The 72,089-nt window shown below is 33.2% G+C and overlaps 4 protein-coding genes across 10 annotated transcripts; 1 reads left to right on the top strand and 3 right to left on the bottom strand.

Annotated features, from left to right (window-relative positions):
• Window positions 1-2,019: 2,019 nt before the first annotated feature.
• Window positions 2,020-14,755, bottom strand: tipE (temperature-induced paralytic E). Of its 7 annotated transcripts, none has more exons than XM_053759649.2 (4): window positions 14,606-14,755; window positions 8,150-9,232; window positions 5,749-5,811; window positions 2,020-4,862 (listed from the first exon to the last, which is right to left on the bottom strand). In XM_053759649.2, the coding sequence occupies exons 2-3, from the start codon at window positions 9,076-9,078 to the stop codon at window positions 5,784-5,786; spliced, it is 957 nt and encodes a 318-aa protein (XP_053615624.1). In that variant the 5' UTR covers window positions 9,079-9,232; window positions 14,606-14,755; the 3' UTR covers window positions 2,020-4,862; window positions 5,749-5,783. The 7 variants fall into 7 exon arrangements, with proteins under 7 accessions (XP_053615624.1, XP_053615628.1, XP_053615625.1 ...); XM_053759653.1 differs by having other exon boundaries at window positions 8,150-9,206; XM_053759650.2 differs by having other exon boundaries at window positions 14,516-14,752.
• Window positions 14,756-19,915: 5,160 nt separating this feature from the next.
• On the bottom strand, window positions 19,916-24,923 carry Teh2 (tipE homolog 2). Its single transcript, XM_053759501.1, has 2 exons — window positions 24,157-24,923; window positions 19,916-23,038 (listed from the first exon to the last, which is right to left on the bottom strand). Exons 1-2 carry the CDS (start codon window positions 24,921-24,923, stop codon window positions 22,987-22,989), a joined length of 819 nt encoding a protein of 272 aa, XP_053615476.1. The 3' UTR covers window positions 19,916-22,986.
• Window positions 24,924-25,543: 620 nt separating this feature from the next.
• On the bottom strand, window positions 25,544-35,667 carry Teh3 (tipE homolog 3). Its single transcript, XM_053759500.1, has 2 exons — window positions 35,563-35,667; window positions 25,544-26,966 (listed from the first exon to the last, which is right to left on the bottom strand). Exon 2 carries the CDS (start codon window positions 26,852-26,854, stop codon window positions 25,544-25,546), a length of 1,311 nt encoding a protein of 436 aa, XP_053615475.1. The 5' UTR covers window positions 26,855-26,966; window positions 35,563-35,667.
• LOC128678156 (general odorant-binding protein 56a) lies at window positions 32,670-37,496 on the top strand. The gene is made up of 4 exons (XM_053759503.1): window positions 32,670-32,801; window positions 33,751-33,861; window positions 34,735-34,849; window positions 37,044-37,496. The coding sequence occupies exons 1-4, from the start codon at window positions 32,757-32,759 to the stop codon at window positions 37,172-37,174; spliced, it is 402 nt and encodes a 133-aa protein (XP_053615478.1). The 5' UTR covers window positions 32,670-32,756; the 3' UTR covers window positions 37,175-37,496.
• Window positions 37,497-72,089: the final 34,593 nt, after the last annotated feature.

Here is a 72,089-nt window from a genome sequence, read left to right as displayed (position 1 = left end):
TGGTAAGGAGATATCATCAGATGATATTTATCCGAAATCAAACCTTCTTCGATTACCACAATCTTTCACAAATCTAGTATTAATAATATGTAATTGTAACAATGGAAACACCACTTCATTTTCTATTTAAGAATGTAAAAAAGAAACTAGTTTCTTTCTAGTTAAAAGTTGTGTCTATCTAGGTTAAAGTTTCGACTGAATTATTGACTGAAATCGAAATTATAAACGAAACGAAATTTCTATGCCGAAACCAAAGCCGAATTTTCAGTAATTACATGTTTAAAAGTAGAATACTCTGTCATTAGATACATAATTGCTATCATTGATTATTTTAATTTAATGTTAATTATAGATTATCTTACTATTGTATTTTACGACCTCTGTAGCCTCGGTTATCATGTCGGACAGCTACACTGGAAGTTCCAGGTTCGATCCCCGGTCAGATCAAGATGGAAAATGAGTCTTGGATGTTTATCTATTCGTATATAATAATATAAAATATAGTATCGTTGAGTTGGTATCCAATAGCACTAGTCTCGAACTTACTTTGAGGCTTTTTAGTGTGATTTGTCTATGTATATTTATTTATTTTACATAAAATATCTATTTTATCAATTGCACATATGAAACCAGCACGAAGGCGAGTTCCTACTAATCTTAAATCTATACATTTTACAATATCTAAGCAGGTAAAATCAATTAGTAGAGGTTTTTACAGAGAACTGGACACCCTCAATGTTAAACATACGATGCCTGAATATCTAAAAGTAATTTTAAGCGGAATTATAATTAATTAAAATTATAATCAAATAATACTTTTTGACTGTCATTCTCATGTTTGTCTAGTAGCTAGTAGTTTGTAGCTTTGGTAAACATCATTTAATTTAGAATATGACGTGAAAAAGTGCCTGTGAAGGCCTAATTTCTGAATAAATGATTTGATTTTGATTTTGATTTTGATCTAAAGACACTAAAGCCTCATTGATGCGTCGCGCCGACGCAGCACCGTCTGCTCCGTTTTCTATAACTTGTGACATTGACGTGCGTTGATGGACGTTGACAATCCATACAATTTCTACATTGTTCTGCGTTGATCCGCCAACGTGACGGAGGACAACGGAGCGCAACGGACCAATGGGGTATAGCTAGATAGTGATAGCAGAAAAACAAAGCCATGCCATTGCCAATTTGAATTAAATAACTCCTACTATATAAAGGATCTATAAATAAAATATTAATTATTAAATTTTAAATAAATAATTAAATTCTCAAGTAACATTATATTCTAAAATAAATTTCGCTTGTACTAAAGCTTGTGACAAAAATGACCTTTTTGTAAAAAAATCTTGTTAGTACACACCAATAAGATTTTTTAAAACGGTGGAGGAGGGAGGAGTTAAAAAAAAGGAAGAGTTAAAAAATCACTTCTTTTTTACCTTTGGTAAAAAAAAGTAGTGATTTTTTTTATATCACTATTTGGAATTCTGCTGTAAGCAGTCATAATATTGAGGACATCATAGCTTAAAATTATTTTGAAATATTCGGACATTTCAAAAAAATTCATTAAATGACATTTTATTCTAAATTTAATCACTTTAAAGCCAAAAGCTTGGAGCAGAAATATTTAAAACATAAAAAAAAAACATTGATTGTGACGACATTGAGAACCTCCACAAATTAAAGTAAAATTTCAATATTTTAATTTCCAATTTTTACGTTTACTTTTCAAATATTTTTTGACATTTTTTTTTGTTTATTGCTTTGTCTGTTTGTAGTGCAGTATATTTATGTCTTTGATTACATAATATACATAAAGCAACATTATGTATGGGAATGTTTTAACACATTTTTGGTTATAGAATATTAATTATATTACATTATAGGCTAAAGGTCAGTTTTACCAAATAACTAGATTCTCATGTAATATGCCTATAAATCACACATTCAGTATTGTATTACAATTTTTAACACATTTTAAATGTTGTTTTGTTATGTTTATATATCTGTGAATTTGCGGGGTTATTGTGTAAATTGATTTTAGGATGATTCGAGCGACAATAACTTATCTGTATCAGTGATATTCCTAAAAAAAACGTACACAGGAATTGAGAAAATAGCTTACAACAACAGTGATTATCACATGAAGCATTGTAAAATATATTGAAATCACAAAATTGGGCGTTAAATTACATATATATGTATAACACAACCAAAATTTAGACGATCACAAGGATACATTGAATAAACGAGCTATCATAAAACTGAGAAAAAAATATATACTTAAGGTATAAAAATCTGTTCTGATCCCACTAATATTATAAAAACGAAATTTTGTTAGTATGTTTGTTACTTCTTCACGCTCAAAAGGCTGGGCCAACTTTCATGAAATTTCATATCGGTGTAACTGATACTTTGGATTAACACATAGGGTACTTTTATCCTGAAAATACGCGATTCCCGTAAGATTTTGTTGAATAGTTTAGTTGTAAATGTTACTAATGTTCGTAAAAAGGTAAGTATTAAAAAAAAAAGTTATCTTTTAAATAAATAAGCGGGTAACGCCGCGGTGTGCAGCTAGTCACTAATGACATAAACAAAATAAATACAGAACAAAAATCTGATAATCTATAAATTTCAAACTAGTGTCATTTAACATGTGTCTAAAAATCGTGTTGGCTTTGAAATTTGATACCAGAAGGTTGAAAACAAAATATAAATGATAAAATCAAATTTTCAATTGAAACGTTCACTTCAATAAAATCCCAAACTATATTATATTTTCTATTAATAAATATTCGTCTTGTGATAACTTGTTCATTACTTAAAAACAAATTGACATGAATTACAATGATATTCAATAATTGCTTTTCACGTTTCAATTAAGCTGTTATTACTATATACTAATATAAATAATATGTATGTTTGTATATATAATACAGTGGCGACATACATAATATCAATACAGAAAATAAAACAATAATTGAAAATGCAGTAGGTACAGTCTCTCTTTAATCAGTAGGAAACGGTTTTTTAACAAACTAATTTTTTCTGCCATTGCAACACCAATTGTTTGACAAATATTGAGTGTTTCTATTCAATAGGACATAGTGCCGACATCTACACTTTATAGAAAGACTGCATATTTTGTGTGGGAATGTGATAATTTTCCACCAACAATTGTAGAATGTAAGTATATTAAATTCTCCACTAACAAAACCAAATGTATCTAATAGTGAAATTGAATATAACTATACAAATCACATTTAAAATGTTAGTATGTATGGGTTTGAATATTTTTTTTATTTTTGGAATAATCACGTCAACAAATTTTAAAACAAAACGCGCACTAAAGTTTTACAAATAAGATTTTGATCTTACAAATTAGTTTAATCTAAACATGTGCGTTTTTAGCGTTATCTAGCTAACTCTTAATTTCCAGTCTAAGTCATTAATGAAACGCTGTCAATTTTACTTTTTTAATTCTATTATTGACAATAAATCATTTTTGTTACTTTAATTTTTATATATTATAGACAGTTGTACTGAAAAATGGAAATTTGGAGCTAACATAAATAAATCAAGGATGTTAGCGATGGACGTTTAGCTTTATTGATTGGATAGGTAACGTTTTCTATTTTGGTTAAATTCTCGGTTCGGAATGGTATGGACAATATGTATCGATGAATTTTTAAATAGACATGGGACGGAAGAATCAATACCGCCCCCACGGCGGCAAGGTATACGTGTTTCCAATATAATTCATACAATTGCCATCCGATTTTGTTTAGACTTACAGCGAATTGCAAATCTTTTGGGCGGTTTTGAACACTAAACGCTTACTAAAATTCTCAAAATTATCCTCATTCAATTGTATAATAATTTTTAATATATTTCTAATATTAATCAACTCATTTTCGAATTACAAACTTATCTATTTTTATTTGACTTATTGCAACATTATTAAAAATAATATTAAGCGCGTGCTAACTATTAAATCTTCATGCCATAAAATTACAATAGATTTTCCGAACAAAATAGACTATACGTACAAACAATGTTATTATGGAATTGTACTAACAAATTATTTCTATATGTCATAATTTTTTTATTAGTCGATGTATTAAATATTATTCTTTTTTAAATTTTATTTTACTTAAATATCGAATGCTATTTCAAATCTTCAAACTATTGCTTTCAAAATCAACAATGAATAATTATAATATTTTATTGTAAACATTTTTTCCTTCATATATTTATATTATACAATATATATATTTATATATTTCAATATAATCAGCACGCGTGCATTTTGACACAATTAGCATACGAGCATAAAATCTTAAATACTTTATTTTCTATTAGAAGATAAAATTCTTTTATGCCTAATTATAAATTGTAATTCATGATAATAATTTCTTTGTCAGTGACACGAATTTGAGCAATATATTTATTAATAAATAGTTATATTGCATGATTCATAATTAATATTTATTCATATATTTTTTTAATATTATTGTGCTTCACAATCTGATATATGGCAAACAATTTGAAGAAATACATAAATATAATAAGATAAAATAAATTAATAGAAATTATTATCATGACACAGTTTCCAATAGTCAATAATTTCACAACTCTATATAAAAATCTCTTCGTCTGTTTTTGACATATTGCCAAATGTTTTTCATTTACACTGGTCTATAGCTTTCCTTTACTTACTCCTTTAGGAGTGAGCGAGAAGTTGACTTGTCAATATAAAATCACATATCGAGCACTTTTCTTTCTAAATAGTTTTTTTTTTTATTCACCTCATCTCGTGGTAAACTTTGTAACCAAGTTTGACTCTTCAGGAATCCTGTCATCTGGAACAGAAAAATGATAACTTAACGTATGATCACACATACCTACTACAAATCTGATATTTATAACAAAAAAATATTATAATAATATTGATTGATTTTTTTGATAAAATTATGTATGATTGCATAACAAATAATTGTACTATATTTCCATATACACAGATACAATACATAGTTTTCTTTAAATTTTAATTACAATTTTAATTAAAGAGAAATTATTTAAAGTAATTACTCTTTAAAACTTGTTAAGTACTGATTAAACTATTATTAAACTAGTAATAAAGAAGTCGCTATCTCTTGGACTATACAACTTTACAAATACAAATGCAAATAAATAAATATATTAGGACAAATCACACAGATTGAGCTAGCCCCAAAGTAAGTTCGAGACTTGTATTATGGGATACTAACTCAACGATACTATATTTTATATATCATATACATATAAACATCCAAGACCCAGGCCAATCAGAAAAAGAACATTTTCCATCATGACCCGACCGGGGATCGAACCCGGTTCAGAGGCAAGCACTTTACCACTGCGCCACCGAGGTCGTCAAAATGAAATTGGCAGCATGAAATACATTAATTACAAAGCAATGAATAGGTTGTTTAATGCAATATTAATAACTACTTCAACAGACACTAATATACGTTTTCTTATACCAGATAAATTACTTTCTTACGTTCTTAGTATAAACTACGAATTAAGGTATAAAAGCAATGCAAACCCGTAAATAAAAATAAAAAGCAGCATAAACAAAAGTATTTTTTATTTTGTTGATTTTTTTTATTATTTTATTTTCAATAACTTGCAGTGTGCGCACGATTTGGCGTGTGATACAATATTGGGCTTTATTTTATTAGATATAAAGCTGAAATCACGTACCTCTATGTATAGATAGATGTTATATTCAATTCACGTTAGGCGTTCACGAAGGATGACTTGGTCCTGGAGAGATAATATTTACATAAGATAATATTTACACGATTAGTCTTTTATGAATATACTTGTGAAGTAAATAGAAGTGAGAAATATGTCATTGTTTAATGAAGTTATCAATTCATATCACTAAAGTCATTTTATGCAGTGTATTGGCTATGGAACATTCAATGTTTTCTATATGTGCAATTAACTGATCATCATTGGAAATATACAGAATATGATCAGGGTATATACCCTTCTCAACTAATCAATAAATAATAAAAAAAATATATTTTGATTAAATAAGATTAGATTAAGAATTAAAAAGGATCAATGATCAAAACGCGAAGAAAATTTGTAACAAAAAAAAATTGTTTTCGATTTTCAAAAATTTGTAAACAAAAATTATAATATATTTTGAGTTATGGGATAATAGATCCTCTGTTATACATTACATCTTTCTTGAATTAATTTAAATGTATTTACCTATTTTTCGCACACTAGATTTATTACAAACAAACAGATCTTAATCTTCTATAGACAAATTTTGTATATTCTTACTAATATTGTCGAGTATTCAATGTAATGTAATGGTGGAAGCTGTATGTAAATGCACAAGTTCTTGAACTTTTAAGAGGGAATTCAAAGTTGCTTTTATCCCTTTAGTGTAGAGGTACATATTGGAGTATTTACGTAGGTAGAAGTTATTTAACATCTCGTCTTGATAGCAAAGTTTCACGTAATTAATTCTTAAAGATAGTATTTTATCTTTAAGAATTTAAGAATCGGCCAATTAGCGCTGATTTTTTATTAGCTGCTAAGTATTAGTATTTAATTATATTTATTTTTTTTTTTTTAATTTGATTTAGTTAGGAAAAATTCAGATTATATAATATTATATTATTTGACGAATTAGCTCTGTTTCATTATATTACATGCAATCAGAAACATGTCTTATGATTATATTGGATCTTCTGATATTTTTGGACGTCCTTTTATTTTAGTTAACAATTTAGAAACGATAACTGAACAGTACGACCTCAATAAAATCTCATAATATATGTATACATATATACAAGAGATGTGAATAGAAACTATCAATATACTGAAAGTAATTTCCAAAGCTGTCGATCATTCAAAGGTCAAGTTTGAGAGACGCGATGGAGTTACGCCTTTCAAGTAAGATACTCATGACTACAAGAGAATTATGTATATAGGTTTGAGTATGTATATAGGTTTGAGTATGTATGTTACCGGCCAAACCCGATTCCAGGATAAACTAGTTTTGTCTAGGCCAAACTATTTCTTCCTACATGCGATAGGATAAACTGGTTTAGCCTAGGCTATACTAGTTCGTCCTATCGCATATAGGGAAAATTAGTTTATCCTAGGCCAAACTAGTTTATCCTGATAGAAATAAACACACTCAGGTTAAACAGGAATGACCTAGCCTAGTCCAATAAACCAAGTCTCCGAAATAGTATTAAAATACTATATTGTTTTAATATTATTAAAAACACTTTATTAATTGTTAGAATGTGATTGTTTGTTTTACCGTTATCGTTTTAATGAAATTATTAATTTTAATTAAATAGTACTTTATTCAATTTACCTATTTATTTTGTCTTTCTAGATATTCTATAATGTTTAGACTAGGCTATGCCAGTTTATTCTGAGAGTGTGTATTTCTATTAGGATAACTTAGTTTGGCATTGGCGGGCTTAGGACGAACTAGTTTAGCCTCGGCTATACCAGTTTATCCTATCGCATGTAGGAAGTATTAGTGTAGCTTAGGTAAAACTAGTTTATCCTGGAATCGGGTGTGGCCGGTAACAGGTTTGAGTATCGGGTTATAATTTATTATGTCCAATTAATGGGACAATTTTGCCCTGAAACAGGCTACAGATGATATTGAAGACTTACATTATTACATTATTATTATTATTATTGATACAGATGATATCTTATGATAGGAATCAAAGTGGTCACACTTTATTCCATAAGATATCATATATCATATATTGGACAACGATGGTACAAGTAGTAGCACTGTGAAGGCCTAATTTCTGAATAAATGATTTGATTTTGATTTTCATTCAAGTGTTTCAATGAACATTGGAGTTTTTTCTTCGTTTTCGTTGTCAGTTAATTTGTTTATATATTTAAATATTTTATGACCGTGCTTTTCATTACTCAAAGAAGATTTATTAATTGTTCTATCTAAAACATTGTTTCTAAGTAATTAATCTAAACAGAGTACAGTTTCTAGAACACACATGCGACGGTCTCTAGTAGAATCGTCTTATTAATCCAAACAATCAGTCAATCAGGCAGTTCATGCCACTAAGATATTCAATAAACTTACCCAGATAAAGATGCTGAATTGGAAATTGGCGGACTATTGGATTCGAATCCTTCCTTAGACTTTTCATTAGCTAGTTGCATCTTCAATTGATGCCCAAAACATGCCAAGTCCTCTCTGAACGTATCAGATCCTGGCGTGGTTGGCTTCTCATCGTCACCCGTGGCCATACCCTCAGCATCATTCTTCAACGGCTCTTGTTCTGACTCCTCCTCAGTATTATAAATCTTGAAGTACGCGAACGTTAGGTAAATCACCGATATTATGAACGAAGGGATCGGTATAGCCATTGCATACACCAAGTTTAATGTGTTCTGCCACATGTCTAATTCCGTGATCACCAAGCCAGGGTCTATCCGGCTGTAGTAGCACGAGTAGTTGGTACCCAGTGGCCTGTATTTGCCATAGAATATGGTGCAGTTTAAAATGGGTGGATAACCACATCCTTTCACGTTTGGGAATAGACGTGCTCCCATGAAGTACCATTCGGAATCACCGCCTTGGAGACCGGTTGGTAAGACGTCTGGGAGTTCGTCAGTGGATTCGAAGCTATCGTATTCGTAGTCCTTCCTCAGAGCTCTTTCTTCTCTGATTAGTTCTTCGAAGTCCGCCAGTGTAGCATTAGTGTCGTTGCTGAGTTTGTAGTTGACCCTTATTTGAGTGCATTCGAAAAGATCCTTAGTGCATCCCTCTCGGCAAGATGCCCAGGTGCAGTTGCTGGCTCCAACAAGGTGCTTCACTTCGGACGTTACGCACAAAGCGGCGTTTGGATCAAATTGCATGAAGATGGTAGTGAAGGCTGGTTCTATTACAAACGGGACTAAGAAGAGGAAGGCAAAGAGGCTGAAGATAGCAAGGAGAACGAAGCTAGCTGTCGTGTAGAAGAGCAACTTTTCAAGGAAGGTTGGGGGTATTTTTTCTTCGTCGGCCATGTTGGCGTAAATCGACTAGTAGCGACCATAGCGCTAGTTTCAGCTAATCTGCGTCATTTCATTTAAACTGGCATCTCAGTCTTCTAGCGTGAATTTTGTTTTCTTGAATTATATTTTTTTATCACAATCTGTTCAGTTACATTGTTGTTAGCTTCTGTGGAAGAAATGTTTTGGTAAACAGTTTACACAACATCTTGTATTATCATATGTTAACAAGAAGTTTATTTGTTTTATAGATAAAGATTCGATAATCGCCTGCTTTTTTTTTTCATTTCTCGAGACCAAATGAAAACCTTTCACTTGAATATCATGATTTATCACTACAATTATTTTATGTCTTTGCTCAATTCAATTAGGTTCTAAAAAAACTAAGAGTTTTCCTTTAAAATTGAAATCGAACAGTTGATAATGGAGTATAAATTGGAATGTTATAATTATAACATTACTACCGTTAATTGATTATTGCATATGAAAAATATATCAGATATTTTTAATGATTAAAACAATAATGAAAAAAAATATATTGAATGCAATTTAGATAACTGGATTTATTGCGATGAAACACGTAGTTTACTGAGGAATTTGTGAATCATTGTCATTATATAACCAAAAATAAGGGAAAAGAATTATACAATGATGAACACCTATAAAGACATCCTGCCCAAATTCATTGCGAATTCGCCTCTAACACCACCACCTAAAAACCGTGCATACTTGATATTCTGTACCTAACCTAATTGTATCAATTTGGAGCGGCGGCAGCGCAGGTACTTATCCAATTTTACTCGACGACATTTTAATGAGATCGTGTGCGGTAGTCTGTATTATCCTACTGCTGGGCAAAAACCTGGCATCGTCTATTATATGATACCTCTCCAACCAGATCAACCTCCAATCAGAACATCATCTATATATAATATTAATCAAACTAGCTTTACTCCCGTAGGAATTTCTTATGTACCAAATTTCATAACAATCGGTCCAGTAGATAATGCGTGAAGAGGTAACAAACAAACTTGCTTTCACATTTATAATATTAGTTGTGATAAGATGAAAAATAGGAAGAAGTAAATTAGACCATGTAGAACTAATAAAAAGAAAACTAATCTAGCGAAAATTTATCCATACGTATGTTTAAGACAATAAAATGACCATCCAACCAATCCTACTTATATTATAAATGCGATAGTTTGTAACGAGAAACACACATGTTTCTTACTTTTTCACGCAAAATCTACTGGACGGATTTTTATGAAATTTGGTACATGGTTTAAAATATAACCTGGAATAACACATAGGGTACTTTTTATCCCAAAATTTGCATGGAAGAGAAGCCCCTGAGCGCAGCTAGTATTTTACATTTGATACCTAGAACTTATACTGACTCTTCTATGTATGTATAATGAAACAAACAATGACATTCTTGCACAGACACTAGCTAATAAATCATTGACTATATAGGAGTGCTGATTTCCTCACGATTTTCATTCATCTGAAAATTAATAATGTGGTCGATATGATCGTCATGCATAAGTTAGCTTGGTATACAAACTCATGGAATTTTATAAATACATTAAATTAAAATTAACACAAAAATTACAAATAAAAAACCTCCTCAAACGCGCCGCACCGAGGCAACGAGCCCAGAATGCTGACAGCATTTCCTCGCTGTACTGCCAGACTTATACGCTGAGCAAAGAAAATACCTGATCTCGGATCACCAGTTGTCTCGATGAGACGCGTTAAAATCTCTTTCAAATTTTTTTCAGCTTCAGGGCCCCAAAGACCCACGCAGTGGAGACAATTCTCCACTGCGAAAGGACATGAGTGAGATTTGAATCAGTTTACACCATCACTATATATCGATAGATACCCAAGATTCAGTAGAAAAGTTAAGGGTATCTTTTACCTAGCCTAATATATTAATAAGGATAGCCCTTCAAAATCGCTCGGGATAGTCATAAATATCCGGAAAATTCCTCCAGGAGCGATAACTCATGGTATAACGGCTCGGAGATGAAGCAAAAATTGGACGCCACGAAGTAATTAGGTACCAAAAAAACTGTCTTCCAAGAATTGGATGAACATTTATAAAACTTAGGACAAAGGAGACAAGGAAAACCAATACACATCCATACATTTGTCTGTCAAGGCATTTGACCTAGAACTAGGAGGAGTCTGAAACGATTCTCGGACAATTGCTTCGTCTACGAACGTTTCGTCGACAGAATGTTTCGACATCGATTCGCCGACAGAATAGAGGAGACATTCTGTCGGCGAATCGTTCGTAGATCTGTCGTTCAAACGCCTGATGTCGAAATATTCTGTCGACGAAACGTTCGTAGAAGAAGCAATTGTCGGAGAACCGTTTCAGACTCTACCTAGAATAGAACCACCAGTTCTAATTTTAAGACTTTAAACATGTATTAAATGCGCACGTACTTTTTATACCTTTGGCTTTAAGTTGCTCGATGACAAGAATCGTCGCAACACAGAAACATCCTAGGTATAAAAGGTATATGTGCGCGTTTATTACGTGTATTAAGTAATTTACTCTAAATCCTTCAACGGATGTTGTACAAGGAGATATTATATATCTATATATATAAAACTCTTGTGTTACTAAGTGACTGACAGACAAACGTTCAGACGAAACAACTGGGCGTTAGAAGCTGAAATTTGGCAAGTAGGTTCCCTGGGGAGTGTAGGTGAGCACTAAAGAAGGATTTTTTGAAATTTTACCGTGAAAGGGGTGAAAATCTTTTTTATGAAAGTTCTACACCACTGAAGTTAGTGCCGCAGTAATGGCCAGCAAAGGTCGGTCGTAGCGACCAGTAGAATTCGATTAAAATCTATCCAATTGTTCACTAAATTCTATTCCAATAGATTTGGAATTCTGGAATCGATGGCAAGCTTGAAATATTCCGTATGCGCATTGCTAAGCGAAGTGGCATTTTATTTGTTTCAATTAATTTGTTTGAATTAACCTTGAACGGTTGGAAAACAATTATTTTGAGTATGATTAGGCACAAGTTTAAGTTAAGCTACACAAATTTTAAAAAAAACCTGACTTTCAATATGGAAACATGGCTAAGAACACTCGGGATAAAATTATCTATGACACGAAAAAACATAAACGAAAATTGGTTCATCCGTTTGGGAGCTACAATGCCAAAGACAGATACATAGATACACAAACAGACACGTTAAACGTATAACACCCCTCTTTTTGCGTCGGGGGTTAAAAATAGGGCACAAGTATTTACTTGTGCCCTGAACTACTAGATTTTCTTCCTGAATATCGAATATATTTTTTATCTATATTGCAATCTTCTTTTTCATGCAGATGCCGTTCCATTGATTTATTAAAATTATTCTTAAGTGTTTTGTCATTTTTATAGCCTTATCGACGGCTCCCGTTGGGTCATCTTGGGCCATAAAAAAATCTACTTTAATCTGACCTCTGTCTGTAATGATAAATATTTCCTATTTTTGTTCTCAATACTACCAGGCGATCATAATCGTAAGAAAGTAACTTTAAAATCATTCCTCTATTTTCGTACTTTACATTTTTGTAAACAGCCAGTATTCGTCATAATGTTTGTCTCGCAGCCAGCATGTCTGGAAGCTATCGATTCTGGCATCTCGATGTTATGCCAATCGAGATGGTCAAGTTATTCGGATTTAACGATACTATACATAGTTCCGGCGATCATTTGCATAATTGGCATTATGATAATGATACCCCATATTTGCGGGGATGTTAATAGAATTCCACTAAGTATTAGTAGTATAGTGTATTCTGGCAAATAACATGTTTACGGTATTTTGTAAACATTAGTTGTATACTAATTCGCATTCGGTGGTTGACTCGACCCTCTCTAAAAAAATATTTCAATATTATCTTCAACCAGTCATAAACTTTCAAATTTAGAACAGCTACAAAATGAAAAAAAAAAAAACGAAACAATTTTTTAAGTGGGAGCTCGCGGTAGGAACAAATACATTGAGTTCCGAGTTACGGAGACGTCTTTTGTTTGCCCGTGTCGTGTGCCGGGCTTGTTCCGCTGAAAAGTTGAAAGGCTTCAATGTGACATAAATAGTGGGGAAAATTGAAACAGACTGCCGCTTTTCATTGGCTGTTTGCGGAACTATTTTCTTTAAAATGGAATATTATATTTGCGGCTTATCATCAAAGAGGTGGAAATTCAAATTTTTAAAATGAATATAATCATATTATAACAAATTATTTAAATTACATAATATATAAAATAGTATAATAATCTATTTATCCATCGCTATTATGTTATAATTTATATATATATATATATATATATATATATATATATATATATATATATATATATGTATAAGTAGAGGTACAAATCTTGAACTTACTTTGGGACTAACTCAATCTGTGTTAATATTTACCTATGTATTTATATTATTATCTTTGATTAATAAGCTTTTAATGGTTTGGAAGCGGTTTACGTATTCATTCGATAGAGGTGGTTAAGCAACTTTCGCAATGGTTAATCACTAGATGGGTGACCAATATATCATCTAGAGTATTCTATACTTCAAAAGGCTGGTTACAAATGAGATGTACAGCCAAAGCTGTATACGACTGTAAAGTCATTACAGCTATCCACATGGTCCTCATCCGTCTATAAGGAAGGCCAATGCCACAGCAAAATATTATGTCGATGATTAATTTATTTGATCAAGAACCAAACAACTAATCAAACAATGATTACTGAACAAGAGATATAAAACAATAAAATAACATTTGTAATCTTGTAAAAGAACATAAATTATAGGTACTTAAGTAATTCTATTTTATATCGTAGGAATAAGCGTGTATCGATTTCACTAATATACAAACACGATTGATGAAAAGTGATGAGCAAAACGTGAATATAAATAAATTGTTAATGATAATGTGATTAAAAAAAAACAGATTTTGCATATATTTTCAACGTTTTATGTCCTTTCTCTCCAGCCTAAAGTATAATCTGAGGCCCTCTTGTATAACCCTACAATAAAGAACTATTACATAACATAACCTCAACAGAAAGAATCAGTTTTGACGTCACAGATTGAAGTGATGCCAATTTTAACGACCTCTAGCCCAAACACTGGCATGAAAACTTTTATTAAATTTCAAATTAAAATTTTGAAAATAGAAGCTTTTTTGTTTTTAAATGAGTTTTCAGTATTTTTTTCTTGTTCACAGTTATCATCGAATCCTAAAAGATACTGTTCAAAATAAATCCAATACAGAACAACAAACTTACGCAATTTTAGCATAACGCAGTAATGACTTGACACATTCACATTCGTTGTAGGTTACGTACCTACGTCAATAAAGCAGATTATAAAATCCAATACCATTTAGTGGTATGTAAAGCAAATATAACTAATGTGTGGTGCTGACCAAAAATAGAATCATAGATGTTGAGTGAACCATAATTTTCAAAGCTTTCTTTCACAGAGCATGTTTTATATACATATAACAACACGTTACCAAAAGAAATGGTCAACACTGAATATTCGTTCACTAGAGCATGGTTTTGTTAATTGATAACGTCTTTGGATATATCCCTGTGGAATGACGTCGGTTTTCGTACGACGTCGACGCGATTCCGCGACCCGCTCACTACTGGGCGCAGGCTGTGTCGTATCGGCCTTATTGGCACTTCAAAAACGTCTATGTGCCAAAGGAAAACTATTTGAAAAGCTATTTTAATCTAATGGAATAAATCATGAACAAATTCAATTTAAATCAATAAAAATTTAAATTCATAATTGTATTTCTTTTTTCAAAATAAGAACAAAACGTTTGGAACGAGTTCGAATTATTTAAAATTAGTTCTTTTTTTTTAAATTGAAATTTTAGAACAAATATTGAAATAACTTGTGGAGGTTAATTGAATTTAATTCTATTTTTGAAAGTGTTTCGTTTGAAATAGGTTTTGGCGGTTCGACATTCGTTGATTTGAGTGCGCGCGTCGACCTAGCCGGGTCGATACAGCCGTTTCACGTTCTCCGCTCCGTTCGGCGACAGACAGTCTTTCTTGTTTTACAATTCTGGGGTTTTACTGCGACGTTTTATTGAGATTATTTTCCTGTGCGCTTTAGAGGGCTGCGACGATACAAAATTCATAGGATCATCCCGTGAGGGCGCGCGGGAAAATCATTTTAGTAGTATCCGATTTTTAAAAGCCGCTACACTATTGTTAATGCTAGTCGAGTATTTCAGTTTAAGGTCATGGGTAGATTCGGATGATATAAAAAAAATTATGTGACCTATTTCAAATAGTTAATCGAACTGGAAGTATGCCAAGAGAACAGAAGTTCGCTTCGTATAACAATGTAGAATAGATGTTGAAATCAATTGCTTTTGTTTCTTGGATTAAAATTGAACTTCCTTTTTGATTAAATTTCATCAAAAAGGAAATTAAAATATTACTTTCATATTTACACCACAATGAATTTACACCACCACCACAATTATTGGAAATAAATTCATTATTTCCAATAATTACAATAATATATTCTTCTTCCAAATCCTTTAAATTTTTTATTTATTTATTTAAAAAAAACTTAATTGCACAATATTATAAAAAATATTAGGTACAAAAGGTGTTTGTATTTATATGTTAAAGGTGTATGTTGTAATACCTAAAAGGATTTCAATATGAAGAGTTCTCTGAAATTACTTAGTGCTTTATTGAGCTTTAAAAAGCTCTAGAGAAATCAATAAAGCTTTTTAAAGCTCATAAAGTGCCGCTTTTATTGAAATCAAACAGTTTACGTTTAAATATAAACTATTAACAAAGTATAACCATTGTATTTTTTCCTACTTTATGATGTAAATAATTTAGTACCAGGTCGCTACTGTTGCGCAGCAGAAAGTAACGAATATACATTTTTTTAACGTCAATTCATAAGCACTTTAGTTATGTCTTTTAGTTATGTCTTTATAGTGCGAGAGGAGTTCCCAGAGGAACCCTATATTTTCCCTTCGATTAAATGTCTTTCTGGAATCCATACATATTATAAAACAAACATCTCTGCCGCGTCTGTTAGCGATAAACTCAAAAACTACAGCACGGATTTTCATGCGGTTTTCACCAATAGATAGTGTGATTTCTGAAAAGATTTAGGTGTAAAATTTATTGTTTAAAACAAATTACTACCAATACTAACACGTCCCGATTTTCATTTATGTAGCAATAAGATATTTTTAATTTTGTTATTAATTTAATTATTTGGTGTTAATTTTGTTACGTGATGTTATAAATGCGAAAGTACGTTTGTTATCTCATCACGCCCTAACTTGAGATTTTGCACACATGTAGTTTGAAGTATGGAGAAGGACATAGGGTAACTTTCATCCCGGAAAAATAATTGTTCCCTTGGGATATTCACGTAGTTTTTAATGAACTTTAATCAACATAGTTTTTAACTCGTAAGATATCATGAATAATGTAAAAATGTCGCATTTTGCAGTAGATCCGACACGACGTATATGGGTCAACAATAATTAGCGGTTTAACCTGTAGTTAAACTGTGGTTCAACGGTCGTCGAACTAGTACATCGCAGTTCATGTGAAAAAGAAAATTGTTCAAGTACTCGTACATTGCAATACGTAAAAAATAGGCCAGTCAATCGAATGTTTATAAAAGAGAAATTCCATCTGTCTGTCAAGCTTTCACGGCTAAACCGTAAGGCAGATTTTGATGCAAATTGGAACAGATATAGTTAACGACCCGAGGGCTTAATATACATCACAGTTGGAGCTGACTACAGCTAGGACAAAATATTTACGATTATTTAGTTTTGACAATATATTTATAATTATGAATGTCATGTGTCTGTCCATCTTTCTCTCTCTCGTTTCTGGTTGCATTGACAGACAGACGCGTCAATGTAATTACTTCTGTATTTATAGTAGCTAGCTGCGCCCCGGGCCTTCACTCCCGTGGGAAGTTCGGGATAAAAAGTATCCTATGTGTTATTCCAGATTTTATTCTACCCATGTACTAAATTCCATAACAATCGGTCCAGTAGATTTTGCGTGAAAGAGTAACAAGCACACATCCTCATAAACTTTCGCATTTATAATATTTGTAGGTTAATAATAAGGATATTACACAATCATGTTATATACATTGTACTATCGAAATTTTGGGCTTAAGCTTAATTTGCGTTACTTCGTACATTTCTAAGTTTTTTTTTTTGTTGTTATGTCAGTAGCTGCCATGTTAGACACGGCGTTTTATACGGCAATGCAGTGAAACGCAAGGTTCCGTGCCATTTGGGGTCGTTCAACCCTTTAAACGTTAGCGATTCAGGTTTTCTATAGTCATGAGAACAGCGATTTACAGGTTTCACTGATGCAAAGCGGTGGTAGTGTACGAACGTCCGCCTGTGTATTGAAAGGTCCCAGGTTCGAATCCTACTCGTGCCACATAAGTTTGTATACCAATCTGACTCATGCATAGTAGTTTTCATCGGCCACCACTTGCTTTCTGTAAGGAAATCTGCACACTGGTCGATTATTAACTTGTCTGTGAAATGGCAATGGCAAACCACTCCATTAATAATGCTAAGAAAGTTGTTGTGTGTGTTTCATTCTACGTAATTATCACGACCCTCAGCCATGAGGAAATACGACTATGAAGAGGTTAAAAATGCTCAAATGTTGGCCAGCAAATTACGTCTATACTATTATTATAAAGAGGTAAGCGTTTGTGAGTTTGTATGTTTAAGACTATCTCTAAAACTACCGAATCGATTTCTAAAATTCTTTAACCATTTATAAAGGTACATTATCCAAGATTGCTGTAGGCTATATTTTATCTCAAAATTCCCACGGGATCGAAGCCCCGGACAACATCTAGTAGTGAATAAACATCTAAGGGCACTGCTTCCACCTGATCCTGACGGAAGAGAAAAATTCAAAAAGATATAGAATACTAGCTGTTGCCCGCGGCTTCGTCCGTGCAAATTTCCCACGTAAACATTTATTTTTCCGAGATGAAAGATACCCTATGTCTTTCTCCGTACTTCAAACTACATGTATGCAAAATTTCAAGAAGATTAGCTCAGCAAATAAAGCGTGAAGTTGTAACAAAGTTACTTTCACATACACGAGTTAGTATACTTATCTAAACTTAGGCATAATTAAAATATAATAGAGACAAGAACGGGAATGATGTTTGGCCACTTATACGTCACGAAAACTTTATGGAATATCTGTATGAAGGAAAAATCGAAGCAAGAAGAGGAAAAGGAAAGCCAAGAAGGACATTCCTAGATAAAATAAAAGAGAAGGCGGAGCTCGTGTCGTATAGGGAGGTGAAATCGATGGTTGGAGGACAGAATCAGATGGAAAATGCTCCACCGACAAGAACAAAGTTCTTAAATTAATTGATGATGATGAGTGGGATATGGCATGTTGTTCCTTCATAGAATAGGAACAATCCTGTCCAGCCTCTATGACTGGCAGCTGATAGGCCACATTATAATTCTCAAAGGGCGTTGACGTCAAGAAGGTCGTAAAATCAGCGTCGAATCAAACACGAACCTTTATGATTTAAATAAGGCATTCATGTTTAATTCTTTTGTAAAACATTTTGATTCGATAAATTAAAAAAATATATCACACGAGAATGAGAGAGAGAGAGTGAGATGTGTTATTATATTCTTCAATTGTTAGCTAAGAACCGCTTAGCTAATAATGGTGTCGCTACCTAACGTGTTAGCATACCACAAAATTATTACATTTTATTGATCGATCTACAACATTTTTATGACAGTTTCTTTTCTTCTCCATCTTCTCAACTTCTTCATCTCGTTGTATCGGGGGCTGTGACGTCGTGAAACTTAGCGTCAGCGTAAAAATAACCAAGTTTTGAAATTTTTGCTGTGTATTTGACGACCTCGGTGGCGCAGTGGTAAGGTTCTTGCCACTGAACCGAGAGGTCCCGGGTTCGATCCCCGTTCTGGTCATGATGGAAAATGATCTTTATCTGATTGGACCGGGTCTTGGTTGTTTAGGTATCTATATATGTATATGTTATAAAATATAGTCTCGATGAGTTAGTATCCCATAACACAAGTCTAGAACTCACTTCGGGGCTAGCTCAATCTGAGTGATTCGTCGTAATATATTTATATTTACTTATTTATAAAAAAAATCTCAGGTTAATTATAACCAACAGGAAAATCGTGAATCGAAAATTATTTTTTAAATTATAATTCACAGAAATGTTTATGACTTGCACTGTAGCGGGCTGAACACTGCCACGTGTAATATAATCGATGACAATATTAATTGTGACAAAAACTATAGGTACCTAATCAATATATTCATAAATCTTCCATTACTAAGTGACTGACAGACAACATACAGCCCAACTACTGGGCGTAGGAAGTTGAAATTCGGCATTTGGATTCCCTGGGGAGTGTAGGTGAGGACTAAGAGAGGATTTTTGGAAATTCTACCCTGAAGGGGGTGAAAGGGGTGAAAAACTTTTATAATGAAAGATTTCTATGAAACTCCAACGGGTGCCGTTTGAGTTAGTTACATGAAAAATTTTTGTTGAATTTTTGTTGTTTACAACAAATTAATGAATGCGTGTTTCAGATTTTTCTGAAAATTAACCCTTAATAATAAAGATTGTATGGGACTTAATAAAATTTCCAAAATAAAAAGCTGATAATCGGTAAACATACTCTTCATCATATAGAATTTACTATGAAAATCGCGCGGGCGTAGCCGCGGACAAAAGCTAGTGAAGAATATAATTTAAATGAAACACAAAATTAAAAAACAAGCTTTATTTGTCATAGATTTGTGTCTTTTGCGCCTCATGGTGCAAGTTGTGACTCACAATTATATCTTGCTAAATCTAAAAAGTCACACAATTTATTTTATTAACAGGAAATTGATTATGTACAATAATATGTTCGAATTATTTACAAAAGCTTTCCTTAGATAATTTTTAACCAAAATTTTATATATTGAAAATTGTAAATTTAAATTAAAATTATAAATATTAAATATAATTTATGATTGTAGCAGGTAATACTGCTGAATTAAAAATGCACCAAATCTTTTTATCACATTAGCATGAAAAGAAGAAAATATAGTCGAGAAAAAATAAAAATTACTTCCACAACTAAGATTTATATTCTAACCAATAGAAGAATACGTTCTAACAGAAAAATAAGTAATTTCAGATAAATCTTTTCTTATTCCAATATTAGTTATTCTTGAGTGATATATTATTTTTCAATAATATAATAATTAGACTCTGATAAAATTCTTAAAATTGTTCTGTTAAACTAAACATTTCTACTAAAGGACCTAATTAAACACACTGTTGAAATATATATTAAATAAATGAAATATATACATTTAAATATTAAATATTTAATAATAAAAATAATATTATTATTGAATTTGAAGAATATTATATCTTACATTTTAGAAATATTTTTGTACACAATAAGCGCTAATATCACAAAAATATGGCAGATTTTTAAATACAAGTATAGGTATTTATAGGCTGTATGTATGTGGGAGAAAAATAGTTTTAATCGTTAATATTGTTTTTTTTTTTTTAATTGAAACGGTTTCTTTATGTCGATTGTTATGACGCTCACCCCCCCCCCCCCCCACGTCGTTTGACATGCGTCACTATAAAAACCCTGTACACTGCCCGACGAGACACGCTTTGGTTTCGTCTGCACACCGTGTCAGGTAAATAATAATTCTTTTATTTATATTTATAAATAAATCTATGACTAAATTGTGTAAAATATGTGTATCACAACTTTATTTTAATCTTTTTTGAATGTAATTTATTTTAACATCGAGTTTTTGTGTGTGAAATAGGCAAGTACCTACACATTTTTTGTTATATTTAATGAAATAAACATCGATTATTACCATATTTCGCTAATTTTATTTCTCGCTCCCACATATTGTATACACAATACATTTTATTTAAATAACGTCAAAGAATGTATACATGCATTGGACAAAAATTACTTTTTGTAAGTCAAAAGCGAGTAGCTATAGCAATCGGAAATTCAGATCACCAAAAATATTTTTTAAGTTTGCGTAAAAATATTAATGTATCCAATTCTTCTTTTTCGGGTACTTTATTGCAGATTTATCATTAGATGATAATACTTATTCGACACAGTATCTTTAAACTTTAAATAAATGATGACCGATTAATCGAGTGTCCTAGATTTCGCAGTAGATCTTTTGAACTGTTTCTACGCATGTTTTTATGTATGATTAGCAGAGAGTAGATAAAAAATCTATGCTAAAAACACCTTAATACTATTCTTAGTTGATAGAAATACTATAAATAAACAATTTAATAAATAAATGCATACATTTGTCCGTGAATTGAAAAATATAAATTAAAAAAAAGGAAACAACGAATTGTTACATTTAAGACACAAAAAAAACCTAATTCATATATTAATACAAAAAACTTGTGTATTTTTTAAGTTTGATTAATTTTTCAACCTACCAAATTTGCAAAAGACAACCTACAAAAAGTAAATTGAATTATTTATATAATTTCATAATTCGCGTGTGCGTAAGGAAACAAACATTCGATTTTTGAATTCAATTTTCAAATTTTTACTTTTAAATTCAGCGTACTTTACGCTGAATTTACAACACAAATAAAGGTTTTAAGCCGTTTTGCCAGTAGGTAGATATACTTAGTATAATTTGTGAGAGACTATCTAAATTACATACTATTTTTTACAAACCGGTATAAAGATCCGGAAGCAAATCAATCTTATACAACTATCCGGCATAGCTCAAATTTAGAAAGAGACGCTTTTTCGAAAATAGAATTTTCATAATGGAATTTTCTTAAGGTGATCGAGCACAGTGGTGCCCCCTTTGAAAAATGTCAAAATCAAATTTTTATTATTTATATGTTGTTATTATCGTACGTAAATATTGATTGAACAGTTTATTACTAAAGGGGGCGCCAGTGTGCGCGGCCTGGTGTATTAAGCTGCCCGCCTTCAAAAATTTAATACTGTGTTACAACAACGCTCGTAATATAGAGTTTACTTGAAACGCACAAGAATTATGTACGTATAATGGTTTTTTATGTGTGTATGATAATTTTTACTAAATATTTTTTGAATTTTATAAAAAATATCACAATTTCCAGAATCGGAGTAGCCACTACGAAGCAGCGATTTTTTTTTTTTTCGAGAATTTTTATCTTTAATAATTTAGTAAAACTTTTAAATGCAGCACAGTTTCTTAGCTCTTAAGCAAACGTACGAAGACACAAACTCTCATATGTATATAACCCTGTCACTCTATATTGTCATGCTGTCACTCATAAGGCCCATCGCTGTATGATGTGAATCCATCCATCCACTCCTGTCACAACTGCAAGTCCAACGCGCTAAAAAGCATCTTAGCCGAATTGACCCAGAAAATGTATGTACATTGAAATGTGAGCTAAGAACATCAGTTATAGACATATTTTACATTGGCAATAAATAAGCCTTATGCTCATTTTTCAATTACTTTCTTTTCTTTGGATGGGAGCAGTTCTACAAGTGTCATAAGTCTGCTATATGAGCCACTCAGCTAACAGCCTGTTCAGTCACGCTATCACTCTATACGCTCACGCTGTCACGTCATATTTTTACGCTGTCGTTCTATGTGTTCACGCGTATAGCCACACATACGCCACTCAGCTAACGGCCTGTTCAGTCACGCGATCACTCTATACACTCACGCTGTCACGCTGTCATTCTGTGTCATTTCGCTGTCAGGTTTAGAGCTGGGTGTAGCCGGAGCGGGTGGAGGCACGACGGCGGGCGGCACTCGTTCGGCGTCAGAACACGTCGTCACTTGGATCGTCGTCAAGCTCGCAGAGTAGTTTACTACTGAAATTATAAATATTAATAATATTTATTATGTGATAAATTCATGATCAAATAGATACAAAAATAAGTTTTTATCGATGCGCGTAAAATGAAAGTTTTGTATATATATATTTTTTGTATTAGTCGTGTATAAATATTCTGTTTATTTATTATATCTTGACGTAAAGCAGGTAAATAAATATAATGAAGACCAGTATTGAAAGGTAGATAATACTTGAAGGAAGGAATGATAGCCATAACCAACTTCTATGAAAATCTACAAAATCTTAAAGTATATAGTGCTAGACTCTCTATTGATAATAACACTAGTATTAGGAAGACGACAGTGCGATATTACTATTTAGGTGAAATTTCCGTGTTTAAATTTAATGTTTAAATTTAAATAAAGAAATTGATAAAGAAAACCCAAACCGAAAAGAAAAATAAGTCATTAAACTTATTTTAATAGAGGGCGTTACTACTGGTAAACATTGTGAATCACCTTGAATCATGTGTCTAACTAGACCGCCTTGTATTCACAAAGAATGAAACTATAAAATCAGTGCAATCAGATCATGCACGCAATAAAGTTTATGTAGCAAAAACTATAGTACCGAATCATGTACATACATCCATGACTCAAAACAATTTCCCCATTTCAAATTTTTTATTTTCGACTTTTGGAAGAAATTCTTTATTATCATGGACTATATTTAATTTAAAGTAATTGAATTTAATTAAAATAAACAATTAATTTGATAATTTCAAGCTGTAAACAAATATAAGGCAGTTACAGAAAATCAAGTTAATGGTTACAGTGACTTAAGAGTTTCATATAGAAAATGTATATTATAAAGTTGTTTGTCACGCGGCACAGTGCATTGTTTCAACATGAAACGTACTTGTATGTAACTAGTTCCATGAAACTACAGCGACTAAGATCCATCGCCAAACTTGAAATCACTATCGGACCTGAAAGTCCATTATTCACGCTGGATATTATTATTCCAAATAAAATTCTATCTATCTATTTAAATAAATCAATCGCCCAATTCCAAATCTAGTGTCTACTAAAGAAAAAGTAACTCCTGAAAGATACAAATATACATTGATGGATGAAAATGTGATATTATACTTACTCCTCTTTACTCGCATACGATTCGGCGTGCACTCGCCTATTGCAAGCCCGCTCGCAGCAGCGACAGTGCCAATAGGCCAGCACACTCAAACTAAATACGAAGACCGCTATTGGCAACACCAGTGCTAATATCAGGCCCCTCACTGTCGAGTCCCACGAATACCTGGCCACCACTAAATCTGGCCGAGTCATGCTGTAGTAACACGGGAACACCTTTGGAGCCTTCAGTCCTGCGTATTCGTGGGCAAACACTGAGCAGTTCACCCTCGGTGGATAACCACACCCTTCAGGATTGATTAAGAATTTCAAATCTGTTTCGTCCCAATCCGTCGGCACTGGTATGTTCTCTTCGAACGGTTTCCGTTTCAGATTCACTCTTATTTTGTGGCATTTCGTATGCGCTGTCGTACAGCCCTCTCTGCATGATGCCCAAGTGCAGTTAGTCAGTGTCTCAGCGTGTACATGCTCTGATACCGCGCAGATACCAGCTTCTGGTACGAATTCTGCTAAAATTGTTTGCACCGCTGGTTCTACAACGAATGGTATCAGGAAGAGGAAAGCAAATACTGCAAGTATAGCTGACGTTCCAAGACATAATGACGTGTAGAATTTAAATCTTTCGAAAAAATGCGCTAGCAGCTGCTCCCTTGTTGGCTCCAAAGGTTTGAACTCTGGACTCCCTGGTTCCGCAGAAGCGCCCATAGGCAGTGTGGACCTTTCTGACGCAGCCGGGGAGAGGCTGGCACGAGATCTGCTCATCGAAGACATGAGGGACGTCAGCCAAAAGAAAGCATTGAAAGCATTTAGTCGTCTCTTAGTGAACTAGCCGGACCCTCGCAGAGGAGGGGAACGCCTGGAACAGAGAGAAGACTAGAATAAGTCTAAATAAAACTAATTATTAAAGAAAGAGCAGATGTAGTTTTAATTTTAATTGTTTTAATACGTGTGTTAAACGCGCACGTACCTTAATACTTCGGAAGTTTTGGTGACCACGGATCGTTGTAACATGACCCGAAACATCCGAAGTATGAAAAGTACGTGTGCGTTTAATACCCGTATTAAGCAAGAAATAATGTAAATGTTTGAAATTAGTTTAAGGGAACCGATTGATATTGAAAATAAACGACAGTTTAATATTAACGTAATTTTGGGGCTGTTCAAGTCTTAATTACAATGTTCCCAAAATAAAATACCTACTACTCATAGCACCCCATAAAAGCGAAACATGTAACTATGTCAAGGCCAGTCGTTACGTATTCAATATCAAATGAACTAAAAATATAATATTTATGGTTGCGTAACAGTATTGTACTAAAGCAGTGGGCATTTTATTTAGAATTACATATTACTGATTTAAAAAGTATTTTTGATATCTCACGTGACTGATCTCAGAGTGGAGAAACAGGATCGTTCGGGGACATTTGCATATCAGCTTGAACACCGCCTTTCTTGAAAGCTTTGAATCTCATCTTTGCATCATCACCCACTTCAATTGTCTTTTGACACAGTACTAATGTTATACACGATACAAAAACGAGTACTGTCGGCAAAATCAAAGCTATAATAAATTGACGATAGGTGGCATCTAAATCAAATCTAGCAACAACGATTTCTGGGTCATTTTCAGTGTAGAAGCAAGGAAATCTGGCTTTTGCGTTATGATCGGCACCGTCTCTTCCATAATCTTTGAGAAATTCTTTGCATTCATCGGCCAATGTGTTTACACAGCCTTCTAAATTAATCATCAAGCGACTATCATTAGCTAAAGTAAGTTCTACTTCAGAAGGAGCAATGAAACGGTTCGGAGTGGCTCTTGAGGTATATAAGTATTGGAGATATGTAAAATTGGTTAGATCAGAAATATCGTTGCGAGGTAACAAAGCTGCATTGATACAATCAACAGCAACAACTCCCGACGTGCCATTATGAACTGCATGACATGACAACATTAAAACTTCCTCTCCAGAATCAGTCCAAACCACTGCACCTCCATCCTCTTGAGCTAATTTAGCACATTTAGCTAAAAACACTCTGTCACCACTTAGCACAATCACATTCTTATTACGGGTAGGAATATCAACGCATCTTCGGTCACAATTGTATGGTGTTCTTATTTTTCTACAAGTGCCTCTTGTACAAGAAAACAACCCGTGAACGTCTATACATGTAATCTTCCCTCTTCTTCCAGAACATTTTAATGGCGGATCTGTTTCCCTGAACGCGCATTCGAAGGCATCAGTTATGTTAATACATTTTCCTTCAGTGCAATTGAAGGTTCCTGTTAGATTTCTACATTCGTCACGGATGCAGTGATATTTCTTGGCGTTCTCTTGATCGATTCCATAACATGTTTTATTGGCAGCACTTCCGCATTCGGATAGAAGTAAAGAAGAGCCGTTTCTCCTGACGTTAACGTAGATCTGGATGCAAGCGCCTGATGTTTTGCTCAAACACCATTCTCCGCAAGATCCCCAATCGCAGTTGTCTTTATTGACAGCTCGAGTCGTCGTGCACATAATAGGAACCGGGTCGATGCCTGAGGCTATAGCGCGGGAGTAGGGCATGTAAATAGCCACTGTGAGGTACACAATCGCGACGCAGCTGAGCACAGCTGTCATTTGACATATACATATTGTCCCACATATTTTCTGGTCTTGAGGGGGTATTATCAAGTCCTCGACAGGCGTCGGCTTGGGCATTTTGGAATACCAGCAGCCACCCGCGTCGTTTCACCACTGACGTATTCAGGGGTTGTTTGCGCATGCGCGTTGGCTGTATCGATCGGTCGCAGTGCGGGCAACCCCGAATGTGCTATTTTTTTATAATTCATTGATGTCAACGACCGCGAAACCACTTATAATTATATGTACTAATATAAACATCGCATATATTTTACTTATACTTATTGAATGTATTTGGCACTTTGTTTTATTACTCGAATCATTATTTATCCTTGTCTAATAAATAAAGCAATTTACTAGGTACATGTATACGTACATAAGCGAGGGAGAGCTAAAAATAGAATTATGTGTTGTAAGCATTTGTATTGATTATTTTATATTTTTTGACAATAAATTCGGTCTAGAACTATTTAATGTCTGCAATCGCAAGATCAATAACTGCACATTACTTTAAAAACACATGAGTTCTTGATGTTGTTGATATTTTTTATATATTATAACAAGAAATGTAATTATATTTATCATTGTATTTAGGTTTTAGACTTATGTGTAGATTTATAGTAAGTATGGAATTAGTTTTTCCTGTGTATGAGTAGATTTGAAGCCTATGTTGCGAAACATGTCAATACAGGAAACAGCAAAATATTTATTTTGTGAATACGTTTATTGTGCAACTTAATCGATTACTTCGTAATAATTTTTAAGAGTTTGATACTATAGAATTCTACACAATATTGGATATTATATCTACCTTAATATATTCTAATATACTACACGAATAAGTGAATATTACCTTGTTTTTGTCTGAAACGCCAACTAATCAATTTCTATTTCTGCGTGGAGTTCATTTCGTATTCATGTTCAATTTTTTCACATAACGTTCAAAAATAGCAAATGAATTAGCGATAATTTTATATTTTGTCACAGTAAATTGTTGTTTTTCGACGTTCCACCCCGTTGTAAAATAACTAACGCGAAGTTAGTTGCGTATTGCCTGCGCAGTGCGGGGTTGCCTGTACTGTGAACGAGACATCAACCTTACCAGATTCATTGTGAATTCACCTCTATTACCGCGGCATAGAATCCATGTTAATTTACCCTTGACATGCAGTTAACCGTACCACAGGTCTGATTTTGTTTTGGCGCTTTACTGCATAAAGTAGTATGGCATCATCACAATCATTATATATATATTATAATCTATGTTTCGAAATTGAACACTGTTGGGACAAATGTTTATGCCAGTGCTCATAATTTTGTTAAGCTACAGCTCTCACAACCATAAATAATTTTAAAAATTTTAAGTTAAAAAAAAATATTGACGTTTGCAATGGTCTTGAAATAGAATGACCTTTATAATAATAATATAATAATAATAATAACTTTATTTCAGACACATTCAAATTACATAGTCCAGAGTTGTTAGTAAAGTCTTATGTAGGTACTAATGTTAGTAATAATTGGACACATTATTATTAAAACTAGAATGGAGCTGTGTCCAGTGACATAAAAAGTAAGTCATATCATTCATTGTCAATAACAAAGCAACCAGTTATAAAATAATTAATTGATTTAATAAGTTGATAAAAATCACGAAAAATAAACAACAAAACTTATTTAACTTTGCAATGAAATATTAAAAAATGTTATTATACGAAGAAAATTGATTAAAGTTTTAAATTATCACAGTTTGCAAATTAAAGCCTTTGTTTTTCTTTACATTGTTTTGGTTGAAATTCTGTATTTATTTATTGCTATAAATAAGATATATATTTTGAATGAAATTATGTATAAAAATTTTAAAATTAAAAATATATTTTCAAAGACGCCGCATAAAGTTTGAACTAGGTTTTTCTACATAAATAAACCCGATTATAACCAAACTGAATACAATTTAGGTAGCTGTACACATAATTCTATTTTCAAAACATGTCTTGAAAATTCTCACCGCAAATCTTTGAGCGCAGTTCCATTTTCAAAAATAATTCAATTTGTTCATAAATGGACACTTTCAATTTGTTTACTACATATTTTTGAGCACGTGTCTTCGTGGCCAGTATTTTCTTACGTGTAAGTGAAGTTTGTTGTAGTCAAGTCTCCATATGGCGCATGCCTGTGTCTCTGCCAGAAACCATTGTTTGCAACATTTTCATCGACTTTTGAATTAATACATTTGGATTGATATCAAAATATTTCTCTGTCAATGCCGATTATTGTATTAAGTTATTTATTTGTATTTTAGTGGACAGGACTTTAAATTGAGTGAAAATGAAAAACTGCAGCTTTTATTTAACTGGCAATATAATATGTTTGTATCTTATCAAATATTTTAAATCAATTTTGAAGCAGATATTTTCAACCGATTAAGCTAAAATTTTGTTAATTGGATGACATGTTCAGTTTGGATGACAATACATTATTATGATAAGCATGTGCACCCAGGAACGGCTCCCGACGAGGGAACTCCTCAACGGGTTACTACAAGATTTCTTTGTCACGCATTGAAATCAATAATATCCTTCTAACAAAAATAAAAGCATGTGTCAAAAAGTAATTTTTGTAAAAACATATTATTATTTATTCCCAAGGAGGTAAGTAGGAAATAACTGTCGTGCGTAGAGAGAGAAGAGAAAGAGAGAGAAGAGAGAGAGAGAGTATAGATAAATAGTTATAATATTCCCAGAGACTGGTGGGGTCAATGGACAAGCCGACGATGTCAGTGAGCGATTACTGCATTATGTAGTTACTGTTATTGTCCAATCGCAATTTATCAGTTAAGCCGGTACATGGTAGGTACAGGACTTGCTTTTGTTATTCACAAGCAACCCAGCCATACTTTGCTTGTAAATGTATCATAAAATTAAAAATCTATATGATAAAAAAAAAATATTTATCGATTTCTAGAATTGAATCCTTACGTTTCTAATCGTATGTTTATTTGATTATTATGCTAATCATAAAGAGAGATTTATATATTATATATGTTAATCATAAAAAGGTTCTCATTTCTATTCAGAAATACAATTAAATAAAATAAACTGTGAAGTGAATTGGATACACACACCGGGAGGTTCCGTATAGACTTAAATTACCTCTTTTTGTGATAAGCAACAGCTGAATCTAGAAAGACCATAAAATAATGCTTTATTTTAATTTTTTTATAGTATAACATTTTTAGAACAATATATATATATATATATATATATATATATATATATATATATATATATATATATTCTACTGAATAACCTTATTCTACTTTTTTTTTATGGTCTTTCTATTAATATCACACATTTTACAAATTAGATTTCTAATATAGCTGAAAAAGATCGCAAGCCCATGTATTTGATATTAGATGTTGCCCGGGGCTTCGCTCCCGTGGGAATTTTGGGATAAAATATAGTCTATATAAATCTTGTATAATGTACCTTTCTAATGGTGAAAGAATTTTTGAAATGGGTTCGGTAATTTCGGAGATTCCCACCTCAAACATTCAAACTCACAAATGCTTACCTCTTCATAATAATTATAGATAAATTTCAACTTAATACACCAACGTGTTTCTGGAAAAAAATATCTTGAACACTACAAGGGTTCCATCTTTGTGGCACTGAACCCTAAAATTAGAGTGCTTACATCTGAATAATAAGTAAGACAAAAAGACGTGTGTATCCAGTTTATAAAATTGAACACATTTAACGTAGATTACACTGGCTTGTAGAAAAAAATTATACAGTTTTTATAAAACCTTGCAAAACAAGTCTATTTCGAGGCCTACACTAGCTCTGGCACTGGCTGTAGCCTGTCACTAAATCGGTAAAAACATATAAAATGCACGATTTTATTTAAAAACGAATATAAATATTTTAGTGCACGATTCTCTATCGGGTCTCGTAATTTTTTGGTCACAATCTAATGACAAGATTGTACACTATCGGGAAAAATTTTGGCAAATTTTGACGGGGATTTGACTTGGCATACATTGCTTGTTTTCTAATGCTGTGCCGTATTTTCATACAAACTATGCAAGATTAAGTAATTCGTGTTGGCATCTATCCGAATTCAGGTACATCTAATGTGTAGCCAGAATAAGGACCTGCTATCCTATCCTACCAATATTATAAATGTGAAAGTTTTTTGACGATGTGTATCTATATGTATGTTTATTTCTCTTTCACGCAAAATCTACTTGACGGATTGTTATAAAATTTAGTACACGTATAGAATATAACCTGAATTTTTATTCCGAAATGTCAACAGGCGCAGATAGTTATTTTATATAATCATTTTTTCGAATGATGTCTGTCAAAAATATCACGTTACATAACGTTCGCTATAATTTTAGTCGATAAGTATAAAATGTCTTTTATAAATCTTAGCTATATTCAGAGTTTTGTGGTAATTTTTACGCACCACGGGCTTCGCGGCTTCGCAGCACCGAACGCAACCAGGAACATGAAAAGATTACAAAGAGAAAGAAAGAAAGAATTTTTTAATTTTAGCAAGTTTTTATGCATTACTAGCGGCCCGTCCCGGCTTCGCTCGGGTAAAAACATAAAAAATTATACACCTAAACCTTCCTCAATAATCACATGAAAATAGTGGAAACCGCATGGAAAATCCGTGCAGTAGTTTTTGAGTTTATCGCGAACAGACAGACAGAGAGACAGACGCCTTAAACGACTTTGTGTTAAATATGTAAGGAAGGACGTTCCTGGTCCCAAGCAAGTTATATCTACATGCGACATCGGAAGGTTAAAAACCGGTAAATTCGTATAAATATAACACCTAGTGTGGACGGTTGCGGAGAAATATCGCAAGTTAGAACAAGATCATTCCAGAGCTCTCTACCTACGCACTGCTCACAGGTGTGCCAAACATTTTCTACTCACAGAATAAAAGTCGTGGCATTTAATTCCCGCCTTAAATAAAATAAATAAATATAAATATATTACGACAAAATGAGCACATTGACACAGATTGAGCTAGCCCCAAAGTAAGTTCGAGACTTGTGGTTATGGGATACTAACTCAACGATACTATATTTTATAACAAATACGTACCTATATAGATAAAATATCATTTTCTATCATGACCGACCGGGAATCGAACTCGGGACCTCTCAGTTCAGAGGCAAACACATTACCACTGCGCCACCGAGGTCGTCAAAAATAGAACAACACAGTAGTTAAAGTAGTATACTATATATATATGTATACATTGTATGTAAAGCGATTGAAGTATTAGCTGTTTGATTAATAGGCAACAACAGAATTCACAAAAGGATTGACGTCATGCACGCGGACATAAAATCATAGCTGACAAATCTTCAAAATGTAAAAGTTATTTATTAGCGTTGAGAACTGACTTCGAGGCGTCACACCCAGGTAAAGCGGAAACACACGAAGATTAAATATTATTAAAACGCTGAACGCGACATTTTTGGCTCGTAATGTGTTATACCGACTCCATTGGTTTTTCAACCGGCATTGAGTTTTCATTGCGGTAAATAAACGCATATTAACAACGCAATGTTCATTCGCATCGGCATGTGTTTGAGTTTGGCTACAGCTAGCATGAGAATCAAACCCTTTCACGTATTAGTGTCCGTGAGAGACACAAAGGAAGTTTAATTGTTATAACGTCTGTAGGTGTAAAGGGTTAATCTCCCATCGGAGGCGATAGGTACGATATTGATACGTGGCCGTTGGCATTATTTCCAACAGTTCCTCTTAACAGACCCTATTACAAAGACGATAAGAAACGCACAAAATGATCCCACATATTTCTATCAACAACCATAATGTTCATCACCCCTGCTTGTCCCGTATTCCCGCACCCATTATCCTGATCGGGACCATCGCCTATATATATACTCGTTTGTCTGTACGTCCATCAGTTTGGTAAGCCCTTAGCCAACATGAAAACCTTTATCGTATTCGCTGTCTGCCTCGTCCTGGCTCAGGTAAGTGCTTAATTTATTTATTTTGCTATTTAATGGGAAAAATATACAACAAGCCAATCATAACAGGAACCAATCAATACTATTATACTATTAAGTATTATAAAGAGGCGTTTGTTGGTTTGTATTTTTGGGCGGGTAATCTCCGACGATACCGAACCGATTTCAAAAATTCTTTCACCATTAGAAAAGTATATTATCCATTAGGATTGCTATAGGCCATATTTTATCTTATAACTCCCACGGGAGCGAGGCCCCGGGCAAAATCTAGTACTGTTTAAATTAATTTTATTCTTGAATGTGGTCGTTCTGAAATGCTATGTCTTGCCTTAAAAATGACTCATTTATATACTAAAACTAGCAGCTTTTCCAATCCAGGCTTCTCTCGGGTAAAACCATGTAAATTATACACCCAAACGGCTACTATAAAACCCACTATCTATTATAAACAAATAAATATATTAGGCCAAATCACACAGATTGAGCTGGCCCCAAAGTAAGTTCGAGACTTGTGTTATGGGATACTAACTCAACGATACTATATTTTTATAACAAATACATATTAAATAGATAAACATCCAAGACCCGGGCCAATCAGAAAAAGATCATTTTCCATCATGACCCAAACGGGGATCGAACCCGGGACCTCTCGGTTCAGAAGCAAGCACTTTACCACAAAGCCACCGAGATCGTCAAACCATAACTTTAAATTATAAAACTCGTATCAAAATGCGTTGTGTAGTTTAGATCTATGCATGCATAGGGACAGACAGCGGGAAGCGACTTTGTTTCATAATACGTAGTGATAGTGATTATTTATTTATATATATATATATTTCAACACATATAATTACAAACTTTACTGCTAACAGTGTACAAAAACCAAATAATTAGGTTTGCACTTTGACGTACTTTTTAATAAGCACATAAATAACTGATTATTCTTCTCCAGGCCCTGACAGATGAGCAGAAGGAGAAGCTGAAGAAGCACAGGACGGAATGTCTCGCGGAAACCAAGCCTGACGAGCAGCTAGTCAACAAGCTAAAGACTGGAGACTTCAAGGTATACCTAGTATAGTGTAGTAGATATAATAGTATTAGTGTTATGTGTGTACTGCTATAGGTGAAGCTGCGCGATGGCTGCCTCAAGCCTCAAATATGTGTGAAAAGGTACTAAATTCCTGGGTGAATTTCACGACCATTTTGAACACCGCCGTCGTGGGCTGTCATTAATGTTTATTAAATTGTAGCATACACAGTAATCAATTTAATTATCCTATTTTATAAATAAGTAAAGTACTGGTACAATGTTCATTTTATAAATGTTTAATTAAAAAAGAATGATTCTTTATTTTAAAAAAAATGTGGGACACTAATGAAACGCTACACGCCGCGTTCAAACAGTCGTGAAATTCACCCTCCAACTAATATTATAAATGCGAAAGGTTGTGAGGATATGTGTATACGAGGATATATTGTGAGGATATGTAAGTACGTTTGTTACGCTTTCTTCAAAATCTACTGGACCGATTGTTATGATATTTAGTGCACGGGTAGAATATAACCTGGATTCATCATTAATTTTATCCCGAACTTCCCACGGGAGCGAAGCCCCGGGGCGCAACTAGTACTATATCATTTAAAATTTGACGTGAAAAAGTGCCTTTGGAGGTCTGACTTTTGAATAAATACTTTGACTTTGACCGCGAGTGAAGTATAAAGGACGTGCACAAATTATGGGCACATGCAAAATTATTTTTACGCTGACCCGAGCTTCGCCTCGCCAGTCTGGCTGGCAGGCTGTTCCCGGGAACATGAACATGATGATAATGAGATAAGAGATCTTAGAGGCACTAAAATCATAACTTATCAAGCACACTGTTCTACTCGTACTATACGTTTTGATACAACTATTCAAATGATATAACGTTTGCAGACAGAAAACGAACCACTCAAGAAATACGCGCTGTGCATGCTGGTGAAGTCAGAACTGATGACAAAAGACGGTAAATTCAAAAAGGATGTCGCTCTTGCAAAGGTTCCTAACGCAGGTTAGTTATATATACCTATATATTGTTAATTTAAGAACTGTGTGTGTTTACGGTGATCTTTCTTGCACTTGAGTTTTTTCCGATTGGTTCCTCAGCTATTAATCGTAGGAGCTCAGAATCAGCTAAATGTATGTAATGTAATGTGGAGTATTTTTCATTTTACTCTATTTTTTTTTCCATTACAATAAATACTATATTTTTGTAATTCTTAACTGTAACTGTAAAAGCCCAGGGGGCTTACGTGCGATCCAGTTCAGGACCAAAAAACTGAGCTACATCGCGAATTTCATCGCGATTCATTTTAGTTTCTTAAATTGAACTGAGTTGCATTGGAATCGCTCCGTAGAAATTGATGGTATGATTGATTTTTTGACCAGCCACTTACCTGACCCTCATAAGAATATTCTATGGTCTCTATATGGCGGATACCAAACGACGCAAATTCAACTATATTATATATTATACTCTGTCATACTAATAAAACATATATACTTAAAAATAAGAAGTTGGTTCATCAAAATAAAAATATAATATCCTTACTAAAATTAAGTACTTTTGATAATCAGCAATAAGTTTTATAAAACTATTAAGTTAGTTAACATTATTTTATATTCCTATTTTATTGGTCGCTGCTTTTAACTCCTAGCTTTTAACTAAAACTGTCATAGAAAAGTACCAATTTATAACAAAAATATCGCACGTTTGACGCAAACCTCTTTCTTTTTTGTTCCCACAAATAATATTATCGCATTCACAATCACAAAATACAACTACACAGATTTTAAAATGGCAAATAAAATCACATTTGAATGGTCGCCGCTACAGTCAGAGCTGCGAATGAGCAACGTCGTTCCGAAACACAGACAGAACTGACTAAACGGGAAATGATGAATTCTGTGAGTTATCTCGTTTCGTTAATAACATAATGTAATATAGTGGATGATGACATACAAATTTTAAAATGTACTTTTAAAATGACAAATCACTGAATTATTTTTTTTTTTTATTAATAGTCCCGACGAGATAAAGAAACTGATATAGGAACAAATTAGGTGTAATATTAGTTACTAGTGATTTAGAAGTGACTAGCGACCCATCCCGACTTCACTCTGCAAAAACCATAATAAACTATAGTAGGTACACCTAAATCATCCTCAAAAATTACACGATTATTATAAAACCCACATTAAAATCCGTTGCGTAGTTTTAAAGATCAAAGCATAAAGACATAGGGACAAACAGACGGCGGAAAGCGACTTTGTTTTATACTCTGTAGTGATAAATTAATCATCATTGGGAGGACTATACACAGTTGGGAGGACGAGGATCAATTTATGCAATGCACGTCCTGTAGGACGTGCATTGCTGGATGAGTCTCTCATAAAAGTTAAAAGTAGAAAGAATTGAAGCATCTTGTTATTTTCCATGTACTGGGGGCTTACCATCATCTCTTGCGGCCTAAACTGAACTGCATCGCAAATTCGTACCGTCGACTTAATTTTTTGTACGAATGCGATTCATTTTAGGTTCCTAAATTGAACTGAGTTGCATTGGAAAGTTGATGGTAGGCCTGCTACGTAGTTATTTAATTAATCATTAATAAAAATGAGAGCTTGAGATATATATATATAGGTGTGCATTCAATGTTCCATCAAAATCTTCGTCTAACAAAACTTTAAAAAGATATAGAAATAGTAAACAATGACAATTACGAGTACATGCTAATATTATAAAAGCGAAAGTCTGTCTGCTTGTTCCATTTTCACGGCGAAACCGCTAGATCGCTTTTAATGAAAATTGTTATGCACATAGTTAAGACTTCATTTATACAAACATAGGCTAGTTTTTTTTTTCAAAAATCAACTTAAAATTGGGTGAAATTTTGTATGAAAATCATATTTGTTCCGCTTTCGCAGTGAAATTCAACCGGGCGAAGCCGCGGGCTAAAGCTACAACAATAACAATACAATAGTAATAATAGGATATAATAACGTTCTTGCCATCTGGCATATGTTACTAAACTAATATTAGAGTAATATAAATGATAATAAAAATATTAATATAATTTATATTAATATGTAATATATAAATAATAATAATACTATAAATATTTAAAGACCTCTTGTCTTTAAATATTTATAGGATAATAGAACAATTAATCTGTATTTCTTAATTTATGATTATCTATACACAGCTGACAAGCCCAACGTTGAGAAGCTAATTGACGCTTGCCTAGCCAACAAGGGCAGCACACCACAACAGACAGCATGGAACTACGTGAAATGCTACCACGAGAAGGATCCCAAACACGCCATCTTCCTATAAATCGGACTCGCCAATCGGAATTACTGACAAATTGAACTTACAGGCCAATTGGATAATTCAATCGGTGGAAACGCTCAATTGTATTATTCAAATTTCGAACATGCTCAACGTTCTTTTTCATGCAATAATGTTTTTAATGTTCCTTGTGTTGATATTTTTAAACTGTCATAAACCGATTTTGAGATTGTCAAAGTTTACCATCTGATTAGAAAGTTGCGATTTTTAAAATGATACAGGGTTTAGTTTCAGATAATACTTAGTTTAAAGTTGACTGCCTGAGCGATTTTAATTAGATGTCAAAATAAATTGATAAGTTGCAGTATTTTTAGTTGTTTTTATTTTCCTGGTGAAGTCGTGTGTGTGTATGATGGTGGGGAAGAAACAGTGCTAAGAAATAATTACGGTACAGTAAAATCCAATGACACTGTAAAAACATCAATTATAAGTGATTATTATTCTCTTTAATAATTAAAAAATAACACGAAACGTAATTAACATCGCATACCTATATAGCGCTTAATTGTTCACCGGGCTTCATAGCGTCACAGGCGCGAATTTATGAAGTAACACTTCAGATGAGAAAGAGCTATATAACATCTGCATCAGCTATCCATGCTCATTAGTGGTAATTATTTATTTCATTATATTTATATTAATATACCACTATGCGTAACAATACTGCCTATTGCTAATTATTATATAATCTAAAATCTCTAGTGTGGATAATACTGCTTGTCTTGTTATGTTTGATAGCTTATATTTGAAAGATTAATTTATGCTACTCAACTGAATTTAGTTTGTAGCTTGTGAGTTGTTTGTAGCTTGTGTGAAATAACTATAAATATAAAAATTGACGAGAAAAAGTGCCCGTGAAGGTCTAATTTCTGAATAAATGATATGAATTTGAATGCATTTGGAACTGAATAATTTGTTTTTTTTTTTCAATTTTAATTTTAATTTTTCACTTATACTTCCATAATCATCATCCGCAGCTTTCTGTGACCCACATCTAAGGTTTAGGCCTTGTTCAGACTATGGCAAGTCTTCTTTAGTCCTCGGCCATTCTTACTCTATTCTCACCATCAGTTTCCTCGTCGACCTCACTTATAAAGAGTTTTAAATATGACAATAATTGCTCAGGTTCCTCAAAGCGACGCGCGTTCGCGCTCATTCCTATAAATGTATCGTCTACACCATGAGTCAAACAGTCCACAGCATAACGTCCTTGAAATTTACACTTATTAATCCAAAACATCTTTTCATAATAATAAAGGTCTAACCGTTCTCCCACTATACAACGGACCTGCAACATCTTATCTATAAGTGCACCATAATTCTCAGTGTATTGAAAAGTTGCTATCAACTTTTCCATCCATTGCTCCCATGTGTACAAAATCGTCGGGTGACTGTGTAACCATGCATTTTAGCCATGCCCGTTAATTTTGGTAATGCATGTTGACAAGTTTCTGTGTCATTCCAGGAAAATATAATCGCACATTCGTTAATTTTGCGTATCCAAGTTTCGATATCTTGACGATCGTCATCCGGGTCAAACTCGAGAATAATATTTTCATATGTACAAAATTGCATAAAGTTGTTTGTGCATACATATGATGTTGGATTCACTTGTGCCCTCTGAGCATCAACTAATGAAGGTGAACGACTTCGTGACTTATTTCTTTTACGATAGGTTCTTGATAGTGATCTACTCTTATGAGTAGATCTTTCAGATTCCTTTTTGATTTTAGAGTGCTTCTTTGTGTTTTTAATCTGTTTGAACCGTTCATTGCTTGTAGAAGAACTGCGGCTAGACGATTCACGGCGGTTATTTGGTGTTAACTTACGCTTACGAGATCCTTCTTCAGACTCCATAGTTAACAAAAATGTTTCTTAGATTCAAACAACTTCTTGTTTTAACCAAAAGTATCAATAGATAAGTATCTTAATGCTATAGTTTCCTCACTTTGTTCACTTTTGTGGCAAATCACTATACAAAAATTATATTCATTTGCAAATTATTCTATAAATAAACAGATTAGCCGGTGCTTTTCTCACCGAGCATAAATCATTCAAAATTGTCGTTAGAGCCACAAATATAGGTACGAAAATAAACGGAAACCTTTTAGATGTATTTGTTTTAGAGGTAGTAAACAATTTCCACTCAATTTGATAAGAGTAAATCATAATATCTCACTATAATTATAAGAACTTACGTCCAAGGAGAATTATAACCTATCTGCGACGTAGGTATCATTTTTTTATGATGACCATAGATACAGCATGCTTTTAGGGTTGCACTATCCGAAATGAATTAAAAAATTTAAAACTGAAAACTATGGAATAAAATATGACATTTATTTTAAAAAAATATAGCCAACTTTTTATATTTATTAAAATCTTCATAAAGCAGTTTTTGTAATACGGAATACTACCATCTAGCGGGAGATGCCGGAACTACTTACTAAAAGTTACAAGTGTCTTCAATAGTAAGTTGATCAGTAGGAGGGAGGGAAATGCTCTTGAAGTTTTATTCGTTATTCCTGAGAACGCCAGATGGGGCTGTAAATAAGTATTTGAGAAGGCTAAATATAGTTATTTATATTTATGTAAATTGAAATTTTGCACCCACATAACATTTTATAAATAAACTTATTGTATTTACGTACGTATGTTCTCTTACAAATTGTATTTTTGTAATTACAAAAATTAAAAAAATTTATGATTATCTATACACAGCTGACAAGCCCAACGTTGAGAAGCTAATTGACGCTTGCCTAGCCAACAAGGGCAGCACACCACAACAGACAGCATGGAACTACGTGAAATGCTACCACGAGAAGGATCCCAAACACGCCATCTTCCTATAAATCGGACTCGCCAATCGGAATTACTGACAAATTGAACTTACAGGCCAATTGGATAATTCAATCGGTGGAAACGCTCAATTGTATTATTCAAATTTCGAACATGCTCAACGTTCTTTTTCATGCAATAATGTTTTTAATGTTCCTTGTGTTGATATTTTTAAACTGTCATAAACCGATTTTGAGATTGTCAAAGTTTACCATCTGATTAGAAAGTTGCGATTTTTAAAATGATACAGGGTTTAGTTTCAGATAATACTTAGTTTAAACTTGACTGCCTGAGCGGTTTTAATTAGATGTCAAAATAAATTGATAAGTTGCAGTATTTTTGGTTGTTTTTATTTTCCTGGTGAAGTCGTGTGTGTGTGTATGATGGTGGGGAAGAAACAGTGCTAAGAAATAATTACGGTACAGTAAAATCCAATGACACTGTAAAAACATCAATTATAAGTGATTATTATTCTCTTTAATAATTAAAAAATAACACGAAACGTAATTGACATCGCATACCTATATAGCGCTTAATTATTCACCGGGCTTCATAGCGTCACAGGCACGAATTTATGAAGTAACACTTCAGATGAGAAAGAGCTATATAACATCTGCATCAGCTATCCATGCCCATTAGTGGTAATTATTTATTTTATTATATTTATATTAATATACCACTATGCTTAACAATACTGCCTATTGCTAATTATTATATAATCTAAAATCTCTAGTGTGAATAATACTGCTTGTCTTGTTATGTTTGATAGCTTATATTTGAAAAAAAAAATAAAGATTAATTTATGCTACTCAACTGAATTTAGTTTGTAGCTTGTGAGTTGTTTGTAGCATGTGAGAAATAACTATAAATATAAAAATTTAAGAGAAAAAGTGCCCGTGAAGGTCTAATTTCTGAATAAATGATATGAATTTGAATGCATTTGGAACTGAATAATTTATGTTTTTTTTTTCTCAATTTTAATTTTAATTTTTCACTTATACTTTCAGAATCATCATCCGCAACCTTCTGTGACCTACATCTACAGTTTAGGCCTTGTTCAGACTATGGCAAGTCTTCTTTAGTCCTCGGCCATCCTTACTCTATTCTCGCCATCAGTTTCCTCGTCGACCTCACTTATAAAGAGTTTTAAATATGACAATAATTGCTCAGGTTCCTCAAAGCGACGCGCGTCCGCGCTCATTCCTATAAATGTATCGTCTACACCATGAGTCAAACAGTCCACAGCATAACGTCCTTGAAATTTACACTTATTAATCCAAAACATCTTTTCATAATAATAAAGGTCTAACCGTTCTCCCACTATACAACGGACCCGCAACATCTTATCTATAAGTGCACCATAATTCTCAGTGTATTGAAAAGTTGCTATCAACTTTTCCATCCATTGCTCCCATGTGTACAAAATCGTCGGGTGACTGTGTAACCATTTTTTAGCCATGCCCGTTAATTTTGGTAATAATCGCACATTCGTTAATTTTGCGTATCCAAGTTTCGATATCTTGACGATCGTCATCCGGGTCAAACTCGGGAATAATATTTTCATATGTACAAAATTGCATAAAGTTGTTTGTGCATACATATGATGTTGGATTCACTTGTGCTCTCTGAGCATCAACTAATGAAGGTGAACGACTTTGTGACTTATTTTTTTTATAATAGGTTCTTGATAGTGATCTACTCTTATGAGTAGATCTTTCAGATTCCTTTTTGTTTTTAGAGTGCTTCTTTGTGTTTTTAATCTGTTTGAACCGTTCATTGCTTGTAGAAGAACTGCGGCTAGACGATTCACGGCGGTTATTTGGTGTTAACTTACGCTTACGAGATCCTTCTTCCGACTCCATAGTTAACAAAAATGTTTCTTAGATTCAAACAACTTCTTGTTTTAACCAAAAGTATCAATAGATAAGTATTAGATAAGTATCTTAATGCTATAGTTTCCTCACTTTGTTCACTTTTGTGGCAAATCACTATACAAAAATTACGGTGCCGGTGCTTTTCTCACCGAGCATAAATCATTCAAAATTGTCGTTAGAGCCACAAATATAGGTACGAAAATAAACGGAAACCTTTTAGATGTATTTGTTTTAGAGGTAGTAAACAATTTCCACTCAATTTGATAAGAGTAAATCATAATATCTCACTATAATTATAAGAACTTACGTCCAAGGAGAATTATAACCTATCTGCGACGTAGGTATCATTTTTTTATGATGACCATAGATACAGCATGCTTTTAGGGTTGCACTATCCGAAATGAATTAAAAAATTTAAAACTGAAAACTATGGAATAAAATATGACATTTATTTTAAAAAAATATAGCCAACTTTTTATATTTATTAACATCTTCATAAACCAGTTTTTGTAATACGGAATACTACCATCTAGCGGGAGATTTCGGAACTACTTACTAAAAGTTACAAGTGTCTTCAACAGTAAGTTGCTCTTTAAGTTTATTCGTTATTCCTGAGAACGCCAGATGGGGCTGTAAATAAGTATTTGAGAAGGCTAAATATAGTTATTTATATTTATGTAAATTGAAATTTTGCACCCACATAACATTTTATAAATAAACTTATTGTATTTACGTACGTATGTTCTCTTACAAATTGTATTTTTGTAATTACAAAAAGCAATTGTACAAGGGTAGAATATAACTTGGATTAACCCATAGGGTACTTTCTATTCTGAAATTCCCACGGGAGTGCAGCCCCGGACCACAGGTAATACAAATATGTAAGGTAGGTAGTATAATTAAAACGTTTTAAAATACATTTATTAATTAAAACATACTAAAATAGGTAGTTTAATAGGTTTGAATTTTTTTTAAATCTCGACACGTTGCTTAGTGTGGGTTGCACCGTCAACTTTGACGTTATCGTAAGGTGCGTTGAAAAACGCAAAGTATGCCTTTTTTCCTAAACATCAGGGCAATTTTTTATGGTGTAAGCACTAGCTTTCGCCCGCGACTAGCCATGAGTATGAAGAGCATTTATGTAAGTACTAACTTACATAAATTCTCTTCATAGTCATATTCCTCATGGCTGAGGGTCGTGGTTATTAAGTGGAATGAAACACACACAACAACTTTCTTGGCATTATTAATGGAGTGGTTTGCCATTGCCTTCTCCATTTCACACACAAATTAATAATAATCAACCAGTGTGCAGGTTTCCTCACGATGTTTTCCTTCACCGGAAGCAAGTGGTGGTCGATGAAAACTACTATACATGAGTCAGATTGGTATAGATACAAACTCATGCGGCACGAGTAGGATTCGAACCTGGGACCTTTCGATCCACAATCATAACCATTACACCACCACCGCTACATAAATTACAAGTAGAACAAAAGCTTGTAAAATAGAATGAACTGTCCGTCCATGTCCATCTGCCGCCATTTTGAAAATTGCACATAACGCCCATATTCACTACAAGTCTATTTTTACACGTATGCAATTATGCTTAGTATTATAACGGGTAAAGGACCAATTATTGCAATCTATACACGAATCAGTACTATGCCACATTGTGGCCGGCAAATTATGAACACATGGAAACATTTTTGTATATTGTTAGTTTTGTATAACATACTATATGTATGTATGTTGAAGGCTATCGGTTTGAATTGCTTTGTTTTCCGTTTTACAAGGTGCGAAGGAACATACATTAATTTTTATCGGCAATTTTAATATTTCCACTGTTGGGTTACATCGTAACAGATGAGAAAGGTCGATCCGTGACTTATCACGCGGGTACAATGCAAATTAATTAATTTTTAACCCCCGACGCAAAAAGAGGGGTGTTATAAGTTTGACAGCTGAGTGTGTCTGTTTGTCTGTCTGTGTACGTGTCACCGTAGCTTATCAACGTATGAACCGACTTGGATGCGGTTTTTTCAATTTGATAGCTTATTTTTATGCGGTGGTATACGTTTACGATACGTTTGATCAAAATCGGTTCAGCCGTTCAAAAGTCGTAGCGAAATTAATATTGAAAGGGGTTTTTCAATTAGTTATAACAAATAATCTTGTATGTTATATCTTACTACAGACCCTTACGGATGGCTCATGACCCCAAGACCTCGCGAGTACAGTGGAAATTTATTAATTTTCACTTAACAAAGACAGACTATTCATATGTATAGGCAACGATGACCCACCATTTGAGTACATCACAACTTTCTACCATTGAAAAATATGAAAAAAATCGTTAAACTAACGGTTATTATGGCATGATGTCTTTACTGATAATTACGAATCTATGCAAATGTGGTGTACTAATTGCCGTAGTTCCAAGTATTGGCGTTTTTTTTTTACAGTGAAGAGAAAATCTCCACTCGTTTACTGCATCACTGACTGTTCGTTACTCGCTTTTGGGGTTCCGTGGGAGGATAGGAGAACCGTTTTCATTAGTCGAGTTTAATAAAATAAAAATTATTATTATTAATTTGCCGTACGAATTCGTTCTTATATAATCACCACCGGAGCGAAGCCCCGAGCAACATCTAGTATGTCAATGAAGTGTTCAGTCGTAGTTCGACTTTGCATAGTAAGACGTGAAATGTAAACTTCGATTCGAAGTGAGACGCAGCGAACCTATCACATTGCGGTGTGGTTGTCGTTGCGTCACAATGGCGCACTGTGATTGGTTAGCTGCGTCTCACACTGTAAATCGACTCGATGGTGAGAAGTCGCACTAAACCCACGTTGGGATGTTGTTTAGTAGATTGTACGGAACCACCACCTGTCATTCTTATGTCAGTCATTCCCCTGATTCGCGCAGACAACCACCATTTAAGGTATGTACGCCTGCGCTCGCGCATAGCTTGTAGCTCGTATACTAATGCGTATTATGTATGCTGCATAATTCCTTTTTTTATTGCACGCATTTATTTGCTGTTTAATGATATAGTTCAAAATATCTCGTTTTAATTGAGTTTCGTGTCGCTTCGTTCTCTTGTACTACAATCCCAGAAATCGTTGCATTCAATGGTAAATATCATGAATGTGACAATCTTTTTGTCCTTCTGTCACGTCAAAATGAGAGTATTGAATAAATGTTGTTGCACAAAGATAGTTGGGAATATGGGGAGCTACTTTTTTCGATAGGTCCTCAGGCAACACCTAAAAAAACTATCTTCTATCTATAATTATATATATAATATCTATATATCTATCATACATTGGAAAAACTGATAATGAGCCATGTTACTATTTCAAAATAATTATTATAATTTCTTCCAATCGTATTTTTGATGATGAACTCTTTCAACGCGTTTTTGCAATAATGACAATTTCATTAGTAGCCATCCTCGATAAAAAATGATCTAGTAATGGAAAATGTAACTTCCAAACTAAACGGTGTACCAAAACCTAGTTGATGTGGCTGTAACGGTGCAAATTCTTTTATAGCCCTATTTTATGAATTAAATAATAAGACAGACAAACATTTGCAAATAAAATATTTAAAAGCAGGATGATTGATATCCGTTTTCAATATATTTTTTTAGAAAATTATCTTTTAGATTCTCTGCATACGTTAATAATATCAATGTAATATTTTATGAAAAACTTCTAGAATTTCATACATAAACAATTTAATACAGCGTTAATTGATGGCCAAAAATTGACAATCTAGCGCATGTAAAGAAATTGAAAAGAAAAGCAACAGAAACGAGAGAACCTGACAGAAGAGTAGAGAGTAATTTGACTTTTTTATATTACGGCGCCGGTAAAATCAGAATCGATCTTCAAAATTTTATGAATGATAATTTAAACAAGGTTACAGGCTTTGCAACGTTACATCCCCAGATGAAACTGGGAACACGCGACAATGAGAGAGAGAGAGAGAACTTAATTAACGCATATAATGTACTATCTGTCAAAATAACATTATTTTAATTGCCTCTGTCTTGAGGAGGCTAAAAGTAAAGGAGCTGAGCTGGCTGGAATAATTAGTGGCTTAGACTCTGCACGCAGAAAGGGCCAAAAAGTCCTCGAAGGAAGTAAGAATTAATAGTAATTCTTGCAATAATTAAGTACTACTTACAGTTCTCACTTTTCATTGGCTAACATTTGCCATCAAATGCTACAGCAATAGCTACAGCTTGCCGGACCCCCTACTGAGGTCATTAGTTCGATACCACTTGATCAGAAGTTATAATTTTAATTTTTCTTCTATATTAGAGTAATTAGTAAAGATATCCTAACAAATATGTAGATTCAATATCACTATAAGGATATGATAATTTTGAAAATAATTAAATTAAAAGCATGTATGACATGTATAACAGATATAATATAATATCTACATTTGTTATTAGACGTCTTTGGAGAAAAGGCTGCGGTGAAATTGGTTGCGCCGCTTCTTCTTCACCTGCGCTTTGGAAGCCGGCAGTAGACTTAGTTTAAGTAATTTTTTTTGACGTTAATAAGTGATGTATATCATCCTAAATAGAATTTTGAATTTGAATTTGAACAAATAAATTTAAATGATTATGACATTAACGGATGCTGAGTACCGAATGAAATGGACCAGAAAATGTAGATCTTGTTATATTTTTCACTAAGCTCTCTTCTGCTCTTCAAGAGTCAGGCACCATTGCTACGTTACGTCGTGTCGCTCCGTTTTGCTTCGTAGTTTTCCGTAGATTTTGACATTGACGTGCGTTGAATCTCCATACAATTGAACGTTTCGTCACTCTCTGTGCCGTAAAAAAATCTGACCATTAAAGGTTTTTTTCTATATCATTACTCGATAAACGAACCAGTATCACCACAGCAATTGGTCACAATTATTGACTATGTACACAGGCGCATAATGTATAATTTATTTACTATGTACATAGCGCATAATGTACAATTATTTCCACGGTTAGACGCGTATAGTCGACATCAATTTAACTGCAGTCTGTTAGTTATCTTCAATATCTAGTCAGGGTTGACAGATTGGAGTCTTAGCTTTATTAAATAATTGAAGTGTATAACAGATATAATATAATATCTACATTTGTTATTAGACGTCTTTGGAGAAAAGGCTGCGGTGAAATTGGTTGCGCCGCTTCTTCTTCACCTGCGCTTTGGAAGCCGGCAGTAGACTTAGTTTAAGTAATTTTTTTTGACGTCAATAAGTGATGTATATCATCCTAAATAGAATTTTGAATTTGAATTTGAACAAATAAATTTAAATGATTATGATATTAACGGATGCTGAGTACCGAATGAAATGGACCAGAAAATGTAGATCTTGTTATATTTTTCACTAAGCTCTCTTCTGCTCTTCAAGAGCCAGGCACCAGTTTCCGTTATTTTTCTGGGATGAAAGGTACCCTATGTCCTTCTACGTGCTACAAACTACATGTATGCAATATTTAAAGAAGATTGATTGAGTAGATAGACGTGAAGAGATAACAAACAATTAACGCATTTGTAATATTAGTTAGAATTACGATATTGTTGAAAAATTACAAGAAATAGAAACCACCATAGAATTTCTACGGATAGACGTTGAATTCGCGCCTTATTTTTTTTTTTACTGTCTGTCGGTTCTTTTGATAAGTTTATAATTAATTTTTTTTTCCGTATAATTCAAATAGTGTGTTTTTTTTTAAATTAATTCTATAAATATAAATAGTGTTTTTTTCTACAGGTTATGAGTCCAGTAATACAATCGCTCTAGAACTAGTATGTTGAAATTAAGTAAATTCTGGTATGTTTTTCCAAAAAATACTTAAGTAATGTTTATTTATAAAAGCAACTAAATTTCCGCAGCAATGGCCCGATTCTCACGCAATCGAATTCCTTTTATGAAACGTCTGTATTTTTTTTTAAATTCACAATTGAAAAAGTCGTATGAAAAAGTAAAAAAGAAACATTTTCATTACTGCACTGTAATATTTTAACAGCAATGCTAACTTTAAATAAGTATGTATGAAATATTGTTTTATCATAATACTAAGTAGTCGTTTTGACAGCCCTAATGCAATCGGAAAAGCATAACTGCATTGTCGAATGCAATTTTAATAAATACAGAAGGACACATCTAATAAAGTATGTAAAAACCTTTATCTAAAATCAAGATAGCCACGTAATTATAAACAACAGTCCGCCAGGAATTTTTCAGAAAAAAAATCGACCTCCATTTTGCCTTAGTTATTATGGTGTTTAGCAAAAAAAAACCGTTTTAAAATTATACTTATTCCCTCAATTCGAAACGACTTAACCACCAATAATGCGGCACTCTAAAATCAATTTTAAAATTAATGAAAATAAGTTCTAAATTAATTTGAAAATGGAAATCAGAATAGTGTTTACTAAAGACATGGAAGTTTGTAGGGAAACGGCATTAGCAGTAACTTTCTGTAATCTTCTACAGCTGATGTCGGAGAGAGAGGTCAGAACGATTACCGCCGTTTGCTGTGGGAGTGAGTGGGATAGGCGTAGGTTTGTGAGGTCATTTCTAACAGAGCTACCGGTAGCCAATCGTAGGGATGCCATGGGCGGGTCACGCGGCTTCTGCGTAGGTTTGAGGTAGATTTTGGACATGGATAACTCATAACCAGATTGGATAGATAGTTGCATTTTCCCCGTGTGTTTGTCCAGATGGTTATATCATTCGATTAAAAAAAAAAGTTTTTTTCTGCTTCATCGAATTTAAAATTAAATGATATGTCTCACAGGAATGACCTCTGTTAGAACAATCATGAAAGAAACTTATTTAAACAGTGTAAGGTCCCTATACGTCATTCCCAAAATAATAGTTTTATAATATATTTTAGTGATAGATATAACAATTGTGTAATTGTGTATCAATATGACCATCAATAACGGAATTGAAAAAAAAACGTTATAAAAATCATGGCAAAGATTTATGTCAAAAACATAAATTACTAGCTGCGCCCTCGTGGTAATTTCGGGATAAAAAGTACCCTGTGTGTTATTCCAGGTTATAGTCTACCCATGTATGAAATTACAATACACTTATATATACATATACAAGAACAATCCGTCTAGATTTTGCGTGAAAGGGTAACAAATATATACACTCATCCTCACAAACTTCCGCATTTATAATATTAGCAAGATATCACAAATCTAAAAGCATACATTTATTTATTTACCAATTTTTGTACACGTAACAGAATATATATATATATCAATACATATTATAAAACAGTAAAAAACTGTTTCGGTACATCGAAGATATTTAAATAAAAAAAATTTAGATCGATATAGAGAATCAGTAATAGAATAAGAATTTAAAAAAAATCTATCTGTTTGCACACGTTAATCTCTGGATCTACTGAACGGATTTGAATGAAACTTTTTTTGTTGAAGTACTTTGTAAAAAGGCATATTACAAGTCTGATGATTATGTGAACGACAATAATGTCTGGCCCAAGCATGGTGCAGTATCCTCATAACATATGTAATTGATTTATGACATTATTACGTACGTTTTGTACATTTAGCTTTTTATTTATATATATTTTGTGTGACAATTTTCAATAATTTTATTGGAAATACATATTTTATTTTATTTATTTATTCAAATTTTTGACATTTTTAATAATGATGTAAATTCGTCCTCCTTATTTTTAATATATATATAAGACCTATATTTGTTAATTGACGTCCTTGGAGAAAAGGCTGCGGTGAAGTTGGTTGCGCCGCTTCTTCTTCACTTGCGCTTTGGAAGCCGGCAGTAGACTTAGTTTAAGTATTTTTTTGACGTCAATAAGTGATGTATATTATCCTAACTTGAATAAAGAATTTTGAATTTGAATATAAGAATGTTTTTTTTTTTTTCAAATTGTATTCAAACAAAACATTCAATATTTTAAAGATATAACATTTCACTTAAAAGACCTAAATTCTGGTTAATTCTACATTTTGAGATTACAAGTTCAGTTTTCAAGGTCGTTCTGTTTTTCGCAAAAGATCTAATCTACATCAGATTCTAAGATTTACGTTTGAAACATAAAAAAATGTCACGAATGGAACCTAAGTGCTACTTATTCGTATTAATGAGATAATAAGTCGGTATATCTTTGTCTATTTGTCTCGTACAATGGTAACACGCCCCACCAGTATCATAGACCTCCCTTCCCGCTCCAGCTCCATACATTCCTTGTACATATTTCTGGTTTTCTTTGAAGGTTCAGAGGTCAGAGTAAAATTGTTGGTGGTATGGAGGTTTAATACAGTAAATTAGTGCGACGAATCGTTCACAGCCATTGATGAGTTTAATACCAGTTTCTGCCCAGTTTCTTCCTAAGAAGTCGGTCGCAAACCCAACTATGTGTTGGGTTTACGCCCGGTTGTTTGAGGTATAATTGGGCAATCACTGGGCGTAAACACATATTTGTTCGTAGCGGCTTGTCTGATGTTCGGCGGCGTGGTTACAAAGGATGCTAATTGACCGATATGTTTGGGGTTCCGTTTCGGGACTGATAGTTCCGTATATGTTTGATAAAGCTCGATTTTTAACCCCCGACGCAAAAATGGTATTATATGTTTGATAAGTGTGTCTGTCTGTCTGTATACGTGGCATCGTAGCTCATTAACGAGTGAACCGATTTGGATAGGTTTTTTCATTATTTGATAGCTAATTTTTTTGCGGTGGTTCTTAGACATGTTTGATCAAAATCGGTTTAGCCTTTCAAAAGTTGTAGCGAAATGAATATTGAAAAACTTTTAATAAGTCTAACAGATAAACTGGTTTATCTCAAAGCCGCGAGGGTTTCCGACATCGTCATTGCTGACATCCAAACTTCAATTCGAAGATGATGATTTTATGTTATTGAAATATTGAAAATAGGTACGGCTTTCTTCTGTAAACTATCTTGATCTTTGTCAATTAATAAAATCTTTAGGCCGGCTGCACACTGTCGTCGAACAGTTTGCCAAACTTTAGTGGACTCGGTAAACCTTGCTGGTTTTTCTTCTATCAGGCTTCGCTCCTATGGAATTTTGTGGAATAAAATATAGCCTATAGCAATCTTTGGTAATGTAACTTTCTAATGTTGAAAGAATTTTTAAAATCGGTTCGGTAGTTTCGGCGATTACCCGCCGAGTTTGCATGTTTACAAACTCACAAACGCTTGCCTATTTATAATAATATTATAGATAGACCAGCTTTTTCCCGCGGCTTCGCCCACGTGTATTTCATAGTAAAATCTCGGTCATTCTATAAGAAAAATGATGAAGAGTATGTTTATGTGTATTAAGTTCCATACAATATTTAAAACCTTCTTTTTAGGGGTTAAGGGTTAATTTTCAGAAAAAACCTAAAACACATATTCATTGATTTATTGTATACTACCAAACTCCGAATTTTTAAGTCACTATCTTCAACGGTATCGTTATAATAAAGATGTTTCACAGTGAAAGTTGTAAACGCAATTAAACATTGCAAATTAAGTAGATATAAACATGAACATGAATAATGTTAATTGATACTTATTGTATGTAAATCGATATGGTATTTTATAAATTATAATGAAGGTTTGTAGTAAATTGTAAATAAATTATTTAAATTAAAAAAGGATTGAAGTGGTAGTGGAGATTCGAATCCAACCTTCTCTTAGATTTTCTACAAATCAATACATTTTGTAATAATAAGAGCCAGCACAATAAGTAAAGGTCAGGTACCACGAAAATCAATTCATGGTGTACCTTTTAAATTGTATATAAATACAACAGACATCAATGAGCTACTAGAACCCTACTTAACCCTACTTAACCCTACTTAATTGATTACTAGAAAATGATATTCATTTTTGGAAAATCTTTAATTAAATCTCAAAACGTCTAAGGACATTAAGTACGAGTATGTTCACCATAAACTAACATATTGAGATAACGGGTTCTACATAATTTACTCAAATTATATTAAAAATGAATTCCTGGTCACAAAATGGTAAATTCTCAATGCTTCTACTTCTTATTAATTGACGACCTCGGTGGCGCAGTGATAAAGTGCTTGCCTCTGCATCGAGAGGGCCAGGGTTCGATCCCCGGTCGGATCATGATGGAAAATGATCTCTTTCTGATTGGCCCGGGTCTTGGATGTTTATCTATATAATATGTATTTGTTACAAAATATAGTATCATTGAGTTAGTATCGAGATGAGCTAGCCCCAAAGTAAGCGAACTTCCTTTGGGGCTAGCTCAATCTGTGTGTTTTGTCCCAACATATTTATTTATTTATTATTATCCATATCTTAGGAAGCTCCTTATACGTCGTCGGCAAAGATGGTTTGTCTAGGGTTGCCTAAATCTAGAAGCCCGTGTGAGGTCCTTGATCCAAACATTTATCTGTAATCACTTTATTGCACGAAAATAAGTACGGTCAACATCATATCAACCTGCCCATACTCATAGCAAACTCGCCGCAATTACCGCGCCGTAGAGATTCACGCAGGGTAACTTGATGTGCATGAAATGGCGGAATTATTCCAGTAATGTTTTACTGTCAGCCGGCGGCAAAAGATTGATAAAACATGTGCTTACATAGTAACTTTCCCGCTCGATTCCAGATTTTTTTCATCTCATTATTATTTTCAAAAATACTTACATAGTAGCTTAAAGGTAGCATCAAAATTATTCGTTTGTGTAACGGCTAATTTTCATATGACAATTTGCGAATATTACTACGACTAAATATTTTGCATTAGTATTCCCTTCCTTTTGTTCCCTATTTAAATGTGTCTTTTTCTATCTCATTGTTTAGCCGCTAATTTGTTAACTCAAAACACGCACATACCTCTAAACGAACGACATTGCACTTTGTGTAAAAAAATAAAAATAACTAAATGTCATGTCAAAAGTGACAGTCATAACTCGCATACGAACGAGTTTAAATTACGAAGCCCACCGCGTCGGTTTTAAAAATGGCGCACTATCATCTAAATCAAAGAATTTCCGCGCAAGCTGACTATGCGCTCGAATTTATTATTATTGACAGCAGAATGACAGCAAAAAGGCGGAGTTAGTTAGTAGTTAGTTAGTCGCCTATTTAAGTTGAAAGTGTTCAAAAAATTATTTAGGTGTTGTTAAAATTAATTAAATCCATATATTTTGTGCGCACATAAACATTTACAAAATGTTTGTAACGCAGGTAACTAGTTTACAAACCACAAAATCTTCCACATTATTCCACATGGTACCTAGTTTTTGTCTATTTAATACACCTATAGATAGATGTTCAAGAAGTTTATCAAGTACTGATTTTATATAATATACCTACCTGTGAACAATTCCTTTATAGTTTTATCATCTTACATTAATTTCACTTTATATAAATAATACATAACGACTCGAAAAGAAGATTTGACGACCTCGGTGGTGCAGTGGTAAGGTTCTTGCCACTGAACCGAGAGGTCCCGGGTTCGATCCCCGGTCGGGTCATGATGGAAAATGATCTTTTTCTGATTGGCCCGGGTCTTGGATGTTTATCTATAATATGTATTTGTTATAAAATATAGTATCGTTGAGTTAGTATCCCATAACACAAGTCTCGAACTTACTTTGGGGCTAGCTCAATCTGTGTGATTTGTCCTAATATATTTATTTATTTATTTATTTATTTAGTTAAATTTAAAAAATCTTTGTGTATCGAAAAAGGATTTAGATTTTTTGAAATTGAAACTTCACGTGCCACGCAACGGGTTAAACAATTTTGTACATATTGGTCTGTCCTAATCAGCAATTAGGTACAGTTAATGACAAAAACCGATACAAAGTAACAGCTGACTTTTCCGAAAACCATATCTGGAATCAGGAAGGCAACAATTAATATGAAATAAAGGTGCAAAATTGTATTAATACGAATCGCGTGTTACGTCCATCGGCGATTAAGATATATATCGAGCACCTGAGAACTTAGCTGCGTTACGTATTAAATTGTATTCAATTTGATCGCGTTATGCCAAATATATTACACTGCTTGATAATTGATAAACTTTGTATCGTGAAAAGACTTTTTTTTTTGTAACTTTTTTTATTGAAAGATGAATCGAGAGGTTGAAAGTCTGAGTACAGGCAAGCTCAAAAATTACCTATATAATATGATAAATGCGAAAGTAAATTTGTTTGTTATGTACCTCTTCACGATTTATCTGCTCTCAATCAATCTTCTTGAAATTTTTCATACGTGTAGTTTACAGAGGACATAAGGTATCTTTCATCCCGGAAAAATAAATTTGTTATGGGATAGTATATTATTCCTTAACTGGCTACGGACTTTTGTTCCTACGGGAATCTCGAAAGTATGTGCTATTCTATGTCGTAGGTTATAACCAACCTGCGTACTTAATTCATCAAAATTCGACCACCAAATATAGTTTTACAAATATGCTTCAAACTTTCGCATATAATACGGTAGCAGACAACTCTTGATAATTAATTAACATTTTTTTTTTTTAAATTTTGGTATAACATTTTTTTTCATTTTCCTGATTAAGTAATTATAATTAAGATAGACACAGATAGTATCCATTAATTACAATTTTGAGAGATGTACTCGTCAAAACGGACGATCACGTATGACGATGTTGCATGACGCCGACCGTGGAGAACGGTAAACCGGAAATCGGTCCGGTTTTGCGGCAATATCTGTAATATGTACCGTCAGAAGACAACGACTAAGTAGAGCTTCTAAAGAACAACCCTATTTATGCGAAGGTTATTTCATACATCTGTGTCCCTTACTATATATATGTTAAAAAATAATGTTTGTATTTGTTTTATTTCAATGAGAACAATTATCATTCTAAGGTTTTCGATTTATTAATTGAATCGCCTCGCGTATTTTTTATGTTTATTTTTTTGAGTTATGGACACTAATAACTAGTAAATAATTATTTAAAAAATGCTAATATTAATATTGTAAATGCGAAAGTCTGACTGTGTATGTGTCTGTCTGTTTCGCTTTCACGGCTAAACTTTTCAAACCGATTTTGATGAAATGTGGTATGTATATAGTAAAACATCCTCGCTCGAACATGTGCTAGTTTTTTTTCAAGAATGAACCCCCAAATGTCTATTTAAGGGGGGTAAAGTTTGTATGAAAATCGTGTCTGTTCCGCCCTCGCAGAGAAATTCACGCTGGCGAAGCCGCGAACAAAAACTAGTTTTATCTGTAAAATACTACTTATTCATCATTCTACACACCTATTTCTACTTTTTACTATAAATCTTGTTGTCTTTAAAATCCATTGATAGTAGTACTGGCAGCTGATAAATTAAAACGAGTTTATAAATAAAACTAGATGTTGCCCGGAGCTTCGCTCGCGTGGGAATTTTGAGATAATATATAGCTTATAGCAATCTTGGATAATGTACCTTTCTAATGGTGAAAGAATTTTTGAAATCGGTTCGGTAGTTTCGGAGATTACCCGCCTCAAACATAGAAACTCACAAACGCTTACCTCTTTATAATAATAGTATAGACTAGATGTTTCCCAGGGCTTCGCTCCCGTGGGAATTTTGAGATAATATATAGCTTATAGCAATCTTGGATAATGTACCTTTCTAATGGTGAAAGAATTTTTGAAATCGACTCAGTAGTTTCAGAGATTACCCGCCTCAAACATAGAAACTCACAAACGCTTACCTCTTTATAATAATAGTATAGACTAGATGTTTCCCAGTGCTTCGCTCCCGTGGGAATTTTGAGATAATATATAGCTTATAGCAATGTTGGATAATGTACCTTTCTAATGGTGAAAGAATATTTGAAATCGGTTCGGTAGTTTCGGATATTACCCGCCTCAAACATAGAACCTCACAAATGCTTACCTCCTTATAATAATAGTATAGATTTATCGGCTGCCAGTACAAAATTATCAAGTTACCAGTTATTATTTTGTAAGTTGGCAATGTTTAAGTAGTAATTCTGACCACCGACGCATCATCACTCATGATAATACGATAAAGGAACGGACAAACATTGCATTCACCTGTTTTTAGTAATGATACCGAATAATTATCCTTTTTTTTTAATAATCGCTATGTATTTTTCAAATAAACAGACGAGTCTCATTTATTTATCATACAACAAAGTTACAAACAAATATGTATATATTTAAAACTGTTTATTGTAATAAAACATGTGCACTGAGATACAAGATCTGCTTAGTTCAGACACCAGTCTCTCACAATCTTAAAATAAGTCAAACAATGTGACTTATACCAAAAGTTTGTATTATGTTTAGATTGTGGAGAATAAAAATGAAGAAATTTTGAATTTTTCGAATTTGAATGTAATTGAACTGTAAAAATGTGAATATTTTGTAGACTAAATAATTGTTGATCATAATCAAGATAAAAATCAGATCAAAATTATTAAAGTATAATAAAATTTAAACACTTGTGGCACTTGGAGAAAATAATTATGTATACTATTATTACCTCTCTCTCTCTCTCTGTCTCAAACACACAAACGCTTACCTATAAAAGCGTTTGAGTTTGTGTGTTTGACCCAGCTAATCTCCGAAACTACCGAAAAACTTCTTTCACCATTGGAAAGGTACATTATCCAAGATTGTTATTTTATAGGCTATATGTTATCTCAAAATTACCACGGGGGCGAAGCCCTGGGCAAAATCTAGTTATGTATAATGTACTTTTTCCAAACGTGCGCACTCTGCGTGGGGATATGGATCCAAGACGTAGAGGGGAGTTTTGATGTTATATAGGGCCTTGTTTATTGTGAGTTCGTTGGGAAATATAGTAGAACACTCTTGTACTATTTTAGCATGTAAACCTAAATATAGAAACAATAGCCTATAGCCCGTCCCGGCTTCGCTCGGGTGAAACCACGGGTAAAACCAGATTTAATTACTAATTTCCAACTTTAGCTGTCAATACATTGTAATTTGGATTGAGAACTAATAGAAATCAAACAGGCAGCGTTTTTTAAATGCTCATTTCTAATAACAGTCGATAAATGAGCTTCTTGTCGTATACTTTGACATAATAATACATTATTGTCAGTATTAAAAAGTGCTAATGAGTATTATGAATGAGGCAAGTATAGTTGTCAATATTGTGGTTAGCGAGCGTTGTTCCATGAAGTATTAATTATGACTTGATAGCTGTTCCCCCGGATCCGTTTCTGTGGGAATTTTGTAATAAAGAAGCACCTTATACTTACGTATTATAAAGATAAGTACTCCTGTTTGTCTGTAAGAACGCTCATCATCAATCATCAATTATTTTAAGAAGTTTGTTCTTGTCGTTGGAGCATTTTCCATCTTATTCTGTCCACAAACTAGAAAACTGTCGGACAAATTTTTAATCTGTCTGTATAAAAAAAAACTCGAAGTCAATTACTGAATATATAACTACCCACCAAAAACATTTTCATGTAATAATGTTGCCAAGACGAGTCTGGTTTGCTTCACAAACTCTACACTTTAGTCAAAATGTATGAAAAAGTGGTCAGATCTCATGCAGAGCCAAGATTCTTGATATATATGCGCCCTAACTTCACCAGACCTAACTTCACATAGTCTATATTCTAGTTAAAACGTGCAGCTTGGCCGTTTCGTTACTCTAGTAATAAATAACACATTCATTATCTTAATTCTAAAAATCTACGTGACGGTAGCACTAGCTATGATATTAAAACTTTGTATGTTTAATTATTTACTCATGGTATTAATATCTTGAACATTTGAACTATCTGGCTTGAATAAAGCCAAAGTTAGGTACGAGGGTTCAAAAATACGACGAAACGTTTCGAGAAAAGGTATGTAGTGCCCTTGCGCTTCACTTGGCTCGTCTTGGCTGGCGCACTTCCGCGCTCCCAGATCAAATTTCTCTTTATGCTATACAAGTTTGTATACCAATCTAGCTCATATACAGTAGTTTTCATCGACCACTTTCTCCAGAGAGGGAAAACAACGTAAGGAAACTTGCAATTCAAGTTGAAACTTATCATTTAGTGTGTGAAATGGAGAAGGCGTGGCAAAGTAAGAAAAACGTTGTGTTTCATTCCACTTAATGACTACTACCGTCAGCCATGAGAAATACAACAATAAGAAAGGGAGTACTCGTGTAATTAATGTACCCAATAAGGTTTAATAATTACAAACGCAAAACCATATTTTCAAAGCATTTTGAAGCTCACAAATTGAATTATGATTCCGGGCGATATTTTTCAAAAGCCACATTATCATGTATCTTCATGAATGTTTGACCTTTTGTGTCTCATTTAACCTTACTGAGACCACATTACAGTAATAGATTACTGTAATATTAATAACCCGACTTCCACGATGTATCTATTTGAGCACAGAATATAAAGAGCATAGAACTAATATACGCGTGTCAAAATTAACAATAATAATTTAATTCTGCTGGATGGCGGATTAATATTATATTAAAATAGATAAACAATATTACATGTATAGTATATAATATATATACGCATTTAGATGTACACAAATAAGAGAGATTGGACCGATACGAAAGCGAATGGAAGTCATTTGTTTTATGACTTTGTGAGTTTGTATGTTTGAAGCGGGTAATATCCGAAACTACCGAACCGATTTCAAAAATTCTTTCACCATTAGAAAGGTACATTACCACAAGATACAACCAAGATTACTATACGCTATATTCTATCTCAAAATTCCTACGAGAAACATCTAGTACCTAGATAAATGGGTTTATAGTGTAAAAGTACCATCGGCTTGGGTAACTGTAAGGATGTTATGGTTGATTGTAAAATAAATAAATAAATTAATTAATTAAAAATTTAAAAAACACCTGACTCAGAGGTTAATGGCTTCGTATCATCTGTTATAAAAGAGCTGACAGTTTTCAAACGGCTGAACACAAATTTTCTATAAGAACATTCTCGATTAAATTATCTATGAAATCAAAACAAAAATACTTATCAAAATTATTGACTGTGTGGAGCCGGCATAATTGTAATGATAACTACTTTTAAATTTATTTGCCAAGATTCTCGTTTGCTCACTATGCTATAAAAAATCATGTAATTAACTTAAAGTTGAAGTGACACACTTTATAGTTAATAATTATTCTGCACTTTCCACATTTTGCAATTAGAGATATTAAAAATGAGTATAATTTTAACGTGGATTATATATAATTGTATGTACATACGGCAGGTGGCGTAAACGTGACGTGAGTTTCAGAAAACGGTTATTGCAACCGCCTTTGATCAAACATAAAATTTCAATAGTGATTGTGAAACGCTTGTAATAATTAATTCTATAATTATTGGTAAATTAAATAAATTAGAAGACAACATAAAGCCTATTTAAGCGCACACTATTATCAATTTGTTTTATATAGAAATTAGAGTCATGTTTCCTCAGTCGTGCTCTTGCGCTTCGTCGCTTTTTAACTCCTGACGCAAAAAGTGGGGTGTGATAAGTTTAACGTGTCTGTCTGTTTATCTGTGTATCTGTCTGTTGCATCGAAGCTCCCGAAGATGGAAGAATGGTGAAGAACGGTGGAAGAACCGATTTTCATTTAGATTCTTTTTGTGTCATAGATAATTTTATCCCGAGCGTCCTTAGCCATGTTTCATGAAAAGCGAAATGAATATTGACGGTCGGAGGTTTTTTTAAACTAATAAATAAACTTGTATGACGCAGAAATTGTATGACAATTCAATTTATATCAACGCACGTCAGTGTCGTCATATTGAAAACAACAGAGCTACAATGTCATGCGTCGTCACAACGGAGCACGATTCAGCAGTGGGATATAGCTCTTTCCTTGTGTCTTGGGTCCGATGGACATAGAGAAACAAGGAGAAATTTTGAAAATAAAAAAAATATGACTGCCGACAATTATTTTTCTTTTATCTACGACCTCACCTTAATGTTATCCTTGAAAGCGGTGGTGGTGTAATGGTTAACACGCCCGACTGTGGATCGAAAGGTCCCAGATTCGAATCCTACACATGCCGCATGAGTTTGTATGCCAATCTGACTCGTGTATAGTAATTTTCATCGACCACCACTTGCTTTCGGAGAAGGAAAACCTTATGAGGAAACCTGCGCACTGGTTGATTATTAACTTGTGTGTGAAATGGAGAAGGCAATGGCAAACCACACCATTACTAATGACAAGAAAGTTGTTGTGTGTGTTTAATTGCACGTAATGACCACGACCCCCAGCCGTGAGGAATACGACTATGAAGAAGATATATAATCTATTCCTTCCTAAATATACACTTCACATATTTCCCAGGGGAGTATTTATTTTTCCAGGATGAAAGATACCCAATATCCTTCTCCATATTTCAAATGTCAAAAACATTGGTTGAGTAGATAGAGCGTGAAGAGGTCACAAATTTACATTCGCCTTATATATAAGTTGTGTTTATATTATAATATTCGTTAGGATATTACACAACCAATCATCTATATAAAAATGCAGAATGCAGTGTCTTCCGTGCTGAAATGACGTTTAATTACAAACACATTGCTTATTACCGACCGTAAATTGATGCATAAAAGTTTACGGCTTTATCAGAATTATAAAGACATCGTAAACATTAACTAAAACTGTGGAACGGTATCACAAGTAATTATTTTTTTTAATTTATCGTAAAATTTCTATTGTTCTGTATAATTAGTAGTTTCCTGACATAAACTAAAGAATGTTAAGATATATATGTTACTGTAAAAGTCCGTATACAGGTAAATCTTAGGTTTTTTTCAGAAAATCTTAGGATTTACCGGCATGGGTTGGTAAATGTAAGGATTTATAAATAATTGACGATTTTTTCGGGCTTTTGCCATTGGATTTTAGTATATGCTAGGTTTTGCTACTGACGGCTGGTAAATGTTGGTTTTGAGAATAAAACAATGAGTAATTCTTATTAATAATTTATTTTTCAGTCAAAACCTTGGTATCATAATTATGAGAGTAATTAATTACCTAAGTGATTAGTCAAATCCTTACCTATTTACAATTATTTTCATTTGGTAAGTATTGTTATTTATAAATGTTTTTATATTTTAAAAGTAAAGTTATACCTTACCTTTAAAATACTTCTTAAATAGTAAAAAATAACAAAAGTAACATTATTTTCTTAACATTTACCGTGCCTTTGATGTCAATCTTAATATTTACCAAGTGAATGGTGGTAAAAGTTAGAATCGCAATATTGTTCGGACTTTTACCATTAAGAGTTGGTAAATCTTAGGTTTTATTGGAATATCTAAGGATTTATACGTGCTTTTACAGTAACATATACAAAAGAACAAAGTAAGGCTTATGGTTGCTACTGTTGAATAATTCAATTCATTATTCTAATTCACAATTTGTCATTTTATTAGTTTCATTGCATTCATTGATATTAGTTCATATGTCATAGCTTACTTTCAAATTTGACAATTTAAATAATATCTGGAAGGAAATGTTAAACATGTTAGGTACATGATAAGATGATTAATTTGACAGTTAATGATGATCATAAATAAATAAATATATTACCACAAATCACCTAGATTGAGCTAGCCCCAAAGTAAGTTCGAGACGTGTGTTATGGGATACTAACTCAACGATACTATATTTTATAACAAATACATATACAGATAAACATCCAAGAGCCGGGCCAATCAGAAAAAGATCATTTTCCATCATGACCCGACCGGGGATCGAACCCGGGACCTCTCGGTTCAGTGGCAAGACTCTTACCACTGCGCCACCGAGGTCGTCATGATTGATTAATTCGTTGTAAATAATTAACATGTTATATGGAGCTACTTATTATAACGAATAAGTTGTCGTTTATTTGTTGTTAGTACTATTGAAGTTCAAGTTTTAAAAATAGGCATTTTTTTTTTTGTTTTTACATAGACCAAGATGATTTCTTAATTACTTATGGTCTAAAAATTAAATATTCAGAAAGTCCTGCGATGTTGAGAAGTATGCGAACCCTGAACTGCATCAGAAAGAAGCGCATGTTATGCGCTCGAAAAAAGTTCGCTATATAAAATCATACTTTCTATATAAATACACGAAAATGTCATCTATATTTCTGAATTAATTGAAAATGACAGATCGTTGGTTTCTATTCGTAAAACATAAGGCAAAGTTTCATAAATATTATTCAGAAACTCAAAATCAATACAAACTACAAAGCAATTTAATCAATCAATCGTTCATCCACAATTACTTGTATTGTCAAAATCAATATTTTTATTGACTTTCAAGAATATGTTTTTTTTTAAATAAAATATAAAAATAAACGATTAATTGTAATTTCCTAAGGCACACACGTTACATTCCACACTGTTACAATAGTAATCCTTAGCGTGAATCGCACCAATCACAATTGCTACGGCACCTATCGAAAGTGCGTATTAAAAATTGTGTTGTGTCTATTAAAATTGCTGAAAACGCAACCGAGCATATATTATCGTTCATTACTCATCCCGACAACTTTCAAGAAAGCAAATGTTGGTATGTAATTAAACGCATTATTGACTTAATTGTACAACGTCGCTGGTTACAGCTGAATTTGAAATAAATAATAATATAGAAATGTCTTTTTCATTTCAAATTTTAGCAAGACAAAGAGGGACAAAGAAACTGCCAGTCATTTTGAAGTAACAGCTTTGTGTCAACATGAGAGATGTTTCTGGGAAACTCAAGGATCACGACCAAACAAATGCTCCGCTTTCTGAAGGAGTTAGGCTGGCTTCAGATTTTTACGCAATCAAGATGTCTTTCTATAGATATTGGTCTTCGATGGAAGTAATAAATAAGTAAAATAGACTATAGGAATAAAAAACAAGGAAACAAGAAGGAAATGTGGTCAGCGCTTCAATTCCTTCAAACCCTAAACTGTAGTGAGGTGTAATTCTAACGGCATCAATTTGAATCACACCTAACGGGTTCCATTTAGACCATTAAGAAGTAATTATAATGTATTTCTCCAAGAAAGCTCTAAATAGTTACTAGTAATATCTTTATTTTATTTTAATTTTTCTAAGCAAATACCTAGAAACTTAACCTTAAAACTTAACCCATAAAACTTAACTTCTTAACACGAGGTTCTATAGGAGGAATATATTTTTATTAACTAGCGACATAGGTCAGCTCCGCTCGGGTAAATACATAATAAATTATACCCCTAAACCTTCCTCAGGAATCATAGTATCTATTGGTGAAAATCGCATGAAAATCCGTGCAGTAGTTTTTGAGTTTATCGCAAACATACAGACGTGGTAAAGGACTTTGTTTCATAATATCTAAGGATGGTAAATAGCACCTGAAACATATACTATGGATGGTGGTCTAAACTAAATGAACGACTAGAAGATTACGTGGCGCTTCTTTTCGCTTTATCATTTTAATTTCTACGCTTGCTACAATGATATTTTGTTTTTTATCTACTCAAGCGCTACTAACGTAGCGCTAATAATAATAACGTAGCGTAATTAAAATTAGAAATACTTACATTAAGGCAGTTAAGGAATTGTCAGCAACATTGTTTTTAAATGTTAGCACTTGAAATAAGGGGGCCACGGTGGAATCTGAATAGGTATGTTAAATGATAGCATATAGCGCTAAAATTGTATGTGAGCAGCAATTTTGTGTATAAGTCCTGTTGTACAGTCAACAAGCACATCAAGTTACCACGCATGAACCTTTATGTAATAGCGGCGAGATTGCATTGAATTTGGTTAGGTTTGTGTGCTGTTGTCTTTACAAGCTTTTATTCAGTTTCGCCTGTACCGATGTATATTTTTGTATATTTATTATTTATATTTTTTTTGTTTATACCTTGTGATTCTTCAATCATTGATCAATCGATATATTTCCTTCCTGACTAGTACGGAAGCATATAAAAGGTTGTAAAAATTTCTACTATTCTTTGTAAACGTATATTTTTAGACGTGTATTTTTTCTTTGAAATCGATTTGTATTGTATACATGCATGATATATTATTGTGGTTATAAATCCATACAATTCCATGTAGCCGTCATACTTGAAGTATGAAAATAGATCGCATGTCGCATCGTGATGCGGAATGGGCCTTTATGAATAATACCCGTATCGAATCAGTAATGCGTTTTGTTTATTTAGTCCAATGTGATGTTGATTTTGTATTGCTCTGATATAACATTTGTTTATCTGTGATCGAAAGGTCCCAGGTTCGAATCCTACTGTGCCACATGAGTTTGCATACCAATCTGTCACATGTATAGTTTTCATAGACCACCACTTGCTATATACAATCCACATGCGTCTTAACCATTACACCACCGCCGCTTAACATCAATTGATTAACAATTCATTGTTTCTAGAAATTGAACAATGCCTATCTAAAGATCGCTTACACCTTTGCACGATAAATCAATAAAAACCGCGACAGAATAACCATGTTTTATATTTATTGCAATTTTATTCGAAAAAATTCATTCAAACGTTTGACGCGGTGTCTTTGGAGTTTCACCTTTCCTGAGTTGGTGTTTAAATTGAGTTATTTGATATATTGCCTATCAATTTCCAGCACAATAGTCTTCTCTAACATATTATTTTATTTATTGTGCTTAAATTCAATTGCTTGAAGTGGAAATGGTTATGTATTCAGAAATAAATAGTTAGGAATTTTAAAATTCAATAAATAAACATGTCAATATTACGAATTTTAAAGAATAAACTATATTCTGATGTATATTTTTATGAATTATAGAAATTTATGTGCAACATCATTGATCGATTAACCTTTGAGGTTATAATTTTTATACACACATTCACAATTGATGTGTCAGTATGTAATTTTGAACAATACAACGGTAGCGAGAGACGGGCGGCACTCTTTTTAAATAAATATTTTACCAGTCCTTCAAAAATGGGGGAAACAAAAAATATGGCGTAATTTTAATTTCCAATCTGTCGTTACATGGGAAATTCATCCGGACGAAGCCGCTGTCAAAGTATGTATGACAGAAAACACTACCTAATTGTAGTCTTTTAGTAATTGAATATGTCAAATGTTATTAATGTAACATTTAATATATTAAATTCCTAAACACTTAGCACTTAACTTTACTTACATTCATTGCAACTATGTCTAAGTTAAGATCAGTAAGATGATCTTAACTTAGACATAATTGCAACTCAATTTACACATAAATAAGTAAATAAGTAATATCGAGTGACTTTTAAAATGGGAAGTTGTCATCGACTAATTTGTTGTCCTGGATTAAAATACCCTATTTAAACGTAACATAGTTTTCTGTGGATAAAATGTCACATGTTTTTTTTTTTTTACTATTGCTTTGAGAGTATGTGCCGCCGGTCGTTTAAAGCCAGTGGATCGTATCATATTGAATCAAATTCCGAAATTAGACGTTTACAGACACATTTTCACGTCAAATTTTATATAATATACATAGCTTAATTTTGCCCACAACTTCGTATGTGAGTAAAAATCCGTTTGCCGCGGGAATTTCATTAAATCCTTTCTTAGTGCTCTAGTGCTCCCCTACACTCTCCTAGGAACGTACACGCCAAATTTCAGCTTTCTACGCCCAGTAGTTTCAGCTGTGCGTTGTCTGTCACTCAGTAGTTTTATATATATATATTAATATCGATACTGTAATCAACAGCTGATGTGAACAAATTACATAATGTGTGGCGATCTTGTGCACTGGCGTTTCTTATAAGTGGATAAGTTTATAATCTGTTTACTAGATAAACTTTTTCTAAATTTTAAAAACATTTTGAATTAATCTACCAAACTAAATTATACCAAATTATCCCAACCGGTAACTTCCTAATTTTTTGCAAATATTATGATAACTATTTTAAAAAATATCGGTTAGACATTGAAGAGCTACAATTAAAATGCCGACAAGCGACCTCCGGGGTACGGAGTAGATTACACACGAGAGCCTACGTGCTATATATTTTATGATATAATATGAACAGGTTGACGTACTGTAACAACTAATTCTTGACGAAAATTGGCTCAAACACAACAAAATGGATGTTTATCTATATATGTATATATTATAAAGTATAATATCGTTGAATTTGTATCCCTTAACAAAAGTCTCGACCTTTGGGGCCAACTCAATCTGTGTGACTAAAAAAAGTACCAATGCAGAAGTTATGCATATAACCTATGAAAAAAAGGAATCTCTTTATAATGACAATGTGTAACTGTGAAGGCCTGCGAATCAAGAATAACCCACATGTATTCTGTAATTGTGTTATAAAACATGTTTTCTTTCAGATGAATGCAGTTTTGATCGACAAATTTCGAACGTCCACAGAAGTAGTATTATATAAACCATCAATCTCTGTATATTTCTACTCTGTGATCAAGAATGGCAAGCACAATTATAAGGTTGCCAGTCAACTTCCACTGTATTTATTTAAAAAAAAAATATACCAATTTTTTTTTTTTTAGATATACCAACCAACACCTTCGAGTTTGTTAGAAAAATTGTGGTAGGCTTTGGTTTCGGCTACTTGTTATTAAGTGTGGGCTCAGTTGTTTAGTCTACTACTAGTTCAGTTAGCTCGGGATCGTAGGTTCGAATCATATGTTTCTTTTATCTATCATTTGAATCATACAAGAGCAATATTTTTCGAAAACTATGATAATGACGATTTCCTGGCGGGTTCGCTGCATCTGTTGTATGTCTGTCTGTCCGTCTGCCTGACGTGAATTCTTCGGGAATGCTGTTGGTTTATGTCTATCAGCAATTAAAGCTATCCGTTATTTACCTCGTACGACACTCAACAGAATATAGTGTGGTCCAATTTTAGGACGGAAACCAGACGCCTGATAGCATAAATAGTAGTGTTCTTAAATTGCTTAAATTATTCCAAACCAGTAGGAGCAAAATCTAGATTACTCAATATTATTGCGGTGACCCATCTGACTGATGTCCACTCAGTATTTGCTTGACCAGGTTTCGTAGGATATCAGCCACAGACGTACACATAACATTGTATCCGGGCATCGCGTGACGACCGCCCAATTTACTTATTTAGCTTGATTAGTTTCACGGAACCAAATCCGCCCGGTGGCTGTAAGGCGAACAGAAAATATGTGGAGCCCTATTTTATTAATATAACATCCTTCTTCGTCTTCCGGCGATTAAGGGATAAGAAGCGGTCAACGGACAGTCAGCTATGATACACACATTACAGCCGATTCTTTGAAATAATCGACGTCACAGTCGAGAATGCAAACTATAAGAGTAATTTTGTGGGAAGAGACTTTTGTGGAAAGTTGGCCTTGGCCATTGACCGCATTCGCTGATATCACATAGACGAAGTTTTACACAAAATTTATAGATTTCACTAATTTGCGCGCGCTAGTTTTCTTATAACGTGACTGTTTCAAGTCTTATACCTTTTTAGTGATAATAAAAACTAGTATGTATAGAAATAAATTATATTACCAAAATTAACAAACAACAAATTAATGGGCGAAATAGATTAATCAAACAACATACATCTACGCATACAAATACACACTTCTAATAACATATCGCAATTTAATAAGTCAACTTGGTGTATACTATAAAAAAAATATTCAATGCGTCTCTACACATTCCAAAAATAATCCTCGCCGCATACAATATTTTGGTCTCATTACCGTGTCAATGCGAGATTAGGGATAAAACCAATTTTTAAAAAAAGAACAACACGTAATAAGTGTTTTTACAAGACCGCCTAGCCGAATTACCGAGCCTCGGGACTAAACAATTAGATAAAAAAAAAAATGTCGAACTCAAAAATTCGAAATTCAGCCTTTTCGAATTACGATACCCTAAATAATAATATGTAGGAAGATTTTGATTGACAGCCGATTGGGGCGCCGACCGAAAAAATCGGACAAATTCGATTCACTCCAAATTTAAATGATTAGTGAAATTTCGTGGCATATGTTCGATTGAGTTGCGGTATTCTAAATTTAAATGTTCGAGGAATTGCTCGAATTAAATTGGTTCGCATCGCTCGATTAATTTTATATTAATTCGAGAAATCGGTTGGAATATTTTGTCTTTCGCTGCGTTCTTTGTGTATAGCAGAAATTTGTTTAAATTACACAAAGGCTACTTTCATAATATTTGATTTGATTCGCGTAAAAGAATCTTTCTTCAACATTTGTATAGGAATTAGAATTTTTATTTATTTTTATTTCATTTTATTACGGAATAACAAACAGTAACAAAATAAATGTTTAATTAAATATGTATGTGTAGTTAATTATATAACCCACAACATTCACAGATTAATTAAATTCTTAATAAACAAAAAGAGGTCAACTGTGTATTTAAAATATATTATTTAAGTTTTGAAGATAGAGAGGTAGAAAGGAAAAGATAAAACACAGAATGGATAAGGTGCTGACGATGACAATATACTCAGCAACGATAATTACAATAATAATAATAAGACTTCTATTCTTTTTTTTTATATAAATAAATAAATAAATATATTAGGACAAATTACACAGATTAAGCTAGCCCCAAAGTAAGTTCGAGACTTGTGTTATGGGATACTAACTCACCGATACTATATTTTATAACATATACATATATAGATAAACATTCAAGACCAGGGCCAATCAGAAAAAGATCATTTTCCATCATGACCCGACCGGGGATCGAACCCGGGACCTCTCGGTTCAGGGGCAAGCACTTTACCACTGCGCCACCGAGGTCGTCTTTGTTACAGTCTTTGTTACCTACAGAGTATTAACATCTAGCATGACGAAAATTGAGGTGGGTGTTATATATGTATATATATATATATATATTATATTCGTAAGATATCATCACATGCGAATATATCTATCCTTTCATCAAAAAGCTTATTGTAGGACCAAGTATTGATATTAGCTATATATTTTTTATCTCTAATCTTACCAAACAAACAAAATATTGTCATGCAGTTTATAAATGAAAGATTTGGTAGTTTCAATTCAATATAACAGTACGACTTCACCTAAAGTCAACCCTGATTCGTTCCAGTATTGATTTTGCCTCGAGCTTTCGTCGTAAGCTCTCTTTAACTTTAAGTTCAGAAAACTTACAGTAGATGTCACCAGTATTGTAAAATGTTATTAATGACTTATAAATAAAGAGACAAAACATTAATTGATTCCTAGAAAAAGCTTTTTTATGTTGTTCATCAAATAAGTGAATTATAGATAATATAAAATATGAATGTGTGTTGTATGAAAGATTACAATGTAAGTTCATATTAGCTTAAACATATTGAATACATATTTCATTTGGTAATTTTAATTCGATATAATCTATACTATTATTATAAAGAGGTAAGCGTTTGTGAGTTTGTATGTTTGAGGCGGGTAATATCCGAAAATACCGAACCAATTTCTTTCACCATTAGAAAGGTACATTATCCAAGATTGCTATAGGCTATATTTTATCTTAAAATTCCCAGGGGAGCGAAGCCCCGGGCAACTAGTATAGACATAACTTGGTAAGTATATTGAATTTGTCCGGATAATTTACGAGAATCGTACGTTTAAGCAGGTGGAAACTTAACATACTAGGGTGACATCACAAAAGTTATTATTTTAATACAGCATTCAAGTAATAAAAAAATTATACAGCTTTTACGAACGCACTTGTCTCGAAAATAGTGCTTAATCTGTGGTGTAAGCTATAGAAAATGAGCGATGGAAAATATCCAATAAATGGAGCATAAAATTTATCCTATATTTTTAATTCTACTTCGCGTTCGTGTTTGCATAGACTGATTTAAGAAACGATCCAACCATCGCGCCCGTAAGGAAAAATCGTAATCGCCAGTAATACAAATTACATAATTTATTTATCATTTTAACTGAGTTCAAAAAAGGGAGTAGGTTCTCAAAACGTCACAAACTTTTATTACCTACTTATATACTGTGCTGTACAAATAGCGATTGGTATTTTTTTCTACAGCACTTGTTTACTCATTCAAGGCTAGTGAAATGAAATCTGTTTGTTAAGAGTTAGTGGCTCCAAAGACGAGAAGAACGTTATGCACATGACGATCTCGGTGGCGCAGTGGTAAAGTGCTTGCCTCTGAACCGAGAGGTCCCGGGTTCGATCCCCGGTCGGGTCATGATGGAAAATGATCTTTTTCTAATTGGCCCGGGTCTTGGATGTTTATCTATATTATGTATTTGTTATAAAATATAATGTCGTTGAGCTATCCCATAACACAAGTCTCGAACTTACTTTGGGGCTAGCTCAATCTGTGTGATTTGTCCTAATATATTTATATTTATTTATATTCTGTTTGGCTCTGATGTGGCCAGTAACCGCAAAACCGCTTCCGCTTACATCTCGAACCGTCCTAAAAGCCATTTGACTGCGTGAGTTTTGGCAATTCGGCTGTGATTTACAGTTTGTGTCGGCGGACGCACGAGCATAAATCATATCGTTTTATATTAACTGCACCTAACTAGAAGTTGTTTGGGGATGATTGTAAGGAGACTACTGTTAAATGTGTTTCTTTCCGCGTTTTTTCCTCAGTTTTATTTTTATCTTTATTCTTATTTAGATGCACTATAAGGCACCACCTGGCTATCTCTGTTTGGTCTAATGGTAGACTGTTAGAGATTGCCATATGACATTAAGTCCACCGTTCGTGTCATAAATTTTATAATTTGATGCGATAAAGTTTCGAAATTAAATCCTTAGATATTACAAAACAAAGTTCTCTGCCGCGTCTGTCTATCTTTGTCTGTTTGTTCGCGATAAACTCAAAAACTTACCTCACGGATTATCATTCGTTTTCACCAATAGATAGTGTGGTTTCTGTGTAAAGTTTAGGCGTATAATTTATTATGTTTGTCCCCAAGCAAAGCTGGGATGGGCCGCTAGTTTTCAATAAAATTATAGATATATTTTATTAGGGATGAAACGTACTCCTAACACTTCAAAAATATTGGCCAAAATCTTTGGTCAGCAATACATAAAACTATGTAGTGATAATTAAATGAAATTATATTTACTTTTCCAAAATAATAATTAATTTATCGATTATCACGTACAAGCAATCGGCGGGAATTTTAGTGTCTGTCATTGTGTGAAAAAATATTTAAATTAAGAATAAAACAATGTCTTTCTTTTTTATCGGTGGCCAGTAAAACATTAACACCGGACAAATATTGCTTTACATAAACGTACAATTTGTGTCCAAGTATGATATATCCATATGAACAAATGACAAGAAGATACTCGTATTACACATAATGTAAACGATGAAGGAAACACATTTACTTTCGCATTTTTTTATTAGTAGGTTTGGGATACTTGTAATTAAAATTTTGTTGTCAATAGAGTGGTTTTAGACGCCCGCCTGTGGATCGAAAGATCCCAGATTCGAATCCTACTCGTGCCACATGAGTTTGTATACAAATCTGACTCATGTATAGTAGTTTTCATAGATCACAACTTGCTTCCGGTGAAGGAAAACATCGTGAGGAAACCTGCACACTGGTTGATCTTATTAACTTGTGTGTGAAATGGAGAAGGCAATGGCAAACCACTCCATTAATAATGCCAAGAATGTTGTTGTGTGTGTTTCATTCCACGTAATTACCACAACCCTCCGCCATATACGACTATGAAGAAAAGAAGAGTGGTTTCCCGTTGCCTTGTCAATAAAAAAAATCACACACTTGCAGATCTATGAATCTAGATCTCGTCGACTGCTCAGATGGCTTTGCTTCAGAAAATTGAAATTGAAAATTAATATATGTGTGTGTATATTATTTTCGTTTTGTTTGTTTAAACTTTGAGTCAACAATTGTCAATTTTGTCGCCTACTTATATGATAGCAGTACTAAATAAACGTTTTATCTATCTGTATGTCTGTCTATCATATTCATGGAAAGCTAATCTCGTGTCTTTTAAAATTGTTATAAAAGTCAGATTACTTAACTCAAAAATTCTGGTAGTAAGACATTTTGATTGGTACGTTTTGACTGCAAAATACGCATCGATTGTGAAAGATAGAAGTTATAAAATAAATCTATATATTATAA

The sequence above is a fragment of the Plodia interpunctella genome, chromosome 19 (assembly GCF_027563975.2).
Source record: "Plodia interpunctella isolate USDA-ARS_2022_Savannah chromosome 19, ilPloInte3.2, whole genome shotgun sequence".
NCBI lineage: Eukaryota > Metazoa > Arthropoda > Insecta > Lepidoptera > Pyralidae > Plodia > Plodia interpunctella.
This window is presented reverse-complemented; position numbering and strand designations above follow the sequence as displayed.

Bases quoted from the DNA above. Each gene is read 5' to 3' on its own strand.
- LOC128678156 (XM_053759503.1), top strand. From the start codon at position 32,757: ATGAAAACCTTTATCGTATTCGCTGTCTGCCTCGTCCTGGCTCAG. The intron at 32,802-33,750 runs GTAAGTGCTTAA...ATTCTTCTCCAG, and splicing joins TCTGCCTCGTCCTGGCTCAG to GCCCTGACAGATGAGCAGAA. The intron at 33,862-34,734 runs GTATACCTAGTA...TAACGTTTGCAG, and splicing joins TAAAGACTGGAGACTTCAAG to ACAGAAAACGAACCACTCAA.
- Teh2 (XM_053759501.1), bottom strand. From the start codon at position 24,923: ATGTCTTCGATGAGCAGATCTCGTGCCAGCCTCTCCCCGGCTGCGTCA. The intron at 23,039-24,156 runs GTAAGTATAATA...TTATAATTTCAG, and splicing joins TCGTATGCGAGTAAAGAGGA to TAGTAAACTACTCTGCGAGC.
- Teh3 (XM_053759500.1), bottom strand. From the start codon at position 26,854: ATGCCCAAGCCGACGCCTGTCGAGGACTTGATAATACCCCCTCAAGAC.
- tipE (XM_053759649.2), bottom strand. From the start codon at position 9,078: ATGGCCGACGAAGAAAAAATACCCCCAACCTTCCTTGAAAAGTTGCTC. The intron at 5,812-8,149 runs GTAAGTTTATTG...TTATCTCTCCAG, and splicing joins AATTCAGCATCTTTATCTGG to GACCAAGTCATCCTTCGTGA.